Source organism: Rattus norvegicus, chromosome Y (genome assembly GCF_021556685.1).
Source record: "Rattus norvegicus strain SHRSP/BbbUtx chromosome Y, alternate assembly SHRSP_T2T, whole genome shotgun sequence".
Lineage (NCBI taxonomy): Eukaryota > Metazoa > Chordata > Mammalia > Rodentia > Muridae > Rattus > Rattus norvegicus.
The window spans coordinates 23,197,584-23,269,672 of NC_141555.1; positions in this window are offsets into that span (position 1 = coordinate 23,197,584).

Genomic DNA, 72,089 nt, shown 5'->3' on the forward strand with positions numbered 1-72,089 from the left:
TATGGCACTCTACCAGATATAGTGTTGGTTAAAGTCTTTCCCAAATGTGTATATTTCTGTTTTGTCCTAATGGCAGTTTACTTTGCTTTAAAGAAAATGTTCAGATTGATGAGATTTCATATATTGACCTGAACCATTATTAGAGCCTGAACCATTGGTATTTTGTTCTGAAAATTTTCTCCTGTGTAAATGTGTTTTAAGCACTTTCTAACACATTCCCTTCTGTTGATTTCTGCATATATGGTTTTATATAGATTTCCTTGATGGTCTTGGACTTGAACTTTTAAGAAAGAGATAGAAATGGATCAATAGGCATCAGCTATATCCAGACCAACAGTTAGGGTAGCATCATTTCTTCAAATGCTTTATGTTATGTAAAACATACTTAGTCATCAGGTAAATGCAAATCAAAACAACCCTGAGATTCCACCTCACATCAGTCAGAATGGCTAAGATCAAAAACTAAAGTGATAGCAGATGCTGGAGAGGATGTGGAGAAAAAAGAGTAGTCCTCCATTGTTGTTGGGATGGCAAACTGGTACAACCTCTTTGAAAATCTGTCCTGAGTTTCCTCAAAAATTTGATATTGCACTGCCTGAAGGCCCAGCTATACCTCCCCTGGGGATATAACCAAAAGACTCTGCAATATACAAGAAACACACATGTTACACTATGTTCATATCAACCTTATTCATAATATTCAGAAGCTGGAAAGAACCCAGATGGCCTTCACCAGAGGAATGGATTCATAAAATGACATATATTTACACAAAGTATTACTACTCAGCTATCAAAAACAATGAGTGCAAGAAATTCATAGTCAAATGGATGGGCCTAGAATGTGTCATTGTGAGTGATGTTTCCCAATCACAGAAAAACACACAAAGTATGCACTCACTGATAGGTCGATATTAGCCCCAATGTTCAAATTACTTAACATATAATGCACAGACCACATGAAACTCAAGAAGGAGGGCAAAATAGCAGATGATTCACTCCTTCCTTAAAAGGGTAACTAAAATATCCATAATAGGTGTGGGGAGGCATTGCTTTTAAGAGACTGAAGAAATAGGTCATTCAGAGTCTGCTGGAAATGTGGCACACACACACACACACACACACACACACACACACACACACACACACACATATATACCAAAACTTGATAAAATTGATGAAGCTAAGAAGTGAATCATGGAAGGATTCACTGTATATAGATCCCCCCTGAGAGACACAGCCAAAGCATGTGAAACACAGAGATGAATGCCAGCAGCAAATCACTGAACTAAGCATAGGACCCACTTTGGAGGAATTAAAGGAAGGAGTGAAGAAGCTGAAGGAACTGCAACCTCAAAAGAAAAAAAAAACTGCCAGTAAACCATATCTTCTAGGTACTAAACCACAAACCAAAGACCATAAATGATCTGACCCTGGGCTCCAACTCCGTATGTAGCAGTGAATAGCCTTGATGGGTCACCACTGTGAAGTCCTTGGTCCTACTAAGGTAGGAGGCTTCATGTAGGGGAAAGTACAGAGGGATGCTTTAAGGAAAGGAATGGATGTGGAGGGGACAACCACATTATAGAAGGGAAGGGGGAGAGGTTCGGGCTGAAGGACTGGAACACCAGAAAAGGAATAAAATTTGAAATGTAAATAGTGAATACCCAATTTAATAAAAATAGAAAAAAAGTGTAATCTTACACGTCAAAAATCTTACTCTTAAATAAATATAGCCTTTCATATTTTAAAACATATTTTCCTATAGAGATTAACATTGTGTATGCACATGGAATACAAGTACTTAGCACTATATTAGCTAGTTATATGGAGCCTGAGAACTTAACTCAGATGTTCTACAAATATCTTTCAGAATAATTTTAAAAAGTTTTTAATTATTTCTACATTTATCTGACACTTCTTTATTGACTATATCCAATTGCTGTTAAAAAAGATACAGAAAAGTTACTTATTCTTTTTACAAACATTGTTACACATATTCCAGCACTGACACAATATGAATTAGGGTGGATATTATAAGGTATTATTAACCTACTGTCTTCATATATCAGTAAATTCTGTACCAATTTATTTATTGGATCATTGATTATTTTTATTGTATGAAATATCAAAATCTACATTTGCATTCCATTATCATTTACTTGAGATATTAATTTAATTGATTGTAATATGGCCCACATATAGTGGACCATGGGAGAAATGTAAGGATTGCTGAAAAGCGTCCAGTCTCCTCTTTGTTAAGCTTGGTATGAATCAAACCGAGAAGGGTAGAGGGACTGATATTGATATGTAAAAATGAAGTAATTACATATGGTGTCCTATGCTGTGAAAATGATAAGCCAGCTCAATATTTAAGATTTTTATGTTTAAAAGAAACAAAATTATGTTAGATTCATTTTAATGGATATCCTTCTGAGGAGATGATTGGTTCTTAGTAATGAATGCCCAGAAATATGAAACACTGCTATGCTTATTATTTTAAATTAATAATACCTGGAGGAGGCAAATGCTATATGAAGTTTCATCCACTATACCCCTTTTTAGAGATTGGATATTTCAGAGATGAAAAGGGTTATCTTCGGTTCCTTATTGAAATTTATTTTATTAAATGAATGTTTTCAAAAGGAAATAATAAATAACATAGCCATACCTGAACAGATTTTTTTGTAACATGTTTTTGTTATTGTTCTCACTCTGTGTAATTTGACTATAAGGGCAAGTCATATTGTTAGTATTTATGAGTCATTCATCACATTTTATCATCCACTAACCTTAAGCATGGTCAAATTAACAACATCCATATTGAAACTTGCACCAACTTTTAACTTTTTTTCCTTTTCTGCCCTATTACAAATTGATGCCATTTTTCTAGCATTTACCATGAATCTGTAAATAAATCTGCTTATGTAGTCCACTCAGAATCACTTGTAAATATTTTTACAAATTTCACTCTATATGAAAGTTCAGGTCTTTTACGCTTTTTGTTTACAATTGCATGACCCACTTCCCTGCATGAGGTCTTATACAAGCTCTACTTTTTCTTCCAGAAGTGTTCTTCCTATGCTTCCTGTCACATGAAGCTGTCGCCCACTCCACCCCCAGTCTACCAGACCTCTCCACTCCCCGGGGACTCAAGTCTCTTGAAAGTTAAGTGCATCCTCTTTTGTTGTGTCCAGAACCAGCACTCCAGTCTTAGTGGCCTCATATTAGCTGGTGCATAATGCCACATTGATGACTCAGTGTCTGAATGAAACACTGGGGTCCAGGTTAGTTAACACTGCTGGTCCTCCAATAGGGATTCTCCCCTCCCCAGTTTCCTCCAGCTTTTCCCTAGTTCGACCACAGGGCTTAGCAGCTTCTGTTCATTGACTGTGTGTAATTGTCTGCATCTGACTCTCTCAGCTGCTTGTTAGGTCTTTCAGAAGGCAGTCATCTCAGGTCCGTTTTGTGAACATGACAAAGCATGAGTTATAGTGTCAGGCCTTGGGGGCATTTACTTAATCTGGTTACCAAATATGGCGGGTCACTGGAATTTCATTTTTTTTTTTTTGGCTTTTTTTTTTTTTTTTTTTTTGGAGCTGGGGACCGAACACAGGGCCTTGCGCTTACTAAGCAAGCGCTCTTCCACTGAGCCAAATCCCCTACCCTGGAATTTCTTTTACTCAGGCTCTTTTTCTGGTTTTGTCACTGAAGTTCTTTCAGACAGCAACAGATATGGGTTAGAGTTTTGATTTGTAGATGGCAACTTTATCCCTTACTTGATGCTCTGTCTTCCTCATTGAGGTAGTCTCTACAAGTACCCTCTACCCACTCCCGGACATTTCACTAAGTCCTGATAGTCGCTTACCTCTTAGGTCTCTGGAATATTCTGGAGCCACCCCCCACCTCCCAACTTTTAGTTCCTGAGGTTGCCTGTTTCCATTCATTCTGCTGGCACTCAGGGCTTCAGTCCTTCTCTACATCAATTCCTGATCATGTTCACCTCTTTCCCTTACTGTCTCCTTTCTCATCCAGGTCCCTCACTCTTCCGTACTGTGGTTCATTTCTTCTCCCTCTCAAGTGGGATTGAGATTCTTCACTTTGCCTGTTCAGCTTCTCATACTTTTATTTTTCCTTTTATAAAAATTGGATATTTTTGTTTATATTTCAAATATTATTCACTTTCCCAGTTATCCAGTCATAAGACTCTTATCCCTTCCCCCACCAGTTCTTCTATAAAAGTGTTCCCTCTCACCAACCACTGCCTTTCCCATCACCCCCTGACATTCCCCTACACTAGGGGTCCAGCTTTGTTAGGCCTAAGAGCTTCTCCTCCTATTGATGTCCAACTAGTCCATTCTCTGCTACATAAGCAGTTGGAGCCATGGTTCTTCTATCTACAGTCTTTGAGTATTGGTTTAGTACCATAAAGCTATGGGTCATTGGCATTGTTGTTCTTATGGGCTTGAAAGCCCATTCAGTCCTGGTAATCCTTTCTCCAAATATACTAACAAGAGGTTCGCTTGCATTCGACTGCTTTGCCAATAAACTTCACTTCTGTAGTTCGCATTCTCTACCTGGGTCTCTCAGGAAATATCTATATCCATTTCCTGGCAGCATGAACTTCTTAGCGCCATCAATCTTATGTAGTTTTTTGGCACATCTATGTATGTAAGTATGTATGTATGTGTGTGTATATATATATATATATATATATATATATATATATATGTATATATATTATGTATATATATGTATATGTATATGTATATGTATATGTATGTATGTATATATTTTGTGGATCCTACTCCTATGAGATTAGGTGGAATTTCAGGTTGGATTCTGTGCAACTAGGTCAAAAATATAGAATAAGTAAAGGCCAATGTCAATCAGACTCCCTCCTTTTATTATGAACCTATTGAAGTTGAGGTTTCTCTGGACATCAAGCCATTCTTCTTCCTGCCCATCATCCTGAGTCTTGTGTTTGGACAGAAGAAAGAATCATGGTAAAACCTCCAAAACCCTTAAGTCTGGCCCTGGGAACACAGGAAGGTAGCTATTATAGCACTGATATATAATGGGAATAGAGATCTGCTTTCTATAGTCCATGATGTCCTTTTCTTTACTGATATCTCATAATTTTAGCTAAAATAAGGATTTAGGAGTTTATCATTTGAATTAGGTACACAATACTTACACTGTTATATTAACTCTATAGCAGGGCACGCTTTGTTGATCATTCATTGCAAAATGGAATTGCAAAACAGAAGTTTTGAGTACACATTCAGGTATATATATATATATATATATATATATATATATATATATATATATATATATATATATATATATCTTCCAGCTTCTGTCTTTTACACATAAGGCTGCTATGAACATAGTGGAGCATGTGTCCTTGTTGTTGGTTGGAGCAAGTGTTGGATATATGCCATTGAATGGTACAGCTGGGTCCTCAAGTAGTAAATATTATGTTCAATTTTCTGCAGAACCTCCAGCCTGGTTTCCAGAGTGGTTTTAAGAGCTTACAATTTCAACAGTGACAGAGTGTTCCTTTCTCTCCACATCCTTTCCAGAGTTTTTTGTCACCTGACATTTTTATCTTAGCCATTCTGACTGGTATGAAGTAGAATCTCAGAATTGGTTTGATTTGCTTTTCCCCAACAACTAAGGATGTTGAATATTTCTTTAGGTGCTTCTCAGTCATTCAGTATTCATCAGTTGAGAATTTTTTGTTTAGAACTGTAGCCCACTATTAAATAGTGTTATTTGATTCTCTGGAAGATAGCATATAGAGTTTTTTGTATATATTGTATATTAGTGCTCCATCGGGTATAGGATTGGTAAAGATCTTTTCCCATTGTGTTAGTTGCTGTATGGAAGTAATGACAGTGTCCTTTGCCTTACAGAAACTTTGAAATTTATGAAGTTTCATTTTTAAATTTTTGATCTTAGAACAAAAGCCTTTTTTGTTCTATTCAGGAAATTCTCCCCAGTACCAATGTGGTCAAGGCTTTTCCCTGCTTTTTCATCAGTTAGTTTCAGTGTATCTGGTTTTATGTGGAGGTCTTTAATCCACTTTTACTTGAGCTTTGTAGGAGATAAGAATGGATTGATTTGCATTCTTCTACATTATGCCCTTCAGTTGAAACAGCACATTTTTAAAAAAATGCTATCTTTTTTTCCACTGGATGGTTTTAGATCCTTTGTCAATTTTCAAGAGGCCATAGCTATGTGGGTTCTTTTCTGAGTCTTCAATTCAATTCTATTCCATTGATCTACCTGCCTGTCTCAATACCAATACAATACAGATTTTCATAACCATTGCTCTGTAATACAAGTGGAGGTCAGGGATGGTGATTTCCCCAAATTTCTTTTATTTTTTAGAATAGTTTTCTCTATCCTGGGATTTATTTTATTCCAAATAAATTTGCAAATGCCATTTCTATGTGTGTGAAGAATTGAGTCGGAATATTGATGGGGATTGCATTGAATCTGTAGGATGATTTTGGCAAAATTGCCATTTTTACAATATTAATTCTGCCAATACACGAACATGGTAGTTCTTTCTAATTTCTGAGATCTTCAATTTTTTCTTCAGAGACTTGTGTTCTTTCATATATATCTTTCACTTGCTTGGGTAGAGTCACACTGAGGTATTTAAATGGTTTTCACTATTGTCAAGGGTGTCATTTCTGTAATTTCTTTCTCAGCCTGTTTCTCTTTTGTATAGAGGAAGGCTACTGATTTGTTTGAATCAATTTTATACTCTGCCACTCTGCTTAAGTGGTTTATCAGGCTTAGTAGTTCACTGGTGGAATTTCTCGGGTCTCATCATCTGCATATAGTGACATTTCGAATACTTCCTTTGCAATATGTATCAATTTACCTCCAATTGTTTCTAATTACTTAGGCTAGGACTTCAAATACTATATTGAAATGGTAGGGAGAGAGTGGGTATCCATTTCTACTTCCTGATTTTAGTGGAATTGCATTAAAAGTCTCTTCATCTAGTCTGATGTTGGCTACTGGTTTGCTGTATATTGTTTTTACTGAGTTCATTATGGTCCTTGAATTTATGATATTTCCAAGACTTTTTACATGAAGGGGTAGGTTCTGTATAATGCTTTCTCAGCATCTAATGAGATGATTGCTTGTTTTGTTTTCTTTGAATATGTTTTTATATTGGGATTAGATTGATTACTGCTCAGGTTCTGTATATTGAACCATCCCTGTATCTCCAGGATGTAGCCAACTTGTTCATGATGGATCATTGTTTTGAAGTGTTCTTGGATTTGGCTTGCAAGAAATTTACTGAGAATTTTTGCAGGGATATTCATGAATAAATAGGTCTGAAATTATCTTTCTTTGTTGGGTCTTTGTTTGCTTTAGTTATAAGCAAAACTTTGCCATCAGAGAAGGAATTGTGTAGTGTTCCTTCTATTTATAGTTTGTGGAATAGTTTAGAGAATATTGGTATTAGGTGTTCTATGAATGTCTGGGAGAATTTTGTACTAAACCTTTCTGGTCCAGGGATCTTTTTGTTGGGAGACATTTAATGACTGCTTCTACTACTTTACAAGTTATGAGAGTATTTAGATGGTTTATCTGATCATGATTCAACTTTGGTACCTTGTATCTGTCTAGAAAATTATCCATTTAATCCTTACTTTCCCGTTTTGTTAAGTATAGGCTTTTATAGTAGGATCTGATAATTTTTGTTTCCTCATTTTCAAGGGATATATCTCTATTTCACTTCTGATTTTGTTAATTTTAATTTGAATACTAAGAATTTACCTATCATCTGGATTTTTAAAGAACCAGCCCCTGGTTTTGTTGATTCTTTTTATAATTCCTTTTGTTTCTTTTTGGTTGATTTCAGTCCTGAGTTTGATTATTTCCTGTGGTCTAGTCCTCTTAGTGTATTTGGATTTTAATTGGTTCTTAGATTTCAGGTATTCTGTCAAAGTAATAAGTACTAGTGTATGATAGCTCCTATTTCTCTGTGGAGGCTCTCAGAGCTATGAGTTTTCCTCTTAGTATTGCTTTTTTTGTGTTCCCAAGTTATGCCTTCCTTTTCATTAAATTCTAAAAAGTCTTTAATTTTTTTCTTTCTTTCTTCTTTGAATAAGTTCTCATTGAGTAAATCATTCTTCAGCTACCATGTACATGTGGGACTTTGGTTGTTCTTGTTGTTATTGAAGACCATTCTTAGTCTGTAGTGATCTCATAGGATGCATGGGATTAATTAATCTTCTTGTATCTGTTGAGGCCTGTTTTGTGATGGATCATATTGTCAATTTTGGAGAAGGTACCATGTGGGGCTTAGAAGAAAGTGTGAGGACCACAACAGGACAAGCTAATAACTAGCAGGTGATCATCCTCAGATGGACAGCCTAGGATTCTTGGGCCCTAAGTTATTGTTACCCTGCCCCCTCACTGAGCCTTTTAGCCAGCTCTAGCAAGAAATTGTTTACACCCTTGGGAGCTGCCCTTAGTCCCTGATTTGGGGCTGGGATTTCCATGGCACCCTTCCTCCCCACTGAGCCTTCCTGCTTGTTGTGGTTAAGAAGTTGTTTATTTCCCTGATTGGGCCTGAACTTTAACCACATAGACTTTTCCTGTTTGGGGATTTTCACCTGCCTTGTTGTTTTCCTTGTCTTTTGCCTGGGATATAGAAGGAGATCTCTGAAAAGCCTTGGTGGCACTCGCTGAAAACGGATGACCTGTGTTCTTGGTTTATTTCAATCCTGCAGACCTACACCCGATATTCAAACATGTTGGGTGCAGGCACCGACATCATATTATTTTATAATCCACAACTGGTTTGCCCTTATTAAGCAAGGCTGTAAGGGATTCATTTTCGGAATGTTTCCTGCTATTGAAATGTTATTCCTTTTGTTACTATTAGACATATATAACAATCATTGAGTAATTGCACACCACTTTGGAGCAGATCTCTTCAGGCCTACAAAGTTGTACTGTACAGTAGTGATGCTATACAGACAAATAGATGAATTCTTTAGTCTTAATAAGGATCCTACAATAATTCCTAAAATTATATCAATGATTATTAAGCTCTTTTATAGTGGGGCTGGTATAAGTCTCTTTATAATAATCAAAATTGCAGTGACAACTCTGCCAGTCTCCCAGGTGGCACCAGTTAATTGTTCTGAGATAGTAAACAGAATTTCTCCTACTCAGAACACATTCCAAGAGGTTGCAAAACAGCTATCAAGAGTCATAAAAAAAAGAACAAACGATTTGTTACAGGTGCAAAGACAGAGGATAAGATATTGACTGGGTTTAACTATGTAGAACTTCACTAACAACTATGGTTTTGGATCTTCAGTGAACATGTGGAGCTGACACTGGTGATGAATATATGTATATGTATATATATATATATCTATATATATATACACACATATATATTTATAACAACAAAGTATTTTATAAAAATATTACAGTTTAGTGGAAATATCACTTAGTGATGGACAATTTTATAAGCATTCTTTAAAGTATTGAATATTCTACATTTTTAATTAGTGTAAAATATTATAAATACCACATCCTTTATTAACTTTAACATATACCGCTCTAGTTAATATAACCACAAATATGTTAGTTATTTTTATCTTTGAAAATTTTTTCTTTGTTTGTTAGTAATTAATCTTGACTTCTCTATCGAGCCTTCTCATAGTTATTCACAAAGAAATCTATTGCTGTTTTATTGAGAATAGTAAGGAATGTTCATTTATATGTAGATACACAAGAATGTGACAATATACAGAATAGTATTTCATTCTCCTCTAGGAAAACTAAACTATGATGGTTTCAGGAAAATAGATGTAACTAGAAAATGTACAGAGAAAGGCTCAGAAACAAAGGCTCAGAAAGGCAAGTACCATGTGTTCTTTCTCATATTGATCATAGAATCTCCTTTAAATATACTTGTATTTATGTGAAGCTGTGGGTGGTTTGAGTTCATTTAACTAGAATACGTCGCAGAGATTTAAATGTAGGGTTTAAAATGGTGTGGTATGGAAGATATTGTACATGTGGAATATGAATGTAGAAGTAAGAATAATGAAGACAGACTAGTATAAGTGGTGAGGGACATAGGGCAGGTGGGAACAAAGAACGGAGGAAGTGAGGATGAAGTTGAATGTCTACAAATTAACATATGGCAACCTGTTACTTTATAGGTTAGGTTAAAATAAATATCAAAATTTAAAACTAATACCATAATGTTTAATGATATATACATCATGTTTTAAGAAAAATGCCAGCAAGTGATATCAAAATGAAAACAATATATTTATCTTATTTGATCTTAGTCACATTATCCATAATTATTTGGGAAAAACATCTTTTGTCTGCCAAATTTATGGTACCACTTAAAAAATTGCCTGTGATATAATAATTCCTTATGATAGTAGAGAATTTTTATTATTAGGTCAATATTTAAAATCTGTGATTTGATCTATGTTTTCAGTTTGTTTTTTTTTTTACTTAAATTTGCTTCTCCTGACATTCTCTCATACTAAATTATAATTTTCAATTTTAACATACTAATATAAAAATATGATTCATCAGGGTTGTTGAAATTCCTCAATTATAAGTAATATTATCCATAAACCACAGGACATCCTCCACAAAGCACATAGATACAAAGAAGATAAACAAGAAGAATGGCCCAAGTTCATATGATTGACTCTCATGTAGAATGGGGAATACAATAGTCTAGGAGGCAGATTGAGGGAAGGAACTATATGGGAGAAGGAAGGAAAAGGAGAATGGATTCTGTGTGGGAAGTGACATGAGATATGACCCGATAGTCAATAGAAAGAAAGTAAATCTTGAACTTTTAGAGATGAGGAGGTGGGAGAAACCTCCAGGAAGAGAAAGAGACCTTGGTTAATGGAGGTACCCACAATAGGGTGACCTTGTAAAGGGCCGCAATAACATTCGCCACTGGCTTCCACTGTACTCCAAGTGGAAGGCCGACTCAGACAAGATGGCGCTAGCCTTCGCCTTGCCAGCCGACTCCCTATCGGGAAATTAACTGTGAGCATGTGCAAGAGTGCCTTCGTGCCAGGTCTTTGCCCATTCCAGGGCGTGCCTGATGAGGTCATGAGTAAGCAACCAATCAGGTGTGGATGTGCCCTGCAAAGTGTGTGTATATAAGCGCACCATGTTGGTGCGGCAGTGCTTCTCTTTAAGATTAAAATAAAGGTTTGGGCATAGCAAGGATTTCTATGTGCCAGCGTGCTTCTTCTTGCGTGTGGAACATTTGGTGCTGAGAACCCAGGACAAAAAAAACACATCATCGCCGGCGCTACGAGAAGCCTCCGTTTAACAGAGAAATCCAGAAGCTGTGAGTGGGGGTAAGACTCTGAGAGACTATGTTTAGCCTTGATCTGTTCCAACTCAGTCCTCTGCCAGACACGGCAGGAGCCGCTATGGTTTCTCTGGCAGCCCTCAGGTTGTTTCTATTGACCTTTGAGTTTCTAGTTACTGCCAAATGGCGTCAGAGGTCGCATGAGAACTGCCCAGCTGTAACAACAAAGTGGAGAGCATTGGGGAAAGGGCGAGACAGCGCATCAGAAACATTGTTAGATAAGGAATTAAAGAGCTTAAAGGGAAAAGGTGCACCTAAGAAAATAAGCCCTTCCACTACGGAAGCGAGAGATTGGGGAAAAAACGCCCCAGGAGAGATAAAAGAGAGGAGGGAGAAAAAGGTCTTGAAAAGCAGAAGTCTTTATCCGGTAAAGGATACAATGACGTCACAGCTTGATAGTTCAGAGACAGACGAGCTTAGCTCCTCTGAGAGAGAGGATTTAGAAAATGAGGCAGCTCACTGTGAAAAAGAAAGATACTACCCAGATGAACAATGAACTAACAGCTTGGGTAAACAAAAGGAAGTGGAAGTCGGAAACCATAAATCCCAGCGCCTCTCCATCTTATATGGAGAGATATGGAGAGATTCCACTCAGATTCCTTCCTCACTAAAGAGGAACAGAAAAAAAATACAGCAGATATTCCCAGTGTTTGAGGCCGCCGATGTAGGCCGTGTTCATGCACCAGTAGAATATGTTCAAATTAAAGAACTTGCCGAGTCGTAACAATGGAGTTAGTGCCAATTTTACTATTGCTCAAGTTGAAAGGCTTGCTACTCTGGCCATGACTCCAGGAGACTGGCAGACAATAGTGAAGGCTGCGCTTCCCAATATGGGGCAATACGTGAATGGAAAGCCTTATGGTATGACGCCTCTCAGGCACAGGCCAAAGTCAGTGCCACTGCTGAAGGCAATCAGAGAGACTGGACGCTTGATCTGTTAACAGGACAAGGGCAATATGCCAATAATTAAACTAACTATGACTGGGGAGCATAAGCTCAAATTTCCGCTGCCGCCGTTAAGGCGTGGAAGGCACTTTCCAAGAAGGGAGTGTCCGGGGGACACTTAACAAGAATCATACAAGCCCCCCAGGAGCCATTCTCAGACTTAGTGGCTAGGATGATGGAGGCAGCAGGCAGGATCTTTGGAGAACCTGAACAGGCAATGCCTTTAGTGGAACAGTTGGTCTATGAGCAAGCCACACAGGAATGCAGAGCAGCTATTACACCTAGGAAGAGCAAAGGATTACAGGACTGGCTGAGAGTTTGCCGAGAACTTGGAGGCCCGCTTACTAATGCCGGCCTCACGGCTGCTACCTACAGGGCCAAAAGTGCTCAGGTACAGGTGATCGCAAGGTCTGCTATAACTGTGGCAAACCAGGGCATTTGAAAAAGGAGTGTCAAGCCCTAACTAGGAAGAGAGCACCAGGACTGTGTACTAGGTGTGGGAAAGGCTATCATTGGGCTAGTGTGTATTGCTCAGTTAAAGATATCAGAGTTAGGCTTATTCAGCCCGGGCCTCCCCAGGCAGGAGGGGGTGAAAACATTCAAAAAACGGGTATCTGGGCCCCACGTCTCAGGGCCCCAAAACATATGGGACTCCAGTTTACAACAACCGGACACCATGGTTCACAGAGCCACAAGAGGCTCAGCAGGAGTGGAACTCTGTTCCACCACACAATTCATATTAATGCCACTGATGGGTGTGCAATCTGTCCCCACTGACTACAAAGGCCCCCTACCCGTGGGAAGTGTCGGCCTTATTATGGGACGGTCCTCCTTAACTTTAAAGTGACTTATTGTTCACCCTGGAATAATAGATCAAGATTACACGGGAAAACTTCAAGTTCTCTGCTCGTGCCCTCAAGGCATTTTTTCCATTTCCCCAGGTGACAGGATTGCTCAGTTGATTATTCTTCCAAGCTTACATGATCATTTTCCTTCTTCTGGGGTCCCTAGAGGCACCGCGAAGTTTGGCTCTTCCGGGACTGATTCTGCTTATCTAATGATGGACCTTAATTCCAGACCCTCTTTAGAGTTGATTATAGAAGGGAAAACTTTTAAGAGAATTCTAGATACATGGGCTGATAAGAGCATTATCTCCTCTACGTGGTGGCCTAAGGCATGGCCAGTCACTTAGTCATCCCATTCCTTACAAGGACTAGGGTATGAGGCCAGCCCCACTATCAGCTCACGCTCCTTGATCTGGCATGCTCCAGAAGGCCAAACAGGAAGGTTTATTCCTTATGTCCTCCCTCTTCCTGTTAACATGTGGGGGAGGGATGTCTTACAGGGTCTAGGTTTGACATTGACCAATGAGTACTCTCGACAAGCTGTCGAGATTATGAAGGGATTAGGAAAAAAGGAACAAGGAAAATTAGAAGAAGGAAGAAGTCAGGGCCTGGGTTTTTCCTAGGTGCCATTGAGGGTTCTATGCCCATACCTTGGTTCACGGAGGAGGCAATATGGGTTCCTTAATGGCATCTATCCTCTGAAAAATTAGAAGCTGCCACTAAATTGGTTAATGAACAATTGCAGCTTGGTCATTTAGAACCGTCCATTTCACCATGGAATTCTCCTATTTTTGTGATAAAGAAAAAATCTGGAAAATGGAGACTTCTCCATGATTTGAGAGCCATTAATGCACAGATGCGTTTATTTGGCTCGATCCAACGAGACAGAGGTTTGCATTTACTATACCAGCTATTAATCATCTTGAACCTGATAAGAGATTTCAGTGGAAGGTCCTGCCTCAAGGCATGGCCAATAGCCCCACTATTTGCCAACTATATGTGCAACAAGCCCTTGAACTTATAAGAAAGCAATTTCCTTCCTTGCTGCTGGCTCATTACATGGATGATATCTTAGCATGTGATAAAGATTTAACCACCTTACAGACCTCATATCCCATCTTAATCAAAACAGTGGTACAATGGGGACTACAAGTCGCTGCAGAAAAGATTCAAATTGCAGAAATTGGCTTATTTCTGGGATCGGTCAATTATCCTGAAAAAATAACTCCCCAGAAATTAGAGATTCGCAGAGATCATTTACATACCTTAAATGATTTCCAAAAATTTTTGGGAGATATAAACTGGCTGAGACCATTTTTAAAGGTTTCCTCTGCTGAGTTGAAACCTTTATTTGATATTTTGGAAGGGGACTCTCATATCTCCTCTCCGAGATCATTGACGCCAGCCGCAAACCAGGCCTTACAAGTTGTAGAAAAAGCCTTACAGGATGCTCTATTGCAGCGCATTGATGAAACCAAATCTTTTGAGTTATGTGTTTTCAAAACTATGCAATTGCCGACAGCTGTCTTGTGGCAGGATGGGCCTTTATTATGGGTCCATCACCATGCATCTCCTGCTAAGATTATTGTCTGGTATTGACTAGCTTGCACTCCGGGGGTTGAAAGCAGCTATTACTCATTTTGGGAAAGAACCCAAAACTTTGATAGTATCATATACAGCCATTCAGGTTCAAACATTAGCTGCTACCTCAAATGCTTGGGTAGGGTTAGTTTTTTCCTTTGCTGGACAGATTGTTAATCATTATCCAAAACACCTGATCCTACAATTTGCTTTAAGCCAAGCCATTGTGTTCCCACGCATAATGTCTCAGAAACCACTTGCTGATGGGGTTGTAGTGTATACAGATGGGTCAAAAACTGGTATAGGTGTTTATGTGGTCAATAATAAGGTAGTATCTAAGCAGTATAATGAAACCTCACCTCAAGTGGTGGAATGTTTAGTGGTGCTAGAGGTCCTCGAGACCTTCCCAGGCCCGCTTAACATTGTGTCAGATTCCTCTTATGTGGTTAATGCAGTTAAGGTTCTTGAGGTGGCTGGATTAATCAGGCCTTTCAGCAAACTTGCTCAAAATTTTCAACAAAATCAATCTACCCTTCTCAACAGGAGATCCCCTGTATTCATAACACATATTAGAGCTCACTCGGGCCTTCCTGGGCCAATGTCCCGTGAAAATGACCTAGCGGACAAAGCTACAAGAGTGGTTGCAATTGCCTTGTCCCCTCAATTAGACGTAGCAAAACAATTTCACAGACAATTTCATGTGACGGCTGAAACTTCACGCTGCCGATTTGCTTTGACTACAAAAGAAACTAGGGAGATAGTTACCCAATGTCAAAATTGTTGTCAATTCCTGCCTGTACCAAATGTGGTTGTTAACCCACGAGGAATCCGACCGCTACAGGTTTGGCAAATGGATATTACTCATATCCCTTCTTTTGGAAAACTTCAGTATCTGCATGTTTCTATTGATACATGCTCTGGCATTATGTTTGCTACACCTCTAACAGGAGAAAAGTCCTCACATGCAATTCAACATTGCCTCGAGGCGTGGAGCGCTTGGGGTAAACCCAAACTCCTTAAGACAGACAATGGACCAGCTTATACTTCTCAAAAATTTCAACAATTCTGCCACCAGATGGATGTGACTCATCTGACGGGTCTCCCGTATAATCTTCAGGGACAGGGCATTGTAGAACGTGCCCATCGCACTCTCAAATCCTATTTAATTAAACAAAAAGGGGAAGTCGAGGAGGATCTAACCTCAGTACCGAGTAGCTGTTTCCATGGCACCCTTCACCCTTAGTTTTTTAAATCTTGATGCCCAAGGCCATACTGCGGCCGAACGTCACTATTCAGAGCCTGATAGACCAAAAGAAATGGTAAAATGGAAAGATGTTTTGACTGGTCTATGGAAAGGCCCGGATCCTATTTTAATAAGATCCAGGGGAGCAGTTTGTGTTTTCCCACAGGATGAAGACAACCCATTCTGGCTACCGGAATGACTGACACAGAGAATTCTGATGCCTAGAAATGACTCCCGGATGGATTGCTCAGAAACTACCTCTAGCCCTCACACTGCCTCTTTGGATTTGGATTCCTAGTACTTCAAGGAACGGGTGGGGGTGGCTCTGTTTGGTGCAGCCCTATGCTGTGGATTAGTGTTCATACTATGGTTGTTTTGCAAACTCAGATCTCAACAGAAACGTGACAAGGCCGTTATCACTCAAGCACTTGTGGCCATTTGTACAAGGGGCCTCCCCTAAAATTTGGTAATCTATCTTAAAAAATTAGTCGGTATCTGAGGTCTCTGCTCTTGCACCCAATGGATCTGTGGATCCATTGCACTGGGATGAGAGAGACTCAAGATACCTTTGATCAGCCCTTCTACATCGCTGAGGTTTCCTCATTGCACGTGATAGGGTGATCACGATCTCCCCAGTAACTCGCCTTCTGGCTGGCCTCCTTTTAGAGTTCGCCCTAGGTCATTATCAGTTACTGTCACACAGCACTGTGGTATCCAGAGAAGGGCATCTTTCCTCAAGCACAGACCAATCTAAGACACGGGGCCCGGTGTAGATAGGGTTACCCTTCGAAGGATAAGGCTGTGACATAGAGGAACGACCTAAGACAGGAGCCAGAGCAGATGGATGTAACTGCAGGGACCTAGACCAGCCTAGACAATAATTTGCTGCTATTAATTAATAAAAATATAAGGGGGAGATGTAAAGGCCTGCAATAACATTCGCCACCACTAGAAGGCGCTGGCTTCCACTGCACTCCACGTGGAAGGCCAACTCAGACAAGATGGCACTAGCCTTCGCCTCGCCAGCCGACCCCCTATCGAGAAATTAACTGTGAGCATGTGCAAGAGTGCCTTCGTGCCAGGTCTTTGCCCATTCCAGGGCGTGCCTGATGAGGTCATGAGTAAGCAACCAATCAGGTGTGGATGTGCCGCACTAGGTGTGTATATAAGCGCACCATGTTGGTGCGGCAGGGCCTCTCTTTAATATTAAAATAAAGGTTTGGTCATAGCAAGGATTTCTATGTGCCCGCGTGCTTCTTCCCGGCAAGAGGTTGCGCGTGGGACATGACCTAAGCTGTGAATTACATTTGTGATATGGAACATTAAGAGGACAACTCCTGGAGCCCAGAAGGACCACCAGTTGAGGGATAAACACAAAAGTACACCAACAAAACTTTGTAGGAAAAATTTTTCAATCCTAAAGAAATTCAGAAGCGCATTCTAGGGTCCATGTTGTCCTTTGCTTTACTGATGGCTGGTAATTTTTTTTATAAAATAAGGATTCGGGAGATTATCATTAGACGTAGGTATACAATAATTATACTGTTATATTTATGCTTTAGCTGGGCCCACTTTGTTGCCTATATCATTGCAAAAAATAAAATTGGAAGACAGATTTTTTGAGTACACATTCAGGAACATATATAAAGTTCCCTTTAAAGAATGTACAGTAAGAAAACGTAATACAATATTCATTCAACTAAACGTCTGGTGGGAAAATATTGGATTTTGGGAAACAGAAAAAACCTAGGAACTTGTACTGTATGTCACAGGAATGGACCTGAGAGTGGAATTAGTATCCAGAAGAATCTCCTCCACACCATGTTCCTAGATCTTTTTATCCATGACAAGCCCCTGACCAATATTCTCTATTCCGAACATATAAGTACTAATGAAGAAAAGAGAAGTCTCCAGCTTTAGAGATATATAGTATGTAAAGGTTTCCAGTGTGTCACATGAGACACTCTTGCAAAGTGCACCCTCAAATCTGGTCAATGTAAGGAAAGCTGTTCAACAGTTAGACGATGGCAATTCTCAGTGAAATCTTCAATAGGCCCTCCCTGAAAATTCTCTTGAATCCTGGAGAGCCCTAGCTTTTCTGTGATGTAACAAGTGTCGTGGTTACAGCAACTGCCTCTTGGATATTCTTTGAGGACCTCTAGGTTAACACACTGATCTCTTATTCTAGATAAACAGCCATTTGGGAGGGAGATAAAAGAGAAGGAAGCTTCCCTCCTGTCTTTGTATAAAAAAAGAAAGAAAGAAATGGTCCATGGAAAGCTCAGTGATTCCTGTGTAGGGGTTGAGTTAATTCACTGAAGAGATATCCTTTATCTGAGTCTTCCACACATGGGAATCAATAGCTGTGTTCCTTTCATAATCATCTGGACTTCCCTGCTTGATATGGTTCCTGGGAGTCAGAGAGTTTATATAATCAGTTTCTTCATTCCAAAAGCCAGTTGATGGGAAGGGCACAGTTGTTGTCCTCAGAGCTCATGGCTTTTACTCTTTTTGCCCTGAAGAAAAAGGTCCAAAGAAAAAAAGGAAAGACAAGTATTGTGTCCTTAGCTCAGTGTAAACTCCTCCATGCTGTGGATACCTATCATGCAATTTGTGTCTGACACTGATATCTGGGAGAGAAGAGCTTCTAGTTGAAACTTCATCATCTCAGTCTTTCCACTAGTATTACTCTGACTACCACTTCAGATTTACGAGTCAATATGTGTGATTACTTGGCAGCTTTTTCTTTCTTTTATAACTTTCATTTTTTTTCATTTTCTTAGTAAATTTTATTGCTTTTTTTAACTGGATGTTTCTATATTTACATTTCAAATATAATTTCCTTTCCCAGTTTCCTGCCCATAAGATCCTTACCATTCCCATTTCCTTCTTCTCTAACCAGCCTTTCTCCAGGATGATATTCCCTTGAACTGAAAGATGTACAAGGGAGGACAAGGGTTTCTCTTTCCAATGTTGCCCAAAAAGGTCTTCTTCTGCCACACACGCATTTGGATCCATAGCTCAGTCCATGTACATTCTTTGTATATTTGTATAGTACGAGAAAGCTCTGGTTCATTGGCATTTTTGTTCTTAAGGGGTTGAAAGTACCTTCAGCTCTTGTAATCCTTTTTCAAAGTTTACCAAAAAAAGGTCCGTTCAGTTCACTGGTTTTCTACTAGCATTCACTTCTGTATTTGACATGCTGTATCTGGGTCTCTCAGGAAATATCTTTTTCCTGTTCCTGGCAGAATGCACTTCTTACATTCATCAATTTTATGTAGGTTTGTTGGCTGTTGTATACACATGATTTTGGTGATTCCTAAACCTATGTTAAGTGGAATGTTAACATGGATTCTGCCCAGCTATTTCAAGAATGTAGAATTCACAAATGACAATTTCAAATAGACTTCATCTTTTTTTTATGAACCTATTGAAGTAGATGTTTAACTGATCCTCAAGCTATTTTTCTCCCTCTCCATCATCCAGTATCTTAGATTTGTCCTGAAAAAAGGATCATAGTAAAACATCCTAAAACCTCAAGTCTGGCCATAGGAACACTGGAAGTATCATTGCGTAGTACTGATATCAAATGGGAGAAGAAACGGAATTCAATAGTCCATGTTGTCTTTGCTTTCCTGATGTCTAGTAATTTTTTTAATAAAATAAGGATTTGGGAGTTTATCATTTGAAGTAGATACACAGTATTTACACTGTTATACTCACTCTATAGCTAGACTCACTTGTGACCAAAATCATTGAAGAAAATGGAATTGGAAAACAAAATTTATGAGTACACATTGAGGAATATTTACAAAGTCCCTTATCAAGGAATTTACAATAAGAATACAATATTCATTGTATTCAAGGTCTGTAGGGAAAATACTGACCTTGAGAAATGGTCAAGAAAATTGAACTGTATGTCACAAGAATGAACCTGTGATATATAGAATAAAAATATTATCTAGAAGAATCTACTACACTCCATGTTCCTAAATCTTTTTTACCCATGCCATGCCCCTTAATAACTTTCTGCATACAGAGCATGTAACCACTAGTGAAGCAGAGAGAAATCTCTACCTTTAGAGAGGTGGAGTACATAAAGTTTGCCACTGTGTCACAGGAATCATACCTGGAAATTGCAAACTTGAATTTGGTCAATATAAGGAATGGTCTTCAGCAGATAGGCCATGGCAGTTCTCAGTGACATCACCATTAGGCCCTCCCTGAAAACACTCTTATAACCTGGAGAGCATTAGCTTCTTCTGCGATGTCACAAGTGTTGTTGTGACTGCAACTGCCTCTCAGATATTCCTTCAGTAACTCTAGTGTTTACTAATTGGCTTCTAATTCAGAGCAAATTGGGGAGTGATAACAAAGAGGATTAAGAGATCAGAAATAGGGAGAAAGAAGCTGGCTCTCTGTCTTGGTATAAAAAAGAAGGAATAAATCTGTGATCCTATGGAAAGCTCAGTGAGACATTTATAGGGGTAGAGTGCTATCGCTGAAGAGATAGCCTTGATCTGAGCCTCCCACATAAGGGAATCAGGAGCTGGGAGACCCTCTGAAGCATCTGGACTTCCCTGTTCTTATGGTTCCTGGAGAGATTACATCATTCATTTCTTACTTCCAAAAGTCAAGTGTTGTGAAGGACACAGTTGTTTTCCTGAGAGGTCATGACCTTTACTCTTTTTGTCAAAAGAAAAAGTCCTAAGGAAGAAGTATAAAACACGTATTGTGTCCCTAGCTCCGAGTAAACTCCTCCATGCTTTGGATACCTATAGTGCAGTTTGTGTCTGACACTGATATTTGGAAGAAAGAAGTGCTTCTATTTGAGACTTCATCATCTCAGACTTTCCACTAGTATTACGCTGACCATCACTTCAGATTTCTGAGTCAATATGTGTGATTACTTGGCAGCTTTCTTTTCCTTTATATCATTCAGTTTTTATTTTTTAGCGAAAGTTATTAATTTTTTTAATTGGATGTCTATATTTACATTTAAAAATTATTTCCTTTCCCAGTTTCCAGCCCATAAGATCCCTAACCGTTCCATTACTTTCTTCTCTAGCCAGCCTTTCTGCTGCATGACATTACCTTAAACTGGGAGACAAACTAGGGAGGACAAGGGCTTCCCTTTCCAATGTTGCTCAAAAACTCATCTTCTGCCACATATGCATTTGGAGCCATAGGGTCAATATTCGTTCTTTGTATATTGGTCTAGTATGAGAAAGTGGTGGTTCATTGGCATTGTTGTTCCTATGGGGTTGAAAGCACCTTCAGCTCTTCTAATCTTTTTTTCAAAATTTACCACTAAGTGGTCCGTTTTCAGTTCACTAGTTTGCTGCTTCCAATCACTTCTGTACTTGAAATGCTATATCTGTGTCTCTCAGGAAATATCTATATTGTCGGCTGATGTATACATATATAATTTTGGTCGATCCTACAGCTATGCAGTTAAGAAGAATGTTAACATGGATTCTGCCCCACTATTTCAAGAATGTAGAATTCACAAATGACAATTTCTAAAAGACTACCTCCTGTTTTTATAATCTATTGAAGTAGACTTTTAACTGGTCCTCAAGCCATTCTTCTCCCTGCACATCATCCGGTATTTTACTTTTGGCCTTCACAACACCGGAAACTAGATAGTGTAGTACTGATATCAAATGGGACAAGAAACTTAACTCAATGTCCATGTTGTCCTTTGCTTTCCTGATGTCTGGTAATTTTTCAATAAAATAAAAAATTTGGGAGTTTACCATTTGAAGTAGTTACACAGTATTTACACTTTTATACGTTCTTTTTTGCGGGGCCCCCATAGTGACCAAAATCATTGCAGAAAATGGAATTGGAAAACAGAATTTTCGAGTACACATTGAGGAATATTTCCAAAGTCCCCTAACAATGAATTTTCAATAGGAAATTGAAATACAATATTCATACAATTAAACATCTGTAGGGAAAATATTGGCCTTTGGGAATCAGAGAATACCTAGAATATTGAACTGAGTCACAGGAATGAACCTGGGAATATAAGTATTATCTAGAAGAATCTCCTACACTCCATGTTCCTAAATCTTTTCAACCCATGCCAAGACCGTGACTAACTCTCTCCATTCAGAGCATGTAACCACTATTGAAGTAGACAGAAATCTCTAGCTTCAGAGAGATGGTGTATGTAAAGGTTTCCTCTGTGTCAATGGAGACAGACCTGGAATGGGCACCCTCGAACCAGTCAATGTAAGGAAAGCTGGTCAGGATATAGGCCATGGCAGTTCTCAGTGACATCACCATTAGGCCCTCCCTGAAAACTCTCTTGTAACCTGGAGAGTCATACCTTCTTCTGTGATGTCACAACTGTTGTCATGACTGCAACTGCCTCTGAGATATCCTTCAATAACTCTAAGGATTACTAATTGGCCCCTAATTCAGATAAAATTGGGTAGTGATAACAAAGTGGATGATGAGATTGGAAATGGTGTTAAGGAAACTGGCCTTCTGTCTTGGTATAAAAAAAAAAAAAACAAGGAGTAAATACGTGGTCCTTTGGAAAGCTCAGTGAGTTGTTGGTAGGGGTTGAGTGCTATCACTGAATAGATAGCCTTGATCTGACCCTTACACATAAGGGAATCAGGAGCTGGGAGCCTCTTAGAAGCATCTGGACTTCCCTGTTCTTATGGTTGCTGGATGTCAGAGTGCTTATATCATTCATGTCCTTATTCCAAAACCAAGTGTTATGAAGGGCTCAGTTGATTTCCTGAGAGCAAATGACCTCTACTCTTTTTTGTCAAGAATAAAAGGTCCTAAGGAAGAAGGGAAAAACAAGTATTGTGTCCCTAACTCAATTTAAACTCTTCAATGCTTTGGAAACCTATAGTGTACTTTTTGCCTGACACTGATACTTGGGAGAGAGAAGTGCTTCTAGTAGAGACCTCAGCATCTCAGTCTTTATACTAGTATTAACCTGACCACCACTTCACATTTCTGAGACAATATGTGAGATTACTTGGCGGCTTTCTTTTCTTTTATATCATTCATGTTTTTTTTTTTTTTTTTACTTTTTAGTTTTTTTTTTCTTTTTTAACTATATATATATATATATATATATATGTATATATATATATATGTATATTTAAAATATTATTTTCTTTCCAGTTTCTTCCCTAAAAATCCCTACCTGCTCCATTTCCTTCTTCTCTAACCAGTCTTTCTGCCGCATGACATTTCCTTGAACTGGGAGACAAACTGTGGTGGACAAGGCCTCTCTTTCCAATGTTGCCCAAAAAGGCCATCCTCTGCCACATATGCATTTGTAACCATAGGTTAGTCCATGTACTTTGTTTGTATGTTGGTCTAGTCCGAGAAAGATCTGGTTCATTGGCATTGTTGTTCGTATGGGTTTGAAACCACCCTCAGCTCCTTTAACCTTTTTCAAAATTTATTAACAAGAGGTCCGTTTTTAGTTCACTGGTTTACTATTAGCATTCACTTATGTATTTGACATGCTGTATCTGTGTCTCTCAGGAAATATTTATATCCAGTTCCTGGCAGAATGCACTTCTTACCTTCATAAATCTTATCTAATTTTTTGACTGATGTATACATATATACTTTTTGAGGGTCCTACACCTATATAGTGAAGTGGAATGTTAACATGGGGTCTAACCAACTATGTCAAGAACGCAGAACTGACAAATGACCATTTCAAAAATACTCCTTCCTGTTTTTATAAACCTATTAAGTAGATGTCTAACTGGTCCCCAAGCCATCCTTCTCCCTGCCCATCATCCGGTATCTTATGTTTGGCCTTAAGATAGAATCATGTTAAAACATCCTAAAATCTCAAGTCTGGCCATTGGAATACTGGAAGCTCGATAGTGTAGTACTGAAATCAAAGAAATCAAATTCAATAGTCCATGTTGTCCTTTGCATGCCTGATGTCTGGTAATTTTTTGATAAAATAAGGATTTGGGAGTTTATCATTTGAAGTAGGTACACAGTATTTACACTGTTATATTCACTCTATACTTGGGCCCCCTTTGTGACCAAAATCATTGCAGAGAATGGAGTTGGAAAACAAAGTTTTTGAGTACACATTGAGGGATATTTACCAAGTCCCTTGTCATGCCCAACCTCGACTAGCAAGGAAGACATGGCCAATGAAGATCTTCTTCAAGCAGTTTTACTCAGGAAACTTGATACAATCTTCTGATCCCGGGGAACCCCTGGATTACACTTTAATAGCTAGTGCTGGACAATCCCAGCAAGCTATGTGGGTCATGCCGATAGGCTGTCACTATGCAGAAGCTAGAAGGCCAGGCAGGAATAGCAAAATAAGGACTTGCTTACTACAAGGAGAGCTCACCATTGGGAGGGTGGAAGGCAGAAACCAGAGCAATCTTTGAGGCATGCCACATCACAGCTGCCTATAGTTCCCCCTTTTTGTTTAATTATTCAAGCAGGCAAAGGCACCATTGAGTGTGGAGACCCTGCCCAAACCCCCTGTCTTAGGAACATCTGTTCATTAAACTAGTCTTAGGACACCTCATCTCCCACAAGGTTCCATCCCTTAGACAGAAGGAAGGTTGCCCATCACTGGGCAGGGTCACTCACACATACTCAGGCGTGAGGTACAACAAGGTCTTCTGAATGACCTTAAGCCAGGATTGAGGGGACTGTCCTGCTTCAATGGCTGCAAATACGTGTACCACCATAACCACGTGCCGCCTCTAAACAAACCTATTCTACAGAGACCCCACAGGCACACTAGGGAGACTAGCAGCAAGAGGTCAGCTAGGGTTCCCATACATGCCCACTCCCTCAGATGATTCATAGCAGCAGCAATCCAAGATGACATTCCCATAGCCAGTCTCGTATCTGCACATGTAGAGTTCACGGTCAGGATGGCTACATGTACCTGATCCATTAAGAAATCGAATTCTCCCATCCAATTGCCTAGAAGATAACTTGACAACTGTTTAGACAAATTAGAGGAGTGGGATTAAAGTCATGACGTATCGACATGGGTCTTGGGAATACCGATCCCCCACCGGGGCTCTGTTTGGAACAGCATTTGGTTCACACCAAGAAGTGTCAGCAACAGCAGGATCTTCATTCTTGTTGCACCTCCTGGTCAATCATTCAGGGACCCACAATGGATCTTGCTGGTCCTGAGGAAACACACAAACAGACCCTCTTGCTCATGCCAACATGGGATCTGGTCCATTCCATAAGCCAGTGATCACGTCTTTCCATTTCACATATCCTTTCAATGTGCCCACCTGACACTGATGTCGGTCAGCAGCAGAATGGCCATCATCAACCAAAATTAAAAAAAAAATTAAGAGTAAAAGGGGCTAAGGATATCTGTTCCTTTGGGGTTCTACCATGGCCTATTCTCCCTTTTTGTTTAATTACACATTCCTTCAAGGTACAATGTGCTTGCTCAACAACACCTTGACGTTGGGGATTATAAGGCGGGTCATGCGTTAAGTGCACATCCACCTTTTATAAAAGGATTTGAAAGTTTGGCAGTTTATGCTGGGCCATTATCAGTTTTTAAGTGTTGAGGCTTTCCCCAAGCAGCCCAGGCTTATAGGCAGTGTCCAATAACATTGCATGCATTTTCTCCACTCATATGGGTAGCAAGAATGACACCTTAACAAGTATCCACAGAAACATGAATGTATTTTAGAGTCCCAAATCCAGATATGTGAGTTACATCAATTTGCCAAAACTTTAGGGGCAAGAGTATTAACCCCTACACTAGGGGGATGGTGAAAGGTGATACTCTATTGACATCTTTAAACTATCTTTGGAGCATCTGCTCAAGACAGATGAAACTTCTTCACTAAGGTCTTAGTAGGCATATGAAATTTTTGATGAAACTGTCGGGCTTGATCCAATGATGAGCTTAGGAAGATGAAATCCATTCGGGTCCATCTATCCACAAGATCATTTCACTCAGTGAGAGGAACAGGCAAACATTTATGAGCTCTAATATTTGGACCTTTATGAGTTCTAATATGTTGGACAAAAAACGTGTGACCTCTTTCTCAGATCAATTCCTGAAGTTCCCTCAGCAGCTGGCAAACCGTGCTGCTAATTTTGACAGGGCAAGCAACTTCTAATATCTTAACTATATTAAGAAATATGATGAATCAGAGAGCAAATTAAAGGCAAAGGAACAATTTTTACACATTCCTGCACAATCTTGATTTCAATTATTTGTGGAGAGCTGGTTTGATATTGACACAAAATTGGCTCTTGATGGTTAATCCCATAAGCTCCACAGCCACATTTGGATCTATCTGTAAAAATGTTTGGCGCCCCCTTATAGGAAGACTGGAGGTAACCTTAGAAAGATCACGGGATATTCTTTAAAGAAGGATAGCAAAGAGTGTTTTGGATAAGGATTATCTATCTCTCCATGGAATCCACAACATAATATAGCCCAATCATCTACACTGCTACACAAGATCTTCATCTGCTGTGCTGTATAGGGCACTGTGATCAATGTTGGGGAAACACCAAAATATTGTATGCACTGTTGGATCCCATTCAAGGCTAATCGTGTAAGTGCTGTAGGATAATACTTTACTGATCTAGCTCGAGAAGCCTTGGGATAAACACAATGCAGAGGGCCATCTTGCCACAATAATCCTGTGGGCTGCATGTAGGTGGCTAGAATGCATATATGGCACAATGTCTGCACCCTCCTTCCATTGATGTAAAATTGTGCCTTGTAATCCTTTTTCAACATTCTTTAAAGCTTCCCTTGCTTCATCAGTCAATTGTCTAGGAGAATCCAAGGCCGAATCACAACTAAAGTATTATACAATGGTTTTAACTCATAATTTGGTAATTTTAAATGACATCTGACCCAATTAATATCTCCTAGTAATTTTTGAAAATCATTAAGAGTCTTTTTTTTTAACCATTGAACAACTAAGTTTTATTTTCTTTTCTTTTTTTTTTTTTATTAACTTGAGTATTTCTTATATACATTTCGAGTGTTATTCCCTTTCCCGGTTTCCAGGCAAACATCCCCCTCCCCCATCCCCTTCCTTATGGGTGTTCCCCTCCCAACCCTCCCCCCATTGCCGCCCTCCCCCCATAGACTAGTTCACTGGGGGTTCAGTCTTAGCAGGACCCAGGGCTTCCCCTTCCACTGGTGCTCTTACTAGGATATTCATTGCTACCTATGGAATCAGAGTCCAGGGTCAGTCCATGTATAGGCTTTAGGTAGTGGCTTAGTCCCTGGAAGCTCTGGTTGCTTGGCATTGTTGTACTTTTGGGGTCTCGAGCCCCTTCAAGCTCTTCCAGTTCTTTCTCTGATTCCTTCAACGGGGGACCTATTCTCAGTTCAGTGGTTAGCTGCTGGCATTCGCCTCTGTATTTGCTGTATTCTGGCTGTGTCTCTCAGGAGCGATCTACATCCGGCTCCTGTCGGTCTGCACTTCTTTGCTTCATCCATCTTGTCTAATTGGGTGGCTGTATATGTATGGGCCACATGTGGGGCAGGCTCTGAATGGGTGTTCCTTCAGTCACTGTTTTAATCTTTGCCTCTCCGTTCCCTGCCAAGGATATTCTTTTTCCTCATTTAAAGAAGGAGTGAAGCATTCACATTTTGATCATCCGTCTTGAGTTTTGTTTGTTCTAGGGATCTAGGGTAATTCAAGCATTTGGGCTAATAGCCACTTATCAATGAGTGCATACCATGTATGTCTTTCTGTGATTGGGTTAGCTCACTCAGGATGATATTTTCCAGTTCCAACCATTTACCTACGAATTTCATAAACTCGTTTTTGATAGCTGAGTAATATTCCAATGTGTAGATGTACCACATTTTCTGTATCCATTCCTCTGTTGAAGGGCATCTGGGTTCTTTCCAGCTTCTGGCTATTATAAATAAGGCTGCGATGAACATAGTGGAGCACGTCTCTCTTTTATATGTTGAGGCATCTTTTGGGTATATGCCCAAGAGAGGTATAGCTGGATCCTCAGGCAGTTCAATGTCCAATTTTCTGAGGAACCTCCAGACTGATTTCCAGAATGGTTTTACCAGTCTGCAATCCCACCAACAATGGAGGAGTGTTCCTCTTTCTCCACATCCTCGCCAGCATCTGCTGTCACCTGAGTTTTTGATCTTAGCCAATCTCACTGGTGTGAGGTGAAATCTCAGGGTTGTTTTGATTTGCATTTCCCTTATGACTAAAGATGTTGAACATTTCTTTAGGTGTTTCTCAGCCATTCGGCATTCCTCAGCTGTGAATTCTTTGTTTAGCTCTGAACCCCATTTTTAAATAGGGTTATTTGTTTCCCTACGGTCTAACTTCTTGAGTTCTTTGTATATTTTGGATATAAGGCCTCTATCTGTTGTAGGGTTGGTAAAGATCTTTTCTCAATCTGTTGGTTGCCGTTTAGTCCTAACCACAGTGTCCTTTGCCTTACAGAGGCTTTGAAGTTTTATGAGATCCCATTTGTCGATTCTTGATCTTAGAGCATAAGCCATTGGTGTTTTGTTCAGGAAATTTTTTCCAGTGCCCATGTGTTCCAGATGCTTCCCTAGTTTTTCTTCTATTAGTTTGAGTGTGTCTGGTTTGATGTGGAGGTCCTTGATCCACATGGACTTAAGCTTTGTACAGGGTGATAAGCATGGATCGATCTGCATTCTTCTACATGTTGCCCTCCAGTTGAACCAGCACCATTTGCTGATAATGCTATCTTTTTTCCATTGGATGGTTTTGGCTCCTTTGTCAAAAATCAAGTGACCATAGGTGTGTGGGTTCATTTCTGGGTCTTCAATTCTATTCCATTGGTCTATCTGTCTTTCTCTGTACCAATACCATGCATTTTTATCACTATTGCTCTGTAATACTGCTTGAGTTCAGGGATAGTGATTCCCCCTGAAGTCCTTTTATTGTTGAGGATAGCTTTAGCTATCCTGGGTTTTTTGTTATTCCAGATGAATTTGCAAATTGTTCTGTCTAACTCTTTGAAGAATTGGATTGGTATTTTGATGGGGATTGCATTGAATCTGTAGATTGCTTTTGGTAAATGGCCATTTTTACTATATTAATCCTGCCAATCCATGAGCATGGGAGATCGTTCCATCTTCTGAGGTCTTCTTCAATTTCTTTCCTCAGTGTCTTGTAGTTCTTATTGTACAGATCTTTTACTTGCTTGGTTAAAGTCACACCGAGGTACTTTATATTATTTGGGTCTATTATGAAGGGTGTCGTTTCCCTAATTTCTTTTTCGGCTTGTTTCTCTTTTGTATAGAGGAAGGCAACTGATTTATTTGAGTTAATTTTATACCCAGCCACTTTGCTGAAGTTGTTTATCAGCTTTAGTAGTTCTCTGGTGGAACTTTTGGGATCACTTAAATATACTATCATGTCATCTGCAAATAGTGATATTTTGACCTTTTTTTTTTTTTCCGATCTGTATCCCTTTGATCTCCTTTTGTTGTCTGATTGCTCTGGCTAGATCTTCAAGAACTATATTGAATAGGTAGGAAGAGAGTGGGCAGCCTTGTCTAGTCCCTGATTTTAGTGGGATTGCTTCAAGTTTCTCTCCATTTAGTTTAATGTTAGCAACTGGTTTGCTCTATATGGCTTTTACTATGTTTAGGTATGGGCCTTGAATTCCTTTTCTTTCCAGGTCTTTTATCATGAAGGGGTGTTGAATTTTGTCAAATGCTTTCTCAGCATCTAATGAAATGATCATGTGGTTCTGTTCTTTCAGTTTGTTTATATAATAGATCACGTTGACGGTTTTCCGTATATTAAACCATCCCTGCATGCCTGGGATGAAGCCTACTTGATCATGGTGGATGATTGTTTTGATGTGCTCTTGGATTCGGTTTGCCAGAATTTTATTGAGTATTTTTGCATCGATATTCATAAGGGAAATTGGTCTGAAGTTCTCTTTCTTTGTTGTGTCTTTGTGTGGTTTAGGTATAAGAGTAATTGTGGCTTCGTAGAATGAATTCGGTAGGGCTCCATCTTTTTCAATTTTGTGGAATAGCTCGGATAATATTGGTATGAGGTCTTCTATGAAGGTTTGATAGAATTCTGCACTAAACCCGTCCGGACCTGGGCTCTTTTTGGTTGGGAGACCTTTAATGACTGCTTCTATTTCCTTAGGAGTTATGGGGTTGTTTAACTGGTTTATCTGTTCCTGATTTAACTTCGATACCTGGTATCTGTCTAGGAAATTGTCCATTTCCTGAAGATTTTCAAATTTTGTTGAATATAGGTTTTTATAGTAAGATCTGATGATTTTTTGAATTTCCTCCGAATCTGTAGTTATGTCTCCCTTTTCATTTCTGATTTTGTTAATTTGGACGCACTCTCTGTGTCCTCTCGTTAGTCTGGCTAAGGGTTTATCTATCTTGTTGATTTTCTCAAAGAACCAACTTTTGGTTCTGTTGATTCTTTCTATGGTCCTTTTTGTTTCTACTTGGTTGATTTCAGCTCTGAGTTTGATTATTTCCTGCCTTCTACTCCTCCTGGGTGTATTTGCTTCTTTTTTTTCTAGAGCTTTTAGGTGTGCTGTCAAGCTGCTGACATATGCTCTTTCCTGTTTCTTTCTGCAGGCACTCAGCGCTATGAGTTTTCCTCTTAGCACAGCTTTCATTGTGTCCCATAAGTTTGAGTATGTTGTATCTTCATTTTCATTAAATTCTAAGAAGTTTTTAATTTCTTTCTTTATTTCTTCCTTGACCAGGTTATCATTGAGTAGAGCATTGTTCAATTTCCACGTATATGTGGGCATTCTTCCCTTATTGTTATTGAAGACCAGTTTTAGGCCGTGGTGGTCCGATAGCACGCATGGGATTATTTCTATCTTTCTGTACCTGTTGAGGCCCATTTTTTGACCAATTATATGGTCCATTTTGGAGAAAGTACCATGAGGAGCTGAGAAGAAGGTATATCCTTTTGCTTTAGGATAGAATGTTCTATAAATATCCGTTAAGTCCATTTGGCTCATGACTTCTCTTAGTCTGTCTACATCTCTGTTCAATTTCTGTTTCCATGATCTGTCCATTGATGAGTGTGGGGTGTTGAAATCTCCCACTATTATTGTGTGAGGTGCAATGTGTGTTTTGAGCTTTAGTAAGGTTTCTTTTACGTATGTAGGTGCCCTTGTATTTGGGGCATAGATATTTAGGATTGAGAATTCATCTTGGTGGATTTTTCCTTTGATGAATATGAAGTGTCCTTCCTTATCTTTTTTGATGACTTTTAGTTGGAAATTGATTTTATTTGATATTAGAATGGCTACTCCAGCTTGCTTCTTCTGACCATTTGCTTGGAAAGTTGTTTTCCAGCCTTTCACTCTGAGGTAGTGTCTGTCTTTGTCTCTGAGGTGTGTTTCCTGTAGGCAGCAGAATGCAGGGTCCTCGTTGCGTATCCAGTTTGTTAATCTATGTCTTTTTATTGGGGAGTTGAGGCCATTGATATTGAGAGATATTAAGGAATAGTGATTATTGTTTCCCTTTATATTCATATTTGGATGTCAGGTTATGTTTGTGTGCTTTCATTCTCTTTGTTTTGTTGCCAAGACGATTAGTTTCTTGCTTCTTCTAGGGTATAGCTTGCCTCCTTATGTTGGGCTTTACCATTTATTATCCTTTGTAGTGCAGGATTTGTAGAAAGATATTGTGTAAATTTGGTTTTGTCATGGAATATCTTGGTTTCTCCATCAATGTTAATTGAGAGTTTTGCTGGATACAGTAACCTGGGCTGGCATTTGTGTTCTCTTAGGGTCTGTATGACATCAGTCCAGGATCTTCTGGCCTTCCTAGTTTCTGGCGAGAAGTCTGGTGTGATTCTGATAGGTCTCCCTTTATATGTTACTTGACATTTTTCCCTTACTGCTTTTAATATTCTTTCTTTATTTTGTGTGTTTGGTGTTTTGACAATTATGTGACGGGAGGTGTTTCTTTTCTGGTCCAATCTATTTGGAGTTCTGTAGGCTTCTTGTATGTCTATGGGTAAATCTTTTTTTAGGTTAGGGAAGTTTTCTTCTATGAGTTTGTTGAAGATATTTACTGGTCCTTTGAGCTGGGAGTCTTCACTCTCTTCTATACCTATTATCCTTAGGTTTGAACTTCTCATTGAGTCCTGGATTTCCTGTATGTTTTGGACCAGTAGCTTTTTCCGCTTTACATTATCTTTGACAGTTGAGTCAATGATTTCTATGGAATCTTCTGCTCCTGAGATTCTCTCTTCCATCTCTTGTATTCTGTTGGTGAGGCTTGTATCTACAGCTCCTTATCTCTTCTTTTGGTTTTCTATATCCAGGATTGTTTTTCATGTGTTCTTTCTTGATTGCTTCTATTTCCATTTTTAATTCCTTCAACTGTTTGATTGTGTTTTCCTGGAATTCTTTCTGGGATTTTTGCGATTCCTCTCTTTAGGCTTCTACTTGTTTATTAATGTTTTCCTGTGTTTCCCTAAGTGTGTTCATGTCTTTCTTGAAGTCCTCCAGCATCATGATCAAATATGATTTTGAAACTAGATCTTGCTTTTCTGTTGTGTTTGGATATTCCATGTTTGTTTTGGTGGGAGAATTGGGCTCCGATTATGGCATGTAGTCTTGGTTTCTGTTGCTTGGGTTCCTGCGCTTGCCTCTCGCCATCAGATTATCTCTAGTGTTACTTTGTTCTGCTATTTCTGACAGTGGCTAGACTGTCCTATAAGCCTGTGTGTCAGGAGTGCTGTAGACCTGTTTTCCTCTCTTTCAGTCAGTTATGGGGACAGAGTGTTCTGCTTTCGGGCGTGTAGTTTTTCCTCTCTACAGGTCTTCAGCTGTTCCTGTGGGCCTGTGTCTTGAGATCACCAGGCAGCTTTCTTGCAGCAGAAAATTTGGTCTTATCTGTGGTCCTGAGGCTCAAGTTCGCTCGTGGGGTGCTGCCCACGGGCTCTCTGCAGCGGCAGCAACCAGGAAGTCCTGTGCCGCCCCTTCCGGGAGCTTCAGTGCACCAGTGTTCCAGATGGTCTTTGGCTTTTTCCTCTGGCGTCCGAGATGTGTGTGCAGGGAGCAGTCTCTTCTGGTTTCCCAGGCTTGTCTGCCTCTCTGAAGGTTTAGCTCTCCCTCCCACGGGATTTGGGTGCAGAGAACTGTTTATCCGGTCTGTTTCATTCAGGTTCCTGCGGTGTCTCAGGCAGGGGTCCTGCCGCTCCTGGGCCCTCCCCCATGGGAGCCCAGAGGCCTTATACAGTTTCCTCTTGGGCCAGGGATGTGGGCAGTGGTGAGCAGTGTTGGTCGTCTCTTCCGTTCTGCAGCCTCAGGAGTGCCCACCTAACCGGGCGGTTGGCTGACTTATACATATATACTTTGGTGGCCCCTACACTAAAGTGTTTTAGTGGATTGTTATTGTGGATTCTGCCCAAATATGTCAATAATGTAGAATTCACAAATGACAATTTCAAATAGACTCCTGTTTTTATGAACCTATTGAAGTAGAAGTTTAACTGGTCCTCAAGACATTTTTCTCCCTACACATCATCGGGTATTTTATGTTTGGCCTTAAGAAGAATCATGGTACATCATCTTAGCTCAAGTCTGGGCATGCAAACACTGGAAGGTAGATAGACTGTATTGATATCAAATGAGACTAGAGATCCGATTTCAGTAGTCCATGTTGTCCTTTTCTCTCCTGATGTTTGGTAATTTTTTGTAAAAATAAGGATTTGGGAGTTTATCATTTTTTTCTTTTTCTTTTTTTCGGATCTGGGGACCAAACCCAGGGCCTTGCGTTTGACAGGCAAGCGCTCTACCACTGAGCTAAACCCCAACCCCGGGGGAGTTTATCATTTGACGTAGGTATACAGTATTTACGCTGTTATCCTTACTCTATAGCTGGGCCCCCTTTGTGACCAAAATCATTGCAGAAAATGGAATTGGAAAACAGAATTATTCAGTACACATTGAGGAATATTTACACACCCCCTTAACAAGGAATTTACAATAAGAAATTGAAATACAATATTCATTCTATTAAAGGTCTGTAGGGAAAATACTGGCGTTTGGGAAACATAGAAAACCTAGAAAATTTAACTGTATGTCACAGGATGACCTGTGAATACAAATATTATCTAGAAGAATCCACTACACTCCATGCTCATAAATATTTACTACCCAAGCCAATACCCTGATTAACTTTCTCCATTCAGAGCATGAAACCACTACTGGAGCAGAGAGAAGTCTCTATCTTCAGAGAAATGGAGTACGTAAAGTTTTCCACAGGGTTACAGGAGATAGATATGGAAAGGGCACCCTCGATTCTGGTCAGTGTAAGGAAAACTATTCAGCATGTAGGCCAAGGCAGTTCTCACTGACATCACCATTCGGACCTCCCTGAAAACTCTCTTGTAACCTGGAGAGCCCTAGCTTCTTCTGTGATGTCACAACTGTTGTTTTGACTGCAACTGCCTCTCAGAAATCCTTCAGTGCCTCTAGGGTTTACTAATTGGCCTCTAATTCAGAGCAAACTGGGAAGTGATAACAAAGAGGATGAAGAGATTGGAAATGGAGAGAAAGGAAGCTGGCCTTCTGTCTTGGTATAAAAAACAAGGAAGAAATATGTAGTTTTTGGGAAAACTCAGTGAGTCCTTGGTAGGGGTTGAGTGGTATCACTGAAGAGATAGCCTTGATCTGAGCCTTACACATATGGAAATCAGAAGGTGGGAGCCTATCAGAAAAATCTGGCATTCCGTGTTCTTATGGTTTCTGTAATTCAGTGGGATTATATCATTTCTTTATTACAAAAGTCAAGTGTTGTGAAGGGTATATTTGTTTTCCTGAGAGATTATGACCTTTATTCTTTTCCTCAAGAAGAAAAGGTCTGAAGGAAAAAGTGAATACAAGTATTGAGTCCCTAGCTCCGAGTAAACTCCTCCATGTTTTGGATACCTATAGTGCTGTTTGTGCCTTACACTGATATATCAGAGAGAGAAGTGCTTGTTGTTGAGACTTCATCATCTCTGTCTCTCTACTAATATAACTCTGAATACCACTTCAGATTTCTGAGTCAATATGTGCGATTACTTTGCAGCTTTCTTCTCTTTTATATGTTTATCTTTTTAGCAAATTTTATTGGTTTTTATAACTGGATGTTTCCATATTTACATTTAAAATACTATTTTCTTTCCAAGTTTCCTGCCTTTCAGATCCCTACTTGTTCCCTTTTCCTACTTCTCTAACCAGTCTTTCTGTCTGTTGACATTCTCTTGAACTGGGAGACAAACTAGAGAGGAACAAGGGCTTCATTTCCATTGTTGCCCAAAAAGGCCATCCTCAGCAACATATGCATTTGGAGCGATAGGTCAGTCCATGTACTTTCTTTGTATATTGGTCTATTAAGCAAAAGCTCTGGTTCACTGGCAGAGTTGTTCTTATGGGGTTGTAAGCACCATCAGCTCTTCTAATCCTTTTTTTTCAAAATTTAACAGTAAGACGTCCGTTTTCATGTCACTTGTTTGCTACCCACATTCACTTCTGTATTTGATATGCAATATCTGTGTCTCACACTAAACCTTTATATCCAGTTCCTGGCAGAATGCACTTCTTACCTTCATCAATTTTATCTAGCTTTGTTGGCTGATGTATACACACACACACACACACACACACACACACACACACACACACACACATATATATATATATTTGGAGTCTCCTACACCTAAGTGGTTAAGTGGAAAGTTAACATGGATTCTGCCCCACTATGTCAAGAATGTAGAATTCAAAAATGACAATTTCATATAGATTCTCTCATGTTTTTATGAACCTACTGAACTAGATGTTTAACTGGTCCTCAAGATATTTTTCTCCCTACCCATCATCGGGAATTTTATGTTTGGCCTTAAGAAGAATCATGGTGCATCATCCTACGATCAAGTCTGGACATGCTAACACTGGAAACTAGATAGATTTCATTGATATCAAATGGGACTAGAGAACTGAATTCAATAGTCCATGTTGTCCTTTCCTTTCCTGATGTCTGGTAATTTTTTGATAAAATTAGGATTTGGGAGTTTCTTATTTCAAGTAGGTACACAGTATTTATACTGTTATCCTCACTCTATAGCTGGGCCCCGTTTGTGATCAAAATCATTGGAGAAAATGGAATTAGAAAACATAATATTTGAGTATACATTGAGGAATATTGAAACACCCCCTTAACAAGGAATTTACAATAAAAAATTGAAATACAATATTCATTCAATTAAAGGTCTGTAGGGAAAATACTGGCCTTTGTAAAAGATAGAAAACCTAGAAAATTGACCAGTATATCACAGCAATGAAGCTGGGAATAAAAATATTATCTAGAAGAAGTTTCTACACTCCATGCTCATAAATATTTTCTACCCATGCCTAGACCCTGACTAACTAACTAGATTCAGAGCATGTAACCACTACTTAAGCAGAGAGAAGTGTCTAGCTTCAGAGAGATGGAGTATGTAAAGGTTACCACTGTGTCACAGGAGACATATCTGGAAAGGGCACTCTAGAAACTAGTCAGTGGAAGGAAAATTGTTTAGCAGGTAGGTCATGGCATTTCTTGCTGACATCACCATTAGGCACTCCCTGAAAACTCTCCTGTAACCTGGTGAGCCCTAGCTCCTTCTGTTGTCATGACTGCAACTGCCTCTCAGAAATCATTCAGTACCTAGAGAGTTTACTAATTGGCCTCTAATTCAGAGCCAATTTGGGAGTAGGAACAAAGAGGATAAAGAGATATGAAATGGGGAAAAAGAAGCTGGCCTTCTTTCTTGGTATAAAGAACAAGGAAGAAATATATTGTCCTTGGGAAAACTTAATGTGTCCTTGTTAGGTGTTGAGTGGTATCATTGAAGAGATACCCTTTATCTGCACCTTCCACATAAGGGAATCAGTACCCGGGAGCTTCTCAGAAGCATCTGGACTTCACTGTTCTTTTGCTTCCTGGAAGTCAGATTGTTTATATCATTCATTTCTTTATTCCAAAAGTCAAGTGTTGTGAAGGGCACAGTTGTATCCATGACAGGTCATGGACTTTATACTTTTTGTCAAAAAGAGAAAGATACAAAGGAAGATGGAATGGACAAGTATTGTGTGCTAAGTTCAGAGTAAACTCTTCAATGTTTTGGATACCTAAAGTGCAGTTTCTGTCTGACACTTCTATCTGGGAGAGAGAAGTGCTCTAGTTCTGACTTCATCATCTCAGTCTTTCCAGTAGTATTATCTGACTATCATTTTAGATTTACAAGTCAATGGGTATGATTAATTGGTAGTTTTCTTTTCTTTTATATCTGTCATTTTTTAGTAAATTTTATTGCTTTTTTAACTGGATGTTTCTGTATTTACATTTAAAATGTTATTTCCTTTCCCAGTTTCCTGCCCATAATATCCCTAACTGGTCCCCCTGCCCCTCTTCTATAACCCTCCTTACTAGCCCTTGACATTTCCTTGAACTTGGAGTCAAGCCTAGGAAGACCAAGGACTTCTCCTTCCATTGGTGTCCACCAAGTCCATCCTCTTCCACATATGAAATTGGAGTCATCGCTCCGTCCATGTACATTCTTTGAATAGTGGTCTAGTATCAGAAAGTTCTGCTTCATTGGCGTTGTTGTTCTTATGGTGTTAAAGCCCTTCAGCTCTTGTAATCTTTCCTCAAAATCTATAAACAAGAAGTCCATTTTCAGTTCACTGGTTTGTCACTAGCATTCACTTCTGTATTTGGCATAATCTAGCTGTGTCTCTCAGGAAATATCTATATCTGATGCCTGATAGAATGCACTACTTACCTTCATCAATATTGTCTAGTTTTGGTATATGATGTATATATATGTACTTTTGGTGGCTCCTACAGCTATGAGTTTAGCTGGAATTTTAACATGGATTCTGCGCATCTAGGGCAAGACTGTAGAATCCACAAATGGCAATGCCAAATAGATTCCATCCTGTTCCTTTGAAACTACTGAAATTGAGGCTTCACTAGTCCTCAAGTCATTTCACTCCATGCCCAGACTCCTATATCTTATGTTTGGTCTTAATAACAAATCATGGTAAAATTGCCAAAACCCTCAAGTATGGCAATGAAACACAGGAAGGTAGATATTGCAGTACTGATATCAAATGAGACTGGACAACCAAATTCTATAGTCCATGTGGTCCTTTCCTTTATTGATGTCTGGTAATTTTTGGATAAAATAAGGATTTGGGAATGTGTCATTTGAAGTATGTACACAGTATTTACACTGGTATACTTACACAATAGTTGGGCCCACTTTGTTGCCAAAATCATTGCAGAAAATGGAATTGGAAAACAGAATTTTTGAGTACACATTCAGGAATATTATAAAGTCCCCTATCATTGAATGTATAGTAAGGAAATATAATATAATATTCATTCAACTAAAGGAGTATAAGGAAAATTCTAGTGTTTGGGAAACAGAGATATCCGAGAAAATTGAACTGTAGGCCATAGGAATGGACCTGGGAATAAAATTATTATCCAGAAGAATCTCCTCACTCCAGGTTCCTAAACCTTTTACACCCATACCAACCCCCTGACTATCTTTTTCCATTCAGAGCCTGTAACCACTAATGAAGCCAAGAGAATTCCCTAGCTTTAAAGAGATATAGTACGTTAAGTTTTCCACTGGGTCACAGGAGACACTCCTGGAAAGGCCACCTTTGAATCTGGTCATTGGGAGGAATGTTTAGCAGGTAGGCCATGGCAGTTCTAAATTACATCATCATTAGGTCCTCCCTGAAAATTCTCTTGTATCCTGGAAAGCACTAGCTTCATCCATGATATCACAAGTGTTTTGCTGAAAGCAACTTCCTCTTAGATATTGCTTCAGTACTTTTAGTGTTTACTATTTGGCCTCTAATGCAGAGTAAACAGCCATTTGGGAGTGAGAACAAGGAGACTGAAGAGATCAGAGATGGAGAGAAGGAAGCTGGTATTGTATTGGTATAAAAAATTCTAGAAATATGTCGTCCATGGGAAAGCTCAGTGTTTCATGGGTAGATGTTGACTGAGATCACTGAAGAGATATCCTTGATCTGAGCCTTCACATCTGAGAATCAGAGATGAGAGCCTCTCATGTGGTCTTCCCTTTTTGTTATGGTTCCCGAAAATCAGATAGTTTATATCATTTATTTCTTTATTCCAGAGCCAGGTGTTGGGAAAGGCAAAGTTGTTTTCCTGAGAGGTCATCACTTTTATTCATTTGCCAAGAAGAAAAATGTCCTACGGAAGAAGGGAAAGTCAAGTATTGTGTCCTCAGCTCAGAGTAAACTCCTCCATACTTTGGATTCCTATAGTGCAGTTTGTGTCTGACACTGATATTTGGGAGAGAGCAGAGGTTCTAGTTGAGACTTCACCATCTCAGTCTTTCTACTAGTATTACTCTGACTACCATTTCCTGAGAGTGACCCTGTATATTTGTGAGTGAATAGGTGTAATTTGCTGGCAATTCTCTTTTCTTTTATTTCTTTATTTTTTTTTAATTTTTATAGCAAATTTTATTGCTTTTTTGAATGGGATATTTCTATATTTACATTTCAAGTATTGTTTCCAATGCCAGTTTTCTGTTGGTTAGGTCCCTAACCTCTCTGCCTCCAATTATTCTAAAATTCCTCTTACTGCCCTTTGATATTCCCATGAAATGGCAGTCAAACCTAGGGAGGACAAAGGGCTTCTGCATCCATTGGTGCCCAAAAAGACTATCTTCTGCTACCTGTGTATTTTAAACAATAGGTCCCTCGATGGACAGTCTTTTAATATTGGTTTAGTACCAGAATGCTCTGGTTTATTGGGATTGTTGTTCTTATGGGGCTAAAAGTCCCTTTAGCTCTTGTAATCCTTTCTCAAAATCTATAACAAGAGGTCCGTTTTCAGGTCACTGGTTTGCCACTAACATTCACATCTGTATTTACCATGCTCTAGCTATGTTTGTCGGATTCCTGGAAGCATGCACTTCTTAGCTTCAAAAATCTTTTCTAGTTTTGGTGGCTGATATCTTTATCTATCTATGTCTATATCTGTATCTGTATCTGTATCTATCTGTATCTGTATCTGTATCTGTATCTGTATCTGTATCTGTATCTATATATCTACATCTACATCTACATCTACATCTGCATATATATCTACATCTATATCTATATCTATGTCTATCTATCTAAATATATATACATATATATATGTATATATACATATATATACATATATATATATATATATATATATATATATATATATATATATATACAACTATGAAGTTAGGTGGAATTTTTACATGAAATCTGCACAACTAGGTCAAGAATGTAGAATTCACAAAAGCCAAATAGACTTCCTCCTGTTCTTATGAAACTATTGAAGTTGAGGTTTCCCTGAACCTCAAGCCATTCCTCTCCCTGTCCATCCTCCTGAATTTTATATTTTCCTTGAAGAAAGAAACATGGTAAAACATCCAAAACCCACAAGTATAGCCCTGGAAAAACAGGAATGTAGATATTACAGAAATCTAATGTGGTTCTGAGGTTAAAAGCCATTTTTTTTCCATTCCCAACAGAAGAGCAGAGGCAAGTCATAGCAGGATGCCATGGAGATGCAAAACTGGAGGGATCAGAGAACTCAATTTGCAGTTAAATGCTGTAAACAATGCTTACAAGTTCGTCAAAGAAAATGATTAAAAATATACTTGGTTGCCAGAGGTATTCTTGTGCACCTAACCATTTCTTAACCTCATTAATAAACAAGGAACCTTCAACCTCCCCAACCCCCACAAGAAAAAACAAAAAAAACCAAAAAAAAAAAAAAAAAAAACAACAACAACAAAAAAAAAAAACCTCAAAACCAAAAAAACACTCTAAACCACTAATTTAAAACCCAAGGCACCCATAGGTTAAAGCCACTGAGCAACAGACAGGATTGAAACAGTATCACAATTCTTACCAACTGACTGCAAGTCTTACTGATAATAACTGTTATTTGAAATGAGATTAAAACTGTATTCAAGGCTAAACTGAGATGACCGGGTTCTGTAGCCTCAGCAGAACCAGCAGCCGGGATGGCAGAGTCCAGGGCTACAGATTGCAGTAATAAGGGCTCAGCCTACTTTGTGAGTGCTGTAAAGGGCTGGAAATGTCATGGTTAAGAAAGTCATAGAGGATTTGCCAGGCAACATTTACTGGATGAGGAAAGGCTCTTCTGTGTCACGGTACTAGCACAGGCACTGGATTAAGCAAAGCCAATGCACTGAACAGTGGCTCGCACTCTGTATGTATATCTGTGGCAAAATTCTGGTTCTGTGGAGATTTCAAGAAGAAGGAAAACAATATCACAATTCAAATAAATTAACTATTAATACCATTTAGTCACACAGTACAACTACCCATCAGCATATCCATAAAACCCAAATCCGTGGGTTCACAGTCACTTTCTCCTATGCAGAAAATGCTTGCTCAACCTCTTTAGTGGCTGAGAAACCAGAGAAGCTGAGGTGACTCCTGGGCAATGGTTTTTGAGATTTCTGAATATCCTAGAACCAACTCAAACAATTTTGTACTTTTATCAAGTGTAATAAAACTATAGGAAAAGAGTCTATGCATAAAAGGAAGAAAAACTCATGCTCTGTTCTGTGGCTTTAAACATAGGAAAATGTAGAAATATCACAGGAACTGAGACAGCTTTGTAATTGGAATGTTACTATAAACATACACGCAGAACACATGCTCTATGGCCTCCTCATAATCGTAGAACGCTTATGGCTCATTTTTGTTTTTACTGCTGCTCTGCAGTAGTTTTTGTTTTGGGGACAGGGTTTCATTTATGCACTACAGAATGACCGACCATCCTATGGCTTCAGCCTCCTCAGTGCTAGGATTGCAGGGTCGTGGTGGCTGGCCATACCCAATTTATCATTATCTTTTGTGAGTACATGCTACATCTGTCTACATTAGATCTTTGTTAGTAATGCAAACTTTCTAACTAAATGAACTTGGTGTCACCTAAGCATGGGTAAGGAGACAGAAGAAGGTCAAGACTTCTGAATTGACCAGGATGTTCTTTCTCAAGGCATCCGGCCTGATTCTAAGCAATCGGTACTTGGACCACTGGCAACTACAATGGCATCCTGAGCATTTCTATGAAGACAAGTTGCTGGCACTCTAGCAGTTGTGATACAGCTACCAACACATATGAACACTGAGAAATAACTGCAGAATTCTTTAAGAGTAAGTGGTAAAGGTATTGGCAAGTGGTTGACTAAAATCCTAACACAACTTGTAAGCCAAATAAATGATTTCAGAGAAGGAGATTTTCTTATGTGAATGCTCAAAGAAAAGAATCTTGCTTGTACATGCATTACGGCTGCTGTGCTTCGCGCTGACTCTCAACACTGCTATCTTCTCAGTACCCGAGGGGAGATAAATAAAGACAGACAGCTGGCCTTATCTGCTTACCCTTCCCCTCACCAATACACACAAATATCAAACAAAAACTGGTTCTGATGTTAGAGTGTAATGCACAATATTAGATATATAAATTGCATGCATTAATAATAAACACAGAGTAATACAGTCTATGTTTACTGAAAACTCAGCTTGTCATCTATATTAAAAAATAAAAAAAAAACAAACAAAACCCACTTTCCCTTTAATTCACATGAAAAGAAAGAAATGTTTCCCTGACTTACTTCTTCCCTGACTTACTTAAACTCTTAAGGATTGACTTTTCCCCGTTTTTCAGTACTGGGAACTAAACTCAGGAGTCCATTTGAGACACGCAAGCATTCTGCTACTGAGCTTCTCAATCCTCTCTTTCCTCTGCACCCCCAAACACTTTTTTTGTCTGAAGACTCATGGGGGTCAAGGTCAGTTACTAGACACATAAAGGTGACTTGTGGGTTTACTGGGAAGATAGCACAGTGAGCAGAGAGCTTAAGGTGCAAGTGTGAAGATCTGAGATTGAGTTCAAGGAATCCACATAAAAAGCCAGATTTTATAACACTAATCTATAATCCCTGTGCTCCAGCAACTGCATGGCAGAGTGAGATAGGAGAATCTTAGACACCTATAGGCCAGGTTGTCTGGCATAGCCGAGGTAAGCAAAAGAGAAACCGTGCCTCAAAACACAATGGAACAATGCCAGCTGTGGTCCTCTGATATTCTACCTGTGCAGTAGCTCGCATTTCCATTTATGGAAAATACAAAAACGTCAGGTTGTAAGTTACTTATAGATGGACAAATAAGGATAAAGTTATTGTAATCCTGTAAATTTAATGTACTGAGTTCATTGAAGAGATTATGAAGCTGCTGTAGAAAAGAAGAGTTGTCCATATGACCAAAACAACATCCCACCAATGGTGGAGCTGGAACTGAAAGTCAGGCAGAGTTTTGCTCTTTCCATGGCAGCTTGGTAATCTGGTTGTGTGTACTGTAGACATTTCATGTATCCTAGACAGGTAAACTATAATTACCCTATATGCACAGAAACAGGTTACAAAATTATTATAACTCTCAGCAATATTAAATTGTATGATCTGGGTGCATAATAAATTTTAGCAACTAGTGGGAAGGAGAACCTTGAAGTCTTGGTTGTAATGGCTGACCTGTCTTTCTAGCTACAGAACTCTAATAATAAAATGAAAACATACAGTCAATAGGAAAGTTCATGTAAAAACCCTTGCAACTAGGCTTATACCTTTATGATATAAAGTAGGCAATTCTGAGGCAAAAGCATCCAAGAAATAATAACGTTCTGTACATCACTTAATTTCAATTGGTTTTCTCTTTGATCCATTCAGATTTCTCCACATAGTGTTAAACTTCTATTATGCTCCATTTAGTATTCTAGTGCTTAGAGACAACAGTCCAGGCATAAAGGTGTTTGGGTCCATGTCCAACTATTTCTTACATATTAGTGGCATGTAGAGACAGGAGTATGTGATGCACTGTCATGTCACAAGCATCAGAAGAAAACTAATATGGGCTAAAGGGATAGAAAAATAGAGAGGAGACCATTTTAGTGTAGTGAGATCACAGAATGATTCACTGAAAATACAGCATTTAACAAAGATCTAAATGAAGGGAAAGAATAAGGCAAAAAGACAACCAGGGAAAGTGCTCCCTAAGCAACAGATGTGTTCAAAGACTAATGAATTCAACTGAGTGAACACGGGGAGAAAGACAAGATAGGAAGTAACCAACAACTAAGGTGCCACATCCTTGAACATACTCTTTTCTATGGAGGGGGAGGGGATGAAGAAAGGAGAACAGAAGAAAACTACATTGCACAGACTTGTGGTTAGAAGAAACTCACGGTAGATGCACACAGTTGTACAGTAAACGAGAAACAACTCTAGAGACAAAGATAGTAATAATGGATGGAGTGAAGAATGATAAAATTCAAAGAATATGAAGATACAGCAATAAGATTTCTTGTAAGTGTAAGTGATAAAATACGAAGGGTGTTGTTTGGAAACTAAGTGTGGGCCAAAGGTAAAGTATGATGTGTGCTGTCCACAGTGAGTAGTGTTAATAGTAGTAACAGTGAGCAACTGACTCTAACACAGTGACAAAAGTGATGTGCCTTCCTACAGACCTAAAGGGTTCAAGTAATCAAGGACTGAAATCTTTACAAACATGAGCCAAAAGGAATAAAAGCCATGAGCTCTCAGGAAGACAACTGTGGCCTTCCCAAAACCAGGTTTTTGGAATAAAGAAAATAGTGATATAAACACTCTGACTTCCAGGAAACATAAGAAGCAGGGAAGTACATATACTTCTGAGAGACTCCTGCTCCTGATTCCCTTCCCGTATGTGGAAGACTCCGACAAATCTATCTCTTCAGCGAACTCACTCAACTCCTACCCAGGAATGACTGAGTTTTCCCATTGTCGACATAGTTATTCCTCTTTTTATACCAAGACAGAGGGCCAGCTTCCTTCTCCCCATGTCTGATATCTTCATCCTCTTTGTTCTCCTTCCCAAATGGCTGTTTACTCTGAATTGGAGGCAAATTAGTAAACCCTAGAGGTACTGAAAGTATATCGATGAGGCAGTTGCAGACACAACAACACATTTGACATCACAGTAGTAGCTAGGCATCTCCAGGATACAAGACGTTATTCAGGTAGTGTGTAATGATGATGTCACTGAGAACTGCCATAGCCTACCTGAGGATCAGCTTTTCCTTATATTAACCAGATTCGAGGGTGCCCTTTACAGGTGTGTCTCTTGTGACACAGTGAAAACCTTTACATATTACAACTCTCTAAACCTAGAGACTTCTTTTTGCTTCATTAGTGGTTACATAGTCAGGGGCTTGTCATGGGTAGAAAAGTTCTAGGAACATAGGTGGAGGAAATTCTTCTGGATAATAATTCTATTCCCAGGTATATTCCTGTGACATACAGTTCAATTTACTAGGTTTTCTCTGTTTCCGAAAGACCAGGATTTTCTGTGCAGACCTTTAATTGAATGAAAATTGTATTACGTTTTCTTATTGCACATTCCTTGGTATAGGACTTTATATATATTGCCGAATGTAAACTTAAAATTCTGCTTTTCAATTCAATTTTTGACAGTGATTTTGGAAACAAAGGGGGGCCAGCTTTAGAGTGAATATAACAGTGTAAATATTGTGTACTCTCTTCAAATGATAAAGTCCCAAATCCTTCTTTTTCCTAAAATTACTAGACATCAGTAAACCAAAGGACAACATAGACTATAGAGTGCAGTTCTGGTTCCATTAGATATCAGTTTCTAATATCTGCCTTCCGGTGTTCCCACGGCCAGACTTAAGGGTTTTGGATGATTTACCATGATTCTTTCTTCAGGCCAAACATAATATTCAGGAGGATAGGCAGGGAGAGGAATGAATGAGGTCCAGATATACCTCAAGTTTAATACGTTCATAAGAACAGGATGGAGTCTATTTGGCATTGTCATTTGTTGATCCTACATTCTTGAGATAATTGCGCAGAATCCATGTTAAAATTCCACCTAACCTCATAAATGTAGAAGCCACCAAAGTATATATATATATATATACATATATATATATATATACTACATATATACTTATATACATATATATATATATATATATATATATATATATATATATATATATATATATATATATACTGAGTAACAAATCTAGATAAGATAGATGAACCTCATAAGTGCATTCTTCCAGGAACTGGATATAGATCTTTCCTGAGGACACAGCTAGAGCATGTCAAATACAAAATGAATGCCAGTGGCAAACCAGTGAATTGAAAAACGAACTCTTGTGGGTAGATTTTGAGAAAGGATTTCAAGGGGTGAAGGGGCTTTCAACCCAATAAGAACACAGATGCCAACAAACCAGAGTTTTCTGGTACTGAACCAATGTTCAAAGTCTGTACATGGACATACTTAGGCTCCAACTGCATATATAGCAGAGCATGGACTTATAGGGCACCAAAGGAAGGAGAACCACTTGGACATCCATAGGTTTGACTCCCAGTGAATGGGAGTGTCAAGGGGCAATAAATGTGGTTATAGAGGCATTGGATGGGGACTGCTTAGGGATCTTATTGACAGGAAACTGGAAAAGGAAAGAACATTTCTAAAGAAAATATAGAAGTATCCAATTAAAGAAGCAAAAAATATGTTAAAAATGAAAGAAATTATAGAAAAGAGAACTGCTTGCTAATCACAAGTATTGACTCAGAAATATAAAGAGTCACTGTCAATGAATGGTAGACAGAGTAATACTAGTTGAAAGACTGAGATGAAGTCTCAACTAGAAGCATTTTTTCTCTCCCAGATATCAGTGTCAGACACAACATGCACACTGTAGGAATCCAAAGCATGGAGGAGTTTACACTGAGTTGAGGATACAGTAATTGTCTTTCCCCTCTTCCTTAGGATGTTTTTCTACTGGTCAAAAAAGAATAAAATTGATGAGCTCTCAGGAAAACAGTACCCTTCCCAATATTTGGCTTTTGGGATAACGAAATTAGTGATAAACTCTCTGATTCCAGGAACCATAACAAGCAGGGAATTCCAGATAATTCTGAGAGAATCCCAGATCCAGATTGCATATGTGGAAAGCTCATATTAAGGGTATCGCTTCAGCTAATCCACACAGTCCTTACCTGGGACTCATGTAGATTTCCCATGGACCAAGATTTTCTTCCTTTATTTTTATACCAAGACAGAAGGCCAGCTTCCTTATCTCCATCTCTGATCTCTTCATCCTCTTTGTTCTCCTTCCCAAAGGCTGTTTACTCTGAATTATAGGCCAATTTGTAAACACTAGTGGTACTGAAGGAATATCAGAGAGGCAGATGCAGATACGACAACACTTGTGACATCACAGAAGAAACTAGGGCTCTCCAGGATACAAGAGACTTTTTCAGGGAGGTACAAATGATAATGCCAATGAGAACTGCCATGATTTACCTGCTGAAAAGCTGTCTTTATATTGACCAGATTTGGCGGTGAACTTCCAGGATAGTCTCCTGTGATGCTGTGGAAACCTTTACTTACTACATCTCTCTAAAATCAGAGACTTCTCTGTGCTTCATTAGTGTTTGCCTGCTCTGAATGGAGAAAGTTAGTCAGGGACTTGCAATTTGTAGAAAAGATCTAGGAACATGGAGTGGTAGGGAATTCATCTGGATAATAATTTTATTCCCAGGTCAATTCCTGTGACATAAAGTTCAATTTCTTAGGTCTTCTCTGTTTCCCAATGGCCAGTTTTTTCCCTACAGACATTTAATTGAGTGAATATTCTATTATTTTCTTTTTTTTTTCTGAGCAGGGGACTGAACCCAGGGCTTTGAGCTTGCTAGGCAAGCACTCGACAACTGACCTAAATCCTAAACCCTGTATTACATTTTCTTATTGTACATTCCTTTCAGGGGACTTTATATATATTAATAATTAATATATATTCCTGAATGTATACTCAAAAATTCTGTTTACGAATTCAATTTTTTGCAATGGTTTTGGAAACAAAGGGGGCCCACCTATAGAGTGAATATTACAGTGTATATATTGTGTACTTACTTCAAATGATAAACTCAAAAATCCTTATTTTATCCAAAAATTAACAGACTTCAGTATAGCAAAGGACAACATGGAGCATAGAATGTGGTTGTGCAGTCCCATTAGATTTCAGTTCTTTAATATCTACCTTCATGTTTTCCCAGGGCCAGACTTGTGAGTTTTGGATGTTTTACCATGATTCTTTCTTCAAGGAAAACGTAAGATTCAGGAAGATGGGCAGGGAGAGGAATGGCTTGAGGTCCAGGGAAACCTCAACTTCATTAGGTTCATAAGAACAGGAGGAAATTTATTTGGCATTTGTGAATTCTACATTCTTGACCTAGTTGTACAGAATCCATGTAAAAATTCCACCTAACTTCATAGTTGAAGGAGCCACATATATATATATATATATATATATATATATATATATATATATATATACACATACATATATATATACATATATATGATATAAATATAGATAATATAGAGATATAGAGATATAGAGATAGATGTAGATATAGATAAAGATATAGATATAGATATATTGATATAGAGATAGAGATACAGATACAGATACAGATACAGAAACAGATACAGATACAGATACAGATACAGATACAGATACAGATATAGATATAGATAGATAAACATATCAGCCACCAAGACTAGAAAAGATTGTTGAAGCTAAGAAATACATGTTGCCAGTAGCCGGATATATATATATATATATATATATATATATATATGTATATATATATATATATATATATATATATATATATATGTGTGTGTGTGTGTGTATATATATATATATGTGTATATATATATATATGTGTATATATATATATATGTATATATATGTATATATATATATTTCCTGACAAACACAGCTAGAGCATGGTAATTACAGAAGTGAATATTAGTGGCAAACCAGTGACCTGAAAACGGACCTTTTGTTGGTAGATTTTGAGAAAGTTTTACAAAAGCTAAAGTGGCTTTTATCCCCATAAGAACAACAATGGCAATGAACAAGAGCATTCCATTTATAAACCCATACTAAAAAACTGTACATGGAGAGACCTATGGTTTCAGACATCAGTAAAGCAAAGGACCACATGGTGTATAGAATTAGTTTCTCAAGTCCATTTTGATATCAGCACTACAGTATCTACCTTCCAGTATTCCAAGGCCAGATTTGAGGGTTTTGGATGCTTTACCATGATTCTTTCTTAAGGCCAAACATATGATGCAGGAGGATGGGCAGGGAAAAGAATGGCTTGAGGACCAGTGGAACCTCAACTTCAATAATTTCATAAGACAGGAGGAAGCCTATTTGCTATTGTCATTTGGGGATTCTACATTCTTGACCTAGTTGCACAGAATCCATTAAATTCCACCTTATGTCATAACTATAGAAGCCATCAAGTAGATTTAATTATCTATATCTATCTATGTCTATATCTATCTATATATATTAAATATATATATATATATATATGTGTGTGTGTGTGTGTGTGTGTGTGTGTGTGTGTAGGGCGCCCTCCTGTGGTAAACAAGGGTACTGTGCATGGGCAGGCTTCCCACCTGGCATCAGTTGGCCGGTAATATGCTAATGAGGGAGCAGTACCATGCCAATGAGTTGATTCATGTTCCGCCAATCCCTGAAGGACAATTAGCATAGCCACAGCCTGCTGTCTATATGAGGCGAGTGCTCTTGCTGCTTGGGTCCCCCGTATCAGCAATGAAGGTGTCCTGCAATAAAGGCTGTTGAGAAGGATCCGACGGTGTTGCATCTTCCTTACTGGGCGAGGTGACCGCGACAACTGGTGGCCCATACAGGGACCCGAGAATATTCTAGTGGATACAGAAGTCTTCAGTTTCAGGATGGCGACGTCAGAAAATTCCCGGATAAGGGAAGATAAGGTTCTCTGGAGGTAAGCAGAGAGGATGAATAAAGTTCTCTGGAGGTAAGCAGTGAAGTTGAAAGCCTTGGTAAAGAGGCTGAGAGGTCAGTGAAGTTGAAAGCCTTGGTATAGAGGCCGAGAGGTTAGTGAAGTTGAAAGTCTTGGTATAGAGGTCTAGAGGTTAGTTAAGTTGAAACCCTTGGTATAGAGGTTTAAAGGTTTTGGGATCTATGGGTATGTTGTTTCCAATTGATCCTTTGTGGGTAGGAATGTTAATTTTGTTTCTTTTCTTCTTTGTGTGGGATAGAGAAGCCACAGATGGCAATCTTAAGCCGGAACCAAAACCTCTTTGGCGAATGGTCCCTGCCTGCTTGGAGGATAAACAAAGTGAGGAAGCCATTAGGACAGGTCAGAGGGTCCTTGCAGAACAAGAAGAAAGTATGTTGGAGGGAGAAAAGTTCTCGAGAGAAAAAAAGAAAGGAAAAAGAGATAAAAGGAACAGAGAGAAGGCAGAGATAAAAATGGGGTCAGTGCAGCTTTTGTTGTAGCTCAAGTTGAGAATATTGCTAGGTATGTGATTAGGGTCTGGAAACCTCACAGAGTCATACTGATCAGATTTGATAGAGGTAGACCACCTGAAAATTTATTCAGGAGAATCAAACAAAAAGATAAACTTTTGTCTTGAGAATTGTATTGAGTGTTCTTACTTGGATTCCTGGTCTCAAGGAGATTTAGCAGGTGACAAGGTGCTTCTCTGAAAAAAGCAGTTTCAATCAGCCCTTGGAGCCTTGCACCTGTAGCTAAGATATGTGTACCCACTTCAATTTTGTTTATGATTGGTTTTAAATGTATAAATATTCTCTACATGCCTTGGTTATGGACTATTGGCTTTTAAGTTATTGGATATGGTTTAAAAAATGTAACATCGGTAACAGAAAGTTGACATAAAACTGGTAAATTTAGACGGAGTTATTCTACACAGCATGTGACATGAACCAGTCTAGGGAAACAGGTCTAAATTTGTATGATATTTTTATGGAAATTTATCGTAGAAACCAGGCTTCTAAAAGATTTTAAGGCAATTTCTCTTTGTTGGGGTATTGGAGACTGCACCATCGTGCATTCATATGTAGGAATTGGCAGTCAAACTTTGTAGCACGAAGGATAGACTCGGTGTTTTGGAGACTGGATTTCAGAGACTATATCATTTGTTTTAGGTTGAGTTTTGCTTTCCAAAGTTGTGGTTTGCCCTGGAGTTATCTGTATTTTGATGCTAATTCCACTGCCCCAAGGACAGCTGCCTAGTCACTACTCAGAACTCAGGTGACCTTGTGGTTGTGCTCTGGTGGTACAAGAAAAACATAAAGATTGTGATTAAGGATTGACAGTGTTACATTGACTAACTCAAACTTATTTATAATTGAGAAAAATCAAACAGGTAGAGATTGTTACAGGATTTACAAAGATTGATGAGGTTTTAGAACTTGTGAGTGCACTACAGCCAGTTTTTTTTTTTACTACAACTGCCATTTCAAGATAAATTTAGAGGATTCATTTTGAGTTTTCATTTCTTGAGCTTGCTTATAATTTTAGAGAGCCCATAAAGTGATATCATTAAAAATTTTACAAAAGAATGGCTAACAGCCTTGTATTATGTGATTTTGTTGCTTCTTCAATGTAAGAAGTTAGAAGTTAAATCTCTCAGTGTATATGGAAATTTTTACTACAAATCTTTCCTCTCAAAATGAGCTTTAATATTTGGGGAGTAGCTGTTACACTACTCCAGAAAAGAATATTTGAAACTAATCTTAAACTTCTAATGATATGTTAATTGGCTAAGTACCTCACCTTACCAGAGGACTTAGGTCTTTGTTTGTTATCCTCATTGGAAATAAAGCTTCAGTTGTTTTAATACAGAATTGTAGGCTATAGTCATGGAAGTATTTAAAAAGAAACCTGGTAAAACATACCTTATTCCAAACAACAGTTAATTGGTTATTACAAAATACTGATATTTGGCCTATTACATATACAAATTTTTCAGGCAAAATTGATAATTTTACTCTTTACATGCTCTTGTACTTCCTGTACATTTGTGCATACAACCCATAGAAAATGCGCTTACTATATTTATAGGTGGTTCATCTAATGAAAAGGCTACATATATGATTAGATCACTTGTTTATTCTCGAGTTTCTGCTGCTTAAACACAGATTATTAAATTCCGTTCTTTAGCCACTGTTTTTAAATGTTTAAAAAAACCAAGCTTTCAATTCGTATACTGATAGCCAATATGTAGCTTGTGGTTAACAATTTATTTCAATTCTCAGACAACTAAGCAAGCAATAGACCCAGCTCTTTGAAAATGGTAATGGAATTGATATGAAAAGAGGAAGACTCCATTTGCTTACTTTCAATGCCCAGCCTCACCCTGCCAGCTCAGGGATTTCTAGTAAGACTGAAATTAGACAAACATTTACAAGATTTGACTTCTAATTAATGCTTATGTTTAGGTAAATAAAGTTTGTGAGGTACTAGAGAGATGCCTTAGTGGTTAAGAACACTAAGTTCTGTTCCTTTATAGGACATTTAAGAACTCAAACTGGATTGCCTGGACCCCTTAACGAGGGAGGACAATGATACTAGACAGTCTATATCTTAATAAATAATAAGGGGGAGTTATCCCTGTATGCTAAATAATGATCCTTTTATTTCAATTTTAAAATTTGGATGCCAAAGTTTATGGCACCCTACAACTAGGCATACTTCTGCCTAGGTGAAATAGAAAGATCCACATATTGACATGATTCTGTTCAGATATTTTATATGGGGAAGAGGGAATGTTTGTGTTTTTTCTACAGGATACTACAAGAGTATGCCAGGTGCCATAGGTGGTTGCTGAGTCATGCTGATCCTGGTTGCATGAAGATTCAGCTCTCGTGGTTCTGGTCCCTAGAGTCATTCCTCTGCCCTGAGAGGAAGATGGAAGATTCCCACTCACCTTTTGTCATCACAGAGATTTTGGCGTTGATGCAGTCAGTGTTACCGCTGCGTATGTCCCGTCCCACTGTGGCCTACGCTCAGACCCTCTGTGCACTGCTGCTTTCTGGAGAGGACTGGACTCCAGCCATTACTGCCCCCTCATTCCCCTGGCAACTCTTGCTGCCTTAACTGGTGTTGTCATCTTGCAATCTATAGTTTCACAGGAATGCCACCTGTGTAAAGCAGCTGTGGACCGGGGAAATCTGCCTTGGTTATGCAGATCTCAGACATGGTTTCATTGCCTGCTGGTTGTTAGAGAAAAGAATGGCTGATCCTAGGGGTTGGGGATTTAGCTCAGCGGTAGAGTGCTTGCTTAGGAAGCACAAGGCCCTGGGTTCGGTCCCCAGCTCCGAAAAAAAGAAAAAAAAAAAAAAAGAATGGCTGATCCTGAACTGTCCTCGGAAAGACCTTGTTATTTTCGCTGCTATTGTAGCAGCCATTTACTGCTATAGCCATTGTGTTTACAGTGTCTGGAATAACCCTCCCCCCAATCTATTGTTAGAAAAGCACAGTGGGTGAATTTTCTGGAGTAGTTGCTAACAATTGGGAATTCTAAATTATACTGCTGCTTTCTGGAGAGGACTGGACTCCAGCCATTACTGCCCCCCTCATTCCCCTGGCGACTCTTGCTGCCTTAACTGGTGTTGTCATCTTGCAGTCTGTAGCTTCACAGGAATGCCATATGCATGAAGCTGCGGTGGACTGGGGAATTCTGCCCTGCTTATGCAGATCTCAGACATGGTTCCATTGCCTGCTGGTTGTTCCAGAAAAGAATGGCTGATCTTGAACTGTCCTGGGAAAGACCTTGGCAATTTTGCTGCTATTTTAGCAGCCATTTACTGCTATAGCCATTGTGTCTGGAGTGTCTGGAGTTACCCTCCCCCGATCTATTGTTAGGCAAGCACAGTGGGTGAACTTTCCGGAGTAGTTGCTAACAATTGGGAATTCTAAATTTTATTATAGGAACAGCTCGACTACGGCCCTTGGTGGTAGCAGCTGAGGAGAACCAGATGAGGTGCCCGCTACTTATCGGGAGTGGGTCTGTTTGGTGTAGCCCTATGCTGTGGATTGGTGTTCATGCTATGGTTGGTTTCCAAATTCAGATCTCAACAGAAACGTGACAAGATCGTTATCACTCAAGCACTTGTGGCCATTGAACAAGGGGTTTCTCCTGGAATTTGGTTATCTATCCTCAAAAATTAGTCGACATCTAAGTTCTCTGCTCTTGTACCCCATGCATTTGTGGATACATTGCACTGGGATGAGAGAGACTCAATGATTCTTTGATCAGCCCTTCTACATTGCTGAAGTTTCCTCATTGCACAAGATAGGGTGATCATGATTTCCCCACTAACTCATTTTCTGGCTGGCCTCTTTTGTAGAGTTTGCCCTAGGTCGTTTAGCATTTACTGTTACACAGCACTGTGTTATCCAGAGACGGGCAACTTTCCTCATGCACAGATCGATCTAAGACACGGGGCCCGGTGACGATAGGATTACCCTATGATGGAAAAGGCTGTGACATTAGAGGAACGACCTAAGACAGGAGCCACAGCAGATGGACATAACTGCAGATGCCTAGACCAGCCTCATTCTAGTAAAACAAAAAAGGGGGAGATGTAGGTCGCCCTCCTGTGGTAAACAAGGTTACTGCGCATTGGCTGGCTTTGCACCTGGCATCAGTTGGCTGGTAATATGATAATGAGGGAGCAGTACCATGCCAATGAGTTGATTCATGCTCTGCCAATCCCTGAAGGACAATTAGCATAGCCTCAGCCTGCTGTCTATATGAGGGGAGTGCTCTTGCTGCTTGGGTCCCCCGTATCAGCAATGAAGGTGTCCTGCAATAAAGGCTGTTGACAAGGAACCAAGGGTGTTGCGTCTTCCTTACTGGATGAGGTGGGCGTGACATATCTATATCTATATCTATATCTATATCTATATCTATATCTATATCTATATCTATATCTATATCTATGTCTATGTCTATGTCTATATCTATATCTATATCTATATCTATATCTATATCTATATCTATATCTATCTATATCTATATCATCTATCTATATCAACTATCTATATCATCTATCTATATCTATACCTATACCTATACCTATACCTATACCTATACCTATACCTATACCTATACCTATACCTATATCTATATCTATATCTATATCTATATCTATATCTATAATTATGTATATTTCATATATATATATATATATATATATATATATATATATATATATATATAATCAGCCACCAAAGCTAGATGGTGCTAAGAAGTGCATTCTCCCAGTAACCAATATAGATCTTTCCTTAGAGACACAGCTAGAGCATGTCAAATACAGAAGCAAGTGCTAAAGGCAAACAAGTAAACTGGAAATGGACCTCTTGTTGGTAGATTTTGAGAGAGGATTATAAGAGGTGAAGGTGCTTTCAACCCCATAAGAACAAAAGTGCCAATGAACCAGTGCTTACTGGTAATAAACCAATATTCAAAGATGGTTCATGGACAGAATTATGTCTCGAACGGCATATGTGGCAGAGTATGTCCTTCTTGAGCATCAATGGAAGGAGAAACCATTTGTTCTCCCTGGGTTTGACTCCCCATTCCATGCAATGTAAAGGAGCAGTAAGGGGAGTAAGAGAACAGGGGGACGAGACTGGATAGGGATCTTATGTGCAGGAAATTGGGAAAAGAAATAACATTTGAAATATAAATATAGAAATATCCAATTAATAATGAGGAATCAAATTTGGCAAAAAATAAAAAAGAAAGAAATTATAGAAAAGAACATGACCAGCTAATCATACCTATTGACTGAGAAATCTAAAAAGTCACTGACAAGGAATGATAAAGTAATACTAGTGAAAAGACTGAGAAGATGAAGACTCAACTAGAAGCACTTCTCTCTCCCAGATATCAGTGTCAAACACAAACTCCAATATAGATATCTAAAACATGGTGGGGTTACTGTGAGCAGGGACACAATAATTGTCCTTCCCTTCTTCCTTTTGTCATCTTCAGACACAAACTGCACTAAAGGACTCCAAATCACAGAGGAGGTTACTCTGAGCTGAGGACATAATACTTGTCTTTCCTTTCGTACTTAGGACCCTTTTCTCCTGTGAAAAAAAGAATTTGAGCCAAGACCTCTCAGGTAAACAACTATTCCCTTCCTAACACTTGACTTTAGGGATAAAGAAATTAATGATATAAACTCTCTGATATCCAGGAAACATAACAATCAGGGAAATGCAGATGACTCTCAGAGGCTCCCAGCTCCATATTACCATATGTGGAAGGCTCAGGACAAGGCTATCTCTTCTGCCAACCCACTCAATCCCTACCCAGGACTTAATGAGCTTTCCCATAGACAACACATTTCTTCCTTCTTATTACCAAAACAGAAGGCCAGCATATTTCTCCTCATCTCTGATCAATTCATGCTCTTTGTTCTCCACTCCCCCAAATGGCTGTTTTCTCTGAATTAGAGGCCAATGAGTTAACCCTAGAGATACTGAAGGAATATCTGAGACAAAATTGCTGTCACAACAACACTTGTGACATCACAGAAGAAGCTAGGGCTCTGCAGGATACAGGAGATGTTTTTCAGGGAGGGCCTAATGATGATATCACTGAGAATTGCCATGGACTACCTGCTTAACTTCATTGCTAACATTGTCTAGATTCAAGGGTGCACTTTACAGGAGTGTCTCCTGAGAAACAGTGGAATACTTTACACACTATATCTCTCTAAAGCTAGAGAATTCTCTTCACTTCATTATTGGTTACATTCTCTGAATGGAGAAAAATAGTCAGGGGCTTGGCATGGGTAGAAAAGAATTAGGAACCTGGAGTGGAGGAGACACTTCTGGATAATAATTTTATTCCCAGGTCCATTCCTATGGCCTATATTTCAATTTTCTCAGATATCTCTGTTTCCCAAACACCAGGATTTTCCCTGTAGTCCTTTAATAGAATGAATACTATATTTTCTTATTGTACATTCATGATAGGGGACTTTATAATATTCCTGAATGTGTACTCAAAAATTATGTTTTCCAATTCCATTTTCTGCAATGATTTTGGCAACAAAGGGGGCCCAATTATAGAGTAAGTATAACAGTGTAAATATTGTATACATACTTCAAATGATATACTCCAAAATCCTTATTTTATCCAAAAATTACCAGACATCCATAAAGGAAAGTAGTACATGTACTATAGAATTCAGTTCTCTAGTCCCCTTTGATATCAGTTCTGCAATATCTACCTTCCTGTGTTTCTTTGCCATACTTGAGGGTTTTGCATATTTAAACATGATTCGTTATTAGGGCGAAACATAAGATATAGGAGGATGGGCAGGGAGAGGAATCACTTGACAACCAGTGAAGCCTCAATTTCAGTAGTTTCAAAAGAACAGGATGGAATCTATTTGGCGTTGCCATTTGTGGATTCTACAGTCTGGACCTATATGCGCAGAATCCATGTTAAAATTCCAGCTAAACTCATAGCTGTAGGAGCCACCAAAAGTACACAGACACAGACACAGACACACACACACACACACACACACTATATATATATATATATATATATATATATATATATATATATATATATATATCACCAAAACTAGACAAGATTGATGAAGGTAAGAAGTGCATTCTGCCAGGAATCAGATATAGATATTTCCTGAGAGACACAGCTAAATTATGCCAAATGCAGAATGAAGGCTAGTGGCAAACCAGTGAACTGAAAATGGACTTCGTGTCTGTAGATATTCAGGAAAGATTACAATGACTGAAGTGGCTTTAACACCATAAGAACAACAATGGCAATGAACTAGAGCTTTCTGGTACTAGACCAATATGCAAAGAATGTACATGGACAGAGCTATGGCTCCAACTGCATATGTGGAAGAGGATGGACTTGGTGAGAACCAATGGAAGGAGAAGTCCTTGATCCTCCAAGTTAGACACCATGTTCAAGGTAATGTCAAGTGTTAGTAAAGAGGATTATAGAAGAAGGGGAGGGGGACGAGTTAGGGATCCTATGGTCAGGAAACTGGGAAAGGAAATAACATTTTTAATGTAAATATAGAAACATCCAGTTAAAAAAAGCAATAAAATTTGCTAAAAAATAAAAAGAAAGATATAAAACAAAATAAAAGCTGCCAAGTAATCACATATATTGACTCATAAATCTGAATTGGTAGTCAGTGTAATACTAGTGGAATGACTGAGATGATGAAGTCTCAACTAGTAGCACTTCTGTCTCTGTAATATTAGTGTCAGACACAAACTGCACTAAAGGTGTCCAAACCATGGTGTTTACTCTGAGCTAGCAACACAGTATTTGTACTTCCTTTCTTCATTAGTACCTTTCTTCTTGACAAAAAGAGTAAAGGTCATGAGCTCAGGAAAACAACTGTGCTGTTCACAACACTTGGCTTTTGTAATAAAAAATGAATAATATAAACTCTCTGAATTTTAGGAACCATAAGAACATGGAAGTTCAGATGCTTCTAAGAGGCTTGCAGCTCATGATTCCCATATGCGGAAGGGTCAGATCAAGGCTATCTCTTTAGCGATCCACACAACTCCTATCTTGGACTCACTGAGCTTTCCAAGGACCACATATGTCTTCCTTTTTTTTATACCAAGACAGAAAGCCAACTTAATCCCCTTCTCATATCTCTCCATCTTCTTTTTTCTCACTCCCAATGACAGTTTACTATGAATTAGAGGCCATTTAGTAAACCCTGGAGGTAATGTAGGAACATCTAAAGATCAGTTGCAGTCAAGCAATACTTGTGACATCACAGAGGAAGCCATGGCTCGCCAGGATACCAGAGATTTTTCATGAATGAACTAATGATGATGTCTCTAAGACCTGCCAGAACCTATCTGCTAAAGAGCTTTCCTTACATTGATCAGATTTGAGGGTGCCCTTTCCAGGTATGTCTTCTGTGACACAGTGGAAATGTTTATGTACTCCATCTCTCTAAAGCTAGTGACTTCTATTTGCTTCATTAATGGTTACATGCTCTGAATGGACAAAGTTAGGGTCTTGGCATGGGTCAATAAAGTTTAGAAAGGGGAGTGTAGGAGATTCTTCTAGAAAATATTTTCATTCCTGTGACACACAGTTCAATTTTCTTCATTTTCTCGGTTTCCCAAAAACAAGTATTTTCCCTACAGACCTTTAATTGAATGCATGTGTTTTCAATTTTTATTGTATATTCCTTGATAGGTGACTTTATCTTTATTCCCGAATGTGTACTCAAAAATTTTCTTTTTCACTTCCATTTTCTGCAATGATTTTCGCAACAAAGGCGTCCAGCTATAGAGTGATAATAACAGTGTAAATAGGGTGTACCTACTTCAAATGGTAAACTCCAAATTCCTATTTCAACCAAAAATTTCCAGATATTACTAAATCATAGGACCACATGGAGTGAAGAATTTGTTTCTCAAGTCCCTTTTGATCTTGGTTCTTCACTATCTCTGTTCCAGTGTCTCAGGGTTAGATTTGAGGTTTTTGGATGGTTTGCCATGATTCCTTATTGAGGCCAAACATAAGATAGAGACGGATGGGAAGTGATAAGAATGGCTTCAGGACCAGGGAAACCTCAAGTTCAATAGTTTCATAAGAACAAGAGGGAATCTATTTGCCAATGCCTTTTGTGGATTCTACATTCATGACCTAGTTGCACTGAATCCATGTTAAAATTTCCTCTAACTTCAAAAGTGTAGGAGCCACCAATATATATATATATATATTTCACACACACACACACACACACACACACACACACACACACACACACACATATATATATATATATATATATATATTTCACACACACATTTATATATATTTATGTATATATATGTATATATAATTTCAGCCCCCAAAACTAGATAAAAATTATGAATCTAAGAAGTGCATTTCACCAGGAACTGGATATAGATATTTCCTTAGAGACACAGCTAGAGCATGTCAAATACAGAAGTGAATGTTAGTGGCAAACCAGTGAACTGAAATGGACCTCTTGTTGGAAGATTTTAAAAAAGAATTGCAAGAGTTGAATGTTTTGTTAACCCCAAAAAACAACAATGTCAATAAACCAGAGCTTTCTGGTACTAGACCAATATTCAAATTATGAACATGGACAGACAGACCTATGGCTCCAAATGCATATGTTGCAGAGGATGGCCTTGTTGGCACCAATGGAAGGAGAAGCTCTTGGTCCTACCTTGGTATTTCTCTCAGTTCAACGGAATGTCAAGGGGCAGAATTATGGTTAGAGAAGAACGGATTGTGAACAGGTAGTGATCTTATTGGCAGGAAACTGAGAAAGGAAATAATATTTTAAATGTAAATATAGACTCATCCAGTTTAAAAACACTAAAATTTGATTAAAAAATAAATAAAGAAAGATATAAAATTAAAGATAACTGTCAACTAATCACAGATATTTACTTGGAAATCTAAAGTGGTATTCAGAGTAATACTAGTGGAAAGACAAAGATGATGAAGTCTCAACTAGAAGCACTTCTCTCTCCCAGATATCAGTGTCAGACACAAACTGCACTATAGCTACCCAAAGCTTGGAGGAGTTTACATTAAGCTGAGAACACAATACTTGTCCATCCCTTCTTCTTTAGGACCTTTTACTTTGGAAAACAAATAAAGGCCATAGCTCTCTTAAAAACAACTGTGCACTCTCCAACTCTTGGATTTGGAAAAAAGAAATGAATGATATAAACCCTCTGACATCCAGGAACCATAAGAACAGGGAAGTCCAGTTGCTTCTGTGAAGCTTCCAACTCTTGATTCCCATATGTGTGAGGCTCAAATCAAGTCTATCTCTTCAGCGATACCACTCAACCCCTACCAAGGGCTCTCTGAGCTTTCCCAAGTAACACTTATTTCTTCATTTTTTTATACTAAAACAGAAGGCAAGCTTCCTTGTCCCCATTTCTGATCTCTTCATCCTGTTTATTCTCACTCCCAAATGGCTGTTTACTCTGAATTAGTGGCCAATTAGTAAACCGGAGAGGTACTGAAGGAATATCTGAGAGGCAGTTGCTGTCAGGACAATACATGTTACATCACAGAAGAAGCTAGGTCTCTCCAAGTTACAATAGATTTTTCATGGAGGGCCTATTTATGATGTCACTGAGAACTGCCATGGCCTACCTGCTGAACAGCTTTCCTTACATTGAACAGATTCGAGGATGTCCATTCCAGGTCTGTCACATGTGACACAGTGGAAACCATTACATACTCCATCTCTCTAAAGGTAGAGACTTCTCTCTGCTTCACTAGTGTTTACATGCTCTGAATGGAGAGAGCTAGTCGGGGCTTGGGATGGGTCCAAAATATCTAGAAATATGGAGTGCAGGAGATTCTACTGGATGTTAATTTTATTCCCAGTTCCATTCCTCTGGCCTAGAGTTCAGTTTCCTCAGATTTCTCTCTTTTTTAAGGCCAGTATTTTCCCTACAGACCTTTAATTTAGTGAATATTTTTTTACATTTTCTTATTTACATTTCTTGAGAGTGGAATATATATATATATATATATATATATATATATATATATATATTGCTGAATGTGTACTCCAATGTTCTACTATTCTATTCCATTTTTTGCTATGATTAATAACAAAGGTGGCCCAGCTCTAAAGTGAGTATAACAGTGTAAATATTTTGTATTTACTTAAATGATAAACTCCCAAATCCATATTTTATCCAAAATTACCAGACATTAGTAAAGCAAAGGACAACATAGACTATATAATGCGGTTCTGCAGTCGTATTAGATATCAGTTCTCTAATATCTAACTTCCTGTGTTTCCAGGGAAAGACTTGAGGGTTTTAGATATTTTACCATGATTCTTTCTTCAGTCCAAAAATAAGGTTAATGACATGGGCTGGGCAAGGAGTGGCTTGAGGTCCAGTGAACCTTCTACTTCAATAGGTATATAAGAATAGGATGGAGTCTCTTTGGATTCATTATTTGTGGATTCTACATTCTTGACTTAGTTGTGCAGCATCCATGTTATAAATCCACCAAACACCCTAGCTTTATGAGGCAGCAAATATATCTTAGCCATTGTGATTGTTATGCTGTGGAATCTCAGAATTTTTTTTTTATTTTTTACCTGATAACTATGGATGTTGATATTCCTCAGTTGAGAATTCATTTTTTATATCTAAACACACACACAGACACACACACAGACACACACACACACACACACACACGCAGCAACCAAATGTAGATATGTAGATAAGAGTAATGAAGCTAAGGAGTGCATGCTGCCAGTGAACTGAAAACAGACATCTTGGTAAGTTTTGAGAAAGGAGTAGAAGAGCTGAAAGTGCTTTCAACCCCATAAGAACAACAGTGAAATGAACCAGAGATTTCTGGTACTAAACCAATATTCAAAGTCTGTACATGGACAGAACTATGCCTCCAACTGCATATGTGGCAAAGGATGGCCTTGTTCATCACCAATGGAAGGAGAAGTCCTTGGTACTCCCTGGGTTTGACTCCAAGTTCAAGGCAATGTCAGGGTGCATTAAGGTGGGTTATAGAAGAACGGGAGCAGAATCAGATTGGGCACTTATGGAAAAGAAACTGGGGAAGGAAATAACATTTGAAATGCAAAGGTAGAAATATCCAATTAAGAAAGCAATAAAATTTTATAAAAAATTTAAAAAAATGAAAAAAAAGGAAAAATCTGCAAGCTAATCAAACCTATTGTCTCAGAAATCTAGAGGCACTGTCAGGGAATGTTATTCAGAGTAATACTTGTGGAAAGACTGAGATAATGAAATCTTAACTAGATGCACTTCTCTCTCCCAGATGTCAGTGTTAGACACAAACTGCACTGTACGTATCCAAAGCATGGAGGCATTTACACTGAGTTGCGGAGACAATACTTGTCTTTCCTTTGTTTCTTTGGACCTTTTTCTTCAGGGCAAAAAGGGTAAAAGCCATGAGCCTGAGAAGAACAACTGTGGCCTTCCCAAAAACTGGCTTTTGTAATGAAGAAACTGATTATATAAACTGTCTGAATTCCAGGAACCATATCAAGTAGGGAAGTCCAGATGATTCTGAGAGGATCGCAGCTCTTGATTCCCATGTGTGGAATCGTATCAAGGCTATTTCTTCAGCGAACCCACTCAACCCCTACCCAAGAATCAACGAGCTTTCCCATGGACCATTTATTTCTTCCTTTTTTTTATTCAAAGACAGAAGGCCAGGTTCCTTCTCTTTTATCTCCCTCACAAATGGCTGTTTAGCCAGAATAAGAGGTCAATGAGTTAACCCTAGAGGTCCTCAAAGGATATCCAAGAGGCAGTTGCTGTCACCATGACACTTGTGACATCACAGAAAAGTTAGGGACCTCCAGTATACAAGAAATTTTTCAGGAAGGGCCTAATGATGATTTCACTGAGAATTGCCCTGGTCTAACTTTTGAACAGCTTCCCTTACATTGACCAGATTTAAGGGTGCCCTTTCCAAGAGTGTCTCCTGTGATACAGTGGAAACGTTTACATACTATATATGTCTAAAGCTAGAGACTTCTCTTTGCTTCATTAGTACTTACGTGTTCAGAATAGAGAATGTTGGTCAGAGGCTTGGCAGGGGTAAAAATGATCTAGGAACATGGGGTGGAGGAGATTCTTCTGGATAATAATTCCACTCCCTGGTCCATTCCTGTGACATATAGTTCAAGTTCCTAGGTATTCTCTGTTATCCAAAGTCTAATATTTTCCCTCCAGTCATTTAGTTGATTGAATATTGTATTATATTCTCTTATTGTACATTCTTTGAAAGAGGATTTTATATATATTCCTAAAGTGTACTCAAAAATTCTGTTTTCCAATTTTATTTTTTGCAATGATATTTGCAATAAAGTGAGCCCAGCTAAGACATGAATATAAAAGTATAAATATTGTATATCTACTTCAAATAATAATCTCTCAAATCCTTATTTTATACAAAAATTACCAGCCATCAGTAGAGTAAAGGACAACATGGACCTGGAAATGCGGTTCTGAATTTCTTTAGGCTTGAAAAATTTTGCCTACTAAATTTTGTGGGTGTATTTGTGTCTTTATCCCTCCACTGGTGGTCCTTCCGGGCTACAGGAGTTGGCCTCTTAATGTTCCATATCACAAATGTAAGTCACAGCTTAGGTCACCCCCATTGATTCGTGGGTACCTCCCTTATCCCAGGTCTCTTTCTCTTCCTGGAGATTTCCCCTACCTCCTCATCTCTAAAAGTTCAAGATTTCCTTTCCTTCTCCTGATTATGGGGTCATATCTCCTGTCCCTTCCCACACAGCATCCATTCTTCTCTTCCTTCCATCTCCCACCTAGTTCCTTCCGTCAATCTGCCTCCTAGACTATTTTATTCCCCATTTTACATGAGAGTCCATCATATGCACTTGGGCCATACTTCTTGATTATCCTCTTTGTATCTATAAGCTTTGTGGAGGATGTCCTGTAGTTTATGGCCAGTATTACTTATAATTGCGCAATTTCAACAACCGTGGTGAATCATATGTTTATAGTAGTCTGTTAACATTGAAAATTATAATTTAGTATGAGTGAATGTCAGGAGGAGCAAATTTAAGTAAAAAGAAACAAAATATAGATCAAATAACAGATTTTAAAAATTGATCTAAGAATAAAAATTCTCTACTATCATAAGGAATTGTTATATCACAGGCAATTTTTAAAGTGGTACCATAAATTTGGCAGACAAGTGATGTTTTTACCAAATAATTGTGGATAATATGACTAAGATCAAATAAGATAAATATATTGTTTCCACTTTGTTATCACTTACTTGCATTTTCCTCAAACATAATGTATACAGCATTAAACATTATGGTATTAGTTTTAAATTTTAATATTTATTTTAACCTAACCTATAAAGTAACAGGTTGCCTTATGTTATTTTTGTAGACATTCAACCTCATCCTCGCTTCCTCAGTTCTTTGTTCCCTCCTGACCTATGCTCCTCACCACTTATACTAGTCTCTCTTCATTATTCTTACTTCTACATTCATATCCCACATGTTCAGTATCTTCCATAGCACACTGTTTAAAAACCCTCTTTCTAGTCTCTGTGACCAATACCAGTTAAATGAACTCAAACCAACCACAACTTCACATAAATACAATTATATTAAAAAGAGATTCTTTGATCTATATGAGAAAGAACACATGGTATTTGACTTTCTGAGTCTTTGTTACCTTACTCGGTATATTTTGTAGTTACATCTATTTTCCTGAAACCATCATACTTTAGTTTTCCTAGGGGTGAATGAAATACCATTGTGTATATTGTCACATTCTTATGTATCTACGTATCAATGAATACTCCTTACTATTCTCAATAAAACAGCAATAGATTTCTTTGTGAATAACGATGCGAAAGCTCAGATAGAAAAGGCAAGATTACTTACAAACTAAGAAAAAATTTCAAAGATAAAAATAACTAACATATTTGTGGTTATATTTACTAGAGCAGTGTATGTTAAAGTTAATAAACGATTTGCTATTTATAATATTTTTATACTTATTAAAAATGTAGAATATTCAGTACTTTAGAGAATGCTTATAAAATTGTCAATCTCTAAGTGATATTTCCACTAAAAATTTAATCGTTTATAAAATATTTTGGAAATATATATATATATATATATATATATATATATATATATCTTCAAAATAAAGAACATTAAGAAGTTACTGTCTTAAAATTCAATAACAACACCAAAGACCGGTTATATGAATAAACAACAGACTAGGAGTTATTGAAATCTCTGCAGTTAAATTAAGAGACTTAGAAAAGTGATATCATTTTAATAGAAATGCACATGTCAAACAAGATACAATAAAATCCTGAAACTCTACTATGATGGTTACTATGCATTCCTATCTGCTAAGGTTTCATCAACAAGCATGGTACATGAAGAGAAGGTACATATCAGAGAAACAAATTCATGTTTAACATAGTAACTTTCTTCATAAAACCCAACCAGACACTTCTCTTTTTTGTTGCTTAAAAAGTATGTACGAAGCACGGCTTTTGATTATAACACTAATATTTCAAAATTATCATTTATTATGCAAAGATCTTGACAAACAACCCAGAGTTTTCAGAATAACCATACAAACTTAAGAAGGAAAAGAAAACCTTTTTAAATACAAAAATATGCGTAATGAAGTCCCCAGCTAACCAGTAACAGACGGGTCAAATTTATTGTTCTATATATTCCACAGAATAATTTCTCCCAATTCATTATTCCTTAGCATACGTTTTTGCTTATCTTTCTCTGTTTCTTATCTTCTGAGAGCATGTGGTATTTCTCACAAAATAAGTTCATATCATCTGATCTTTATTCCAACAAAAAGAAGCTGTTTAAATTAGAGGAAAACCAATTAAAGGTTCTCATTCTTTATTGTGCAAAATTTTATATTTTATTTTGTATGCTTAATATGCTTCTAAACCTTAGTGATGACCTTTCAAGATTGGCCTGAAATCCACAATTCTTAATTCACAATATAAAAACCCTTTAGCTCATCACAGAAAAGCCTTCACAGTGTATTTACATAGGTTTATTTAATACAAATTCAGCTTATAGTTTAAAGGGAATAGTGATGGAAAACATCTTTTCATACATTTTCCGTGCCTTCACATCATTTTATAGCTAAGACATTGCAATAGATTCAAGATAAAATTATTAGCATCTTACTAAAATGAGAATTTTTTCTTTGTATAATACAGAACTTATTCTTGAACATTTTTGACACAGTGTTTCTTTTATATCCCTGCAGTACCAGAGTACCAGAACTCTCTCTCTCTCTCTCTCTCTCTCTCTCTCTCTCTCTCTCTCTCTCTCTCTCTCTGTAGACCAAGCTGGCCTCGAACTTAGAGTTCTGCCTGCTTCTGCTCCTCAGTTCTGAGTTTAAAGGCCTGTGTCACCACACCCCGAGCTTTTCTACATCTTTAACAAGCTCTTGTCTGGTTATATTTCAAATCTTATGAAGTTAGTTCCCTAAAATACCTAGAAGAAATCCAATACCAAAAATATATTTTGCATATCTAAGTCCCTCTACGAAGGAACTGAAAACAACAAATTTTTGCTTTCATTACAGAAATAAAGAAAAGGCCTGTTCACTGCACAATCTCATATCACGGAACAATTCTTCCAACATTACAAAGTGAAATCTCATAAAGAGACCGGTACCAGAAGCCACAGTTTCTTACCTTCTATTTGGTTGTGCACACTGTGACCACAATTTCATTATAACCAGGTTTAACCCAAAGATATTCTCTGCCTCATTAATCTATTTCTACTATATTGTCATATTCAACCATGTTCAGTTACATTTAAGCACTGACCACACCAAAGTGAGGATTTATAAAATATCCAACAGGAACATGGGATGAAATGCTACAAAAATAAATTTATACCAAATAAATAAACAAAATGTCTTTTACTTTTATAACACAACATCTATCCACTTTCATTGTATTGATTGGTTCTGGGTATATTCACAAGCCAAGAAAATTGTATTTAAGCCAGGAAACAACTTGTGAGATTTAATTCTTTATATTATATAGACTATGAAGACTAAACTGAGATTTCAATGCTTAATAGAAAGCAATTTTACATGTTGTGTCATTTCACTGTTTCTCAGAATTTTTTGTATAATTGAAAAAGTATAGCTAAATTTTGTTATTTAATATTTTTCCCACTTCATTTCAGTTTCTATTTCAATTGTGAGTGATAAGTCCAAATGGGATCTGATTACATATATTGGCCCCATACATAATTTTCTAAAAATTATAAAGCAAAGTTTTATATGCTAGAAAGTATACTTTTGGGAGTACATTATACTTAAAATTTAGTTCATTCGTTTTCATTAGTTTTCTCTGAATGACTATTATTTACTAATTTGTTCTAAATTTTTATAAGTATTTTGTGTGTTTGTTTGGTGTGTGTGTGTGTGTGTGTGTGTGTGTGTGTGTGCCTGTATGTGTATACATACATACATTCATATGTATATTTGATAATTCAAATCTAATAAGACCAGAGAAAGTTGCTTGAGTGATATTGATAATTTATGGACACAGTCAATTTTTGTATATGCTGTATATATAACCTTAAAAATATTTTCTGTGTATTTTTTCAAAAGCAATTTTTAAATATGTATACTTGATCAAACCTGCTAATTGCAGTTTTAGCTTTTTCCACACTAATTTTATCTCATTAGATGTCTAGAAAGAAATACATGGATGCATGAATCATATCTTAACTCCAACTGTAGGTAGAATCAATGATATATCTTTCTTTTGTACTTGATTGCTCACCTTTAGTTCAGAAATTATATATTTAATTTGCTTTTTTATATTAGAAATGTGTGTCACATTGTATATATGAATTCATTGATAACTTCCTTCTGTCAACAAACATTAAGAATTAATGATTTATATAAATTACTATTGAACCTAATAACATTCAGTTTCTTCCATAATCAACTACCATAATGCATAAATATTAGAACCATTTCCTGATTGTGGCTATTAACCAAAATTATTTGATGTAACTTCCTATATACATACTTTGATATTATCCATCAGAGTTTCTTCAAGGAGTAGTCTAACGTTTAGCAAAGGTAAATATAGTAAAACTGTTAGTATCTTTGAATCACAAATGGTTTCAGTATTTTTTTAATTCTATATTCCTTTAAATTCTAAAATACACTTTTGTTTAAATAAGTCATAACAAAAAGGGACATATTGGCTATAGACAACAAAAGAGACAAAAGGAAATTAATGCCAAACACCAATATCTGTGCCCATATCAGAAATGGGAAATGATATTTTACTATTAATTTAATGAGACAAAATACCATTTTTATTTAATAATTTTTCCTGAATATTTTATGTATTTTCAGTTCAAATGTTATCTACTTTCCTCCCTCTCCCGTAAACCCCTCCTCCAGCTTCTTTGAGGTTGTTTCCATTCCCACCCAACCACTTCAACCTCAATGTCCTGGCATTACCCTACACTGGGGAAACAAGTCTTCGCAGGATTAAGGGCTTTTCCTTCCAATCATGCTGGACAGTGCATTTCTCTGCCACACATGTGGCTGGTATCATGGGTTCCTTATTCTTTTATCACTAGTGGGTTGTTTAATCCCCCGAATTTCTGGTGGCATCTTGTTTGTTGATATTGTTCTTCCTGGGGTTTTGCAAATAACTTTAGCTCATTAAGTATTTTCTCTAAAACCTCCATTGAAACCCCCTTGTTTAATCCAATGGTGAACTGCCACCATCCTCATTTATATCATTAGGGATATGTCAGAGCCTCTCAGGAGACATCCATATCTGACTTCTATCAGCAAGGGTTTTTGGCATCAGCAATAAAGTGTGGATTGGTTGGCTGCATGTTAGATGGATCCCCACGTGGGGCAGTCTCTGGGTGACTGTTTCTTCAGTCCCTGCTTAACTCTTTATCATTGTATTCCCTCCCATGAATATTTTATTCTCCCTTCTTAGAAAGAATGTAGCATCCACATTTTGGTCTTCTTTCTGCTTGGGCTTCACATGACCTGTGACTTCTTTCTTATGCATTCCACACTTTTGGGTGGATACAGACTTCCAATTAGTTTATACTATTTGTGTTCTTACCTCACACAGAATAATAATTTCCAGTTCCACCCTAAGATTTTATGCAAACATTGTTTTTGATGGCTTACAAGTACAGGTGTGTAAATGTACCACATTTCCTTTATCCATTACTCTGTTGAGGGACATCTGAGTTCTTTTCAGCTCCTGGCATATATATATATATATATATATATATATATATATATATATATATACTCACACACACACATATATATATTATATACACAATATATGTGTGTATGTATATATATGTGTGTGTGTATATATGTGTATATATGTATATATATGTGTGTGTATATGTATATATGCATATATGTACATATATATATATAGTCTCACACACATATATTATATACACAATGTATGTGTGTATGTATATATATGTGTATATATGTGTATATGTGTGTATATGTGTGTATATGTGTGTATATATGTATATATATATATATATATATATATATATATATATATATGGTTGCTTTCAACGTATACCATCATGTGTCCATGTTATATGTTGGAGCATCTTTTGGGTATATACCCGAGAAGTGGTAATGCAGGATCCTCATGTAGTACCTATTTTGTGAGAAAATTCCAGACTGATTTCCAGATCGTTTATACCAGCTTGCAATCCCACCAACATTGGAGAAGTGTTCCTCTTTCTCCACATCCTTTTAGGTATCGTTAGTCAATTGAATTCGTTTTTATCTTAGCCATTCTGATTGGTGTGCTGTGGAATCTCAGGATTTTTTTTTTTTTTGATTTCCATTTACCTGATGGCTAAGGATGTTGTTAGTCCTCAGTTAAGAATTAGTTGTTTAGCTCTTTACACCATTTTGAAAGGACTATTTCATTCCCTGTAACATAATTCCTTGAGTCTTTGTATAGATTGAATTTAGCCCTCTATCATATGTAGGATTGGAAAAGATCTTTTCTTAATCGGTTGGATGCTCCTTTTTCCTAATGACAGCGCCTTTTGCTTACAAAAGCTTTACAATTTTATGAAGTTCCATTTGTCAAATCTTGATCTTAGACCATAAGCTATTGGTTTTATATTCAGGAAATTCTCCCAGTGCCCAAGTGTTCGAGACTCTTTCGCATTTTTCTTCTATTAGTGTTAGGTTATATGGTTTTATGTGGAGATCCTTGATCCACTTTGACTTGAGCTTTGTATAGTGTGATAAGAATTGATTGATTTCCCTTCTCTACATGCTAAACTCTAGACAAAACAGCAATGTTTGTTGAAAATGCTATCTTTTTTCCATTGGATGGTTTTGGCTCCTTTCTCAAATATCAAGTGCCCATAGTTGTGTGGGTTCCAGGCAGAGTAATAAGAAAACAAATGGAGGTAAAGGGATACATATTGCAAAGGAAGTATTCAAAATGTCACTATATGCAGATGATGTGACCCCACAAATTCAATCAGTGAACTTCTAAGCCTGATTAAACAACTTTAGCATAGTGGCAGAGTATATTTGATTCAAACAAATCAGTAGCCTTCCTCTACTAAAAAAAGAAACAGGCTTACAAAGAAATTACGGAAATGACACACTTGACAGTAGTCAAAAAGCATATAAAATACCTCAGTGTGACTCTAACTAAGCAAGTGAAAGATATATATGACAAGAACACATATCTCTGAAGAAATAAATTGAAGACCTCAGAAATTAGAAAGATCTCCCATGTTCGAATATTGGCAGGATTAATATTGTAAAAATGGCCATCTTGCCAATAGCAATCTACAGATTCAATGCAATCCCCATCAACGTTCCAACTCAATTCTTCACAGATATAGAAATGGGAGTTTGCAAATTTATATGGAATAAAAGAAATCCCAGGATAGAGAAAACTATTCTGAAAAATAAAAGCATTTTGGGGAAATCGCCATCCCTGAGCTCAAGTTGTATTACAGAGCAATGGTGATGAAAAACTGTATTGCATTTGTATTGAGACAGGTAGGTAGAATAATGGAATTGAATTGAAGACACAGAAATGAACTCACACAGCTATGGTCACTTGAAAAATGACAAAGGATCTAAAACCATCCAGTGGAAAAAAAGATAGCATTTTTAAAAAATTGTGATGTTTCAACTGAAGGGCAGAATGTAGATGGATGCAAATCAATCCATTCTTATATCCGTGTACAAAGCTCACATAAAAGTGGATTAAAGACCACCACATAAATCCAGATACACTGAAACTAAATGATGAAAACGCAGGGAAAAGATTTGAACACATTGGTACTGGGGAAATTTTCCTGAATAGAACACCAATGGCTTTTGTTCTATGTTCAAAAATTGACAAATGGAAC